Source organism: Eucalyptus grandis, chromosome 3 (assembly GCF_016545825.1).
Source record: "Eucalyptus grandis isolate ANBG69807.140 chromosome 3, ASM1654582v1, whole genome shotgun sequence".
In the NCBI taxonomy this organism is placed as follows: Eukaryota; Viridiplantae; Streptophyta; class Magnoliopsida; order Myrtales; family Myrtaceae; genus Eucalyptus; species Eucalyptus grandis.
In genome coordinates, this window is record NC_052614.1 from 29213007 (window position 1) to 29285095 (window position 72089).

At 36.7% G+C, this 72089-nt stretch overlaps 2 protein-coding genes across 2 annotated transcripts; both read right to left on the reverse strand.

Annotated features, from left to right (window-relative positions):
- Positions 1–14920: 14920 nt before the first annotated feature.
- On the reverse strand, positions 14921–36006 carry LOC104439332 (leucine-rich repeat and death domain-containing protein 1). Its single transcript, XM_039309528.1, has 7 exons — positions 35863–36006; positions 35055–35480; positions 32152–32577; positions 17868–18293; positions 17060–17485; positions 15482–15907; positions 14921–15241 (listed from the first exon to the last, which is right to left on the reverse strand). Exons 1-7 carry the CDS (start codon positions 36004–36006, stop codon positions 14921–14923), a joined length of 2595 nt encoding a protein of 864 aa, XP_039165462.1.
- A 5854-nt stretch (positions 36007–41860) lies between these two features.
- LOC108958170 (toll/interleukin-1 receptor-like protein) lies at positions 41861–43368 on the reverse strand. The gene is made up of 3 exons (XM_018870148.2): positions 42696–43368; positions 41900–42196; positions 41861–41867 (listed from the first exon to the last, which is right to left on the reverse strand). Exons 1-3 carry the CDS (start codon positions 43199–43201, stop codon positions 41861–41863), a joined length of 810 nt encoding a protein of 269 aa, XP_018725693.2. The 5' UTR covers positions 43202–43368.
- Positions 43369–72089: the final 28721 nt, after the last annotated feature.

Genomic DNA, 72089 nt, shown 5'->3' on the forward strand with positions numbered 1-72089 from the left:
AGTAAAAATTGAAAGTAAAGAAGGCACAACGCTACGGGCAGGCAGGGCCTGTGTGGAGCTCAATTTGCAAGAACCACTCAAACCTGGGAAGCTCATACGATTAGAAGGAAGAAACTTTTGGCTTGATTTCCGCTATGAGCACTTGTCCCACTACTGCTACTCATGAGGTGTTCTTGGCCACTATGCAATGTACTGTAAAGATATTCCTTATGACGACGCGAAAATGGATGGGAAAGATAAGTTATACTATGGTCAATGGTTAAGAGCTGAAGTTCGAGAACACAGCCCGTTTTGGCGAGCTCTTTATGAGCTACAACCTCACCAAGATGGAATAGATGAGATCATACTTGAAACTCCCCAGGACTCAATGCTTTTATTACCAATCACTCCTCACAGCACAAACCAGCAACAAGCCAATATGGAAATCAACATAGCTCCACATGTTAAACCTCCTACAGATCCAATCCTCAGGAAGGTACCCCTCACTAATTCTCCACAGGAAGATATATTGCAAAAGATGAAGGCCCCCGCACAGGACCATCATGTAATGATCAAAGATCCAGAGGCAGGTTCTTCCAAAGAGAAGAAATTAAAGACTAGCAGAATGCACACTAAAATGACTCCACTTAAGAAAGCAAAAATGCATGCTCCTTATGAATCGCGGTCTTATGTAAATGCATATTTTGATGATTCTCATTTAATGGATAACTTGATTTAGGAAGCTGAAAGGGTGGACAGTTGGGCGATGGTGGCTTGCCTTAAAAAGCCACCAATCGACAAATGAAGTTTATTAGCTGGAACTGTTAGGACTGGGCAATTCCCGATAGTTCAAGCGCTAAGGGCCCTAGTGGCTCGAGAACGGCTCGATGTAGTGGATGTGGTGATCCAGAAAATTCAGCAGAGGTTGAAATTTTCGAAATCTTTTGTGGTGAGCCCAATGGGTTTGGCTGGGGGGATGGTGGTTTTCTGGAATGATCAGGTCTCCTTATGTATAGAGAGACATACACCTCATTTTATTGACATGATATGTACTACTAAGCCAAGAGGAAACCCAATGAGAATTACCTGTATCCATGCGCCAGTGGTCTATCAACAAAGACAGCAACTTTGGGCTAACTTGCAACACCTCAGTTATTCAAATGACCTGCCATTGATGTGCATTGGAGATTTTAATGAGATAATGTACCATTGGGAGAAAGTTAGAAAGAGACTAGCTGAGCCCTACAGGATGCAATCTTTTCGGTATTTTATAAATGATTGTTTGCTCATGGATATTGAGAGCCAGGGTTGTGCTTTCACATGGGTGAACAACAGAGAATGAGAGGAAGAGGTGAAAGAACGTCTTGATAGGGTGCTGTGTACAATGGAATGGCAAGTATCTTACCCGACAGCTGAAGTCTTTGCCTTACCTACCCTGGCTTCTGACCATAGTCCACTGTTACTAAACACTGATCTTAACCCAAAGAGAATGCAGAAATCTTTCACTTTCGAAGCATTTTGGATTAAAAATCAGGAGAGCCGCAAGGTTATTGCAGACGCTTGGGCCTCTACAAAGCGTTTCCATGGTACTTGCCAGGTGGAGTAAATCAAGGTTTTCAAACAATCGTCATTAGATTAACTTGTTACAGCAGCAAATTCAACAATATATCAATCGGCCCGGACATAACTATGACAAAGCATGGGTAAATCAGCTCAAGGAAGCGGTCTAACAATTGTGGCAACAGGAACAACAATATTGGGTAATGAGATCACGCATCAATTGGCTGAGGTGGGGGGACAAGAACATGAAGATTTTCCATGCGACTACTGTACAATGACGACAAAACAGTTGCATTACTATGCTTTAGGATGAACACCAAAGATGGATAAGAGATTCCAACCAATTGAAGAATATAACAACGGATTTCTTTTGCAACCTCTATAAATCGGTGGGTCAACGTGATTATATCCATTTTCTGATACAATGCCCTTAGGTGGTTACAACAAAAATGAATCAAATTTTAATAGCAGAGGTTTCTCGGGAGGAAGTTAAGCAAGCGGCCTTTCAATTAAGGGCTACCAAAGCCCCGGGACCAAATGGCTTTAACAGTTTGTTCCACCAAACTTACTGGGACATACTACAAGAAGATATATTTACCTCTGCGCAAAACTTTTTCATATCAGGTGTGATGCCCCCAGCTTTAAATAGAACACTTATTACTTTGATCCCAAAGATACCGCACGTTGAAAGGTTAGATCAATATCGCCACATTAGTCTCTGCAATTTCAGCTACAAAATAATATCCAAAGTACTAGCGAATCACCTAAAACCTTGGTTACCTGAGTTGATTTCCATGGAACAGACTGTTTTGTGACTAGTAGACAGATCCAAGATAACATCTTGGTGGTCCAAGAGGTCCTGCATCGATTAAAAACCAGGGCAAGGAAGAAAAAATTTCAGGCTATATTAAAGCTGGATATGAAGAAAGCATATGATCAAGTTAAATGGGATTTTCTGAAGGCCTATATGCGACAACTGGGATTTCATAGCAAATGGGTGCAGTGGGTAATGCAATCCATAACTACGATATCCCTCAATGTCAAATTAAATGGCGAGCCATTACCCTATTTTCATCCAAAAAGGGGGCTTTGCCAAGGCGATCCTCTCTCTCCATATATGTTTATCTTGGTGGCAAATGTTTTGTCAAACCTTATTCAGCAAGCAATCGATATAGGCAATCTCAAGGGAATCAAGTTTAACAGGTGCTACCCTACCCTATCTCACCTATTTTTTGCGGACGATGCGATGTTTTTCTTAGACGGCTGCCTCCTTGAATGCCAAAATTTAGCGAATATATTACAGCAATATTGTTTGGCTATGGGTCAAGCTATGAATAGAAATAAATATGGCCTATTTCTCAGTAGAGCTTGTCCTAGTACTTTAAAGCACAATCTGGCTAGAGAATTGAGAGTACCTTTGATTGAAAAAACTAGCAAATACTTAGGATTACCATCTAATTGGGGGGTTTCTAAGAAAGATATGTTTGCTTGGATACTAGGAAGGGTTAGTGCAAACCTGGCGGGGTGGAAAGAAAAACTCATATCCAAGGGTGGGAAGGAAATATTGTTAAAATCTGTGGTACAAGCCTTACCACAATATGCCATGTCGATTTTTAAACTTCCAGTCTCTATTTGCAAGTCCATTAAGCAGAAGATAGCACAGTTTTTTGGTGGCAAAATAACTGTACTAGGTCGGGAATACATTGGAAAAGCTGGGATCTACTCAAAAATAGGAAGCAAAATGGGGGCTTGGATTTCGAGATTTACTTACTCTCAACAAGGCACTCCTAGGTAAACAGGCATGGTGGCTACTCCAAAACCCTTCATCATTGTGGAGTCGAGTTTTTAAAGGACTATATTTTCAGTCTAATGACTTATGGTACGTAACTAGAGGATCTAGACCGTCCTGGGGCTGGCAAAGTCTGCTCCTAGGCCGAGATTCCATTTCAGCTCAACTTCAGTGGTCAGTTGGGAATGGACAAAGCATACACATTCGTAATGATAAATGGTTACCCGGGGGAGCTATTGGTGGGCCAACAGTTCGCGGAGAGCCAGAGATGGTTGCTAGTTTTATTAATCCAGAACAGACTACTTGGAATGTTCCTCCACTCCAAAAAAGCTTTGATGACCAGATTATTGTGGAGGTTGTTACCATACCTCTAAGTTCTACTCCCACTATAGATCGGATTATATGGATGGGAACATCAATAGGAGTATACACAGTGAAAAGTGGTTACAGTTTACTCAGACTAATTGCTCACAACCAAGATCCTCCCCTTGCATCCACATCCTACCAACTCCCAACTCAGCTATGGCGAAAGATTTGGCAAGCAAAGACCATCCCTAAGCTTCGAATATTCCTATGGTCCCTTTGCCACAACGCACTCGCTACAAGGGATAACCTATACAGACGACACATCATCCCTGACCTAATATGTCAGCTCTGTCAATCTCAACTTCTTGAAACCGCCGAACACCTATTTCTATTCTTGTGGCATCCCAAAATTTAATGACAAGCCATAAGGTGTGTTAAAGTCTTTAATTAGGTGATAAAATTTCCCATGGCTTATGCTTTAGCCATTAGTCTTTTAAATAGATGATTTGTGCATATGATTGTGAGAATTTAAATTTGATAGATTATGATAATAATCTATGCTTGGCCATGCACTTTATAAATTAAATTTCAATAAACAAAATGTCACAAGACTTTGGCCATGTGAAATTAACAAAAATTAAATTCCATAAAAAGAAAAGAATTGAAAGTGTTTAAAGGTGAAATTTAGGATTTGAAATTTAATTGGGCCTTAAGCCCAAGAGTGGATTTTTAATGGGCCAAGATAACCGGCCCAATAGGAACCCATGGAGGGGCTGTCGACCGGCCCATTGAGGCCCAAGGAAGTGTGGCCGTCAGCCACAAAGGAGGCCCAAAAAGGAGGCCCAAGCCCATCATGCAAGTGTTGTAACAAGTGGCAAGAAGAAGGCCATGCATTGGCCATTGATAAGGCAACCTAATCATTACTAATGATGAGGATTAGGGGGATAAAAGGGAAGAGAGAGAGGGGTGGCCGGTTTTCATTCTCCCAAGAGAGTGAGAGAGAGGGAGAGTGATCGTGCGAGAGAGAGGGGGAGCAGCCGAGAGAGAGGAGGAGGAGTCGCCGTCCGTCCGCCGTGTGCCGCCGTGCTCGCCGTCTTCGACCGACCGGTCTAGAGGCAAGTGGGAGTCCTCTAGCTGCTCTTGCATGTTTGTATGTAGTTTGCATGTTAAATTTTTGGGTGTTTAGGTGAGAAAAACCGAAGTATAGATGATTTATGTTTGAATGGTCTGGCTGTTTTTGCTCAAACAGTGTGAGTCAGAATGTTGTTTGAGCTTGAACGTGTGTTTAGAGTCCGAATTTGGCTTCTATTTCTTCATTCAAGTTGTAGCTAACATCTTTTACTACAACATAATAAAAATTTCGTGGAAAATGATGAAGATTTGAGGAGTTAAAGTCTCATCCTACGGAGACCCCAGATCTGGAAAGATTTTACTGACCTCTTGTTGGATTTGTGGTTGCATGTTGGTTTTTGTTGAGAATCTGTCTTCAATTTCTTCATTAAAGTTGTAGGTGACATCTTAAAATACAACATACTCAAATTTTAAGTGAAATGAACAAGTATAGCCTAGTAAATCGACTAGATCTTGAAAACGGTAATTCTGGAGATGTATTTTGGGACACTCGAGACTTCATGGACCTAAATGACGACCATAATCTGGTTATTTGACTTAGATCTCTTCATGAAACCAATAGGACATCTTGATGTATAACATATCCAAATTTCAGAGGAAACGAAAGAGAATAGGTAGGTTAAAACTCAATATTTCGGAGAAGCTTGCACTGGACGATGCGGTAATGGATCCAGAAGCTTCGTGAGACTGTATAAAATAATCTAAAAATAATCTGGCTTGGAAGTCTTCATGAAAGTTGTACGAATATGTCTTGGCTATCACTCAGTAAAATTGAGTAATTTTTTGATGCCCTATGGATATTTTAATCGAATTTCTTCGGAAACTGTGCATTCTGGTTTCATTCGAAAATCATATGATGTTTTGTGAAAATTGTGAGATTGTGTAAAATTCTATTTGGCCATGTATTTTGCATGTAATTATCATCCTATTGGCTTGTTTGATAATTGCTTTAATTTTTATAATTTTAGGAATTTATAGATATTAAATTTAATATTTGTGAAAATGGAAAAAGTTGAAATTTAAATAAATAAATAAATAAAATGGATTATTTTATTGGCCATAAATTCCATTAAATTTATTAATAAATAATTATACATTGTTGCATGTATGATAAGGTCTTGGTGTGTGGATGACATTGAATTGAGATGCATGTGTGAATTCTATGCCAAGTATGACTTGTTTGATGTCATGTCATATGCCATGCTAAATTAAGATTGAAATTGGTAAATATGGATAATGATAAGTGAGGAGGTGGTTGTGGTGGAGGATAATGCCCGGAATGTATAGAGATGCATTGCCGGATGGCCTTGGGAGATTTAGGATGCTCGGAACGTGGGGGTGCCAGAAGCCCTGTCGGAGGTTTCTGCCCGAAGGGAATGCCTCGTGATGCTAGGATTGGAGTGCGGGATGCCTGGCCAGGAAGTGTAAATGCCGGAAGCCCTGTCGGAGGTTTTTGCCCAAGGGGAATGCCTCGTGATGCTAGTTGGGATGCGAAATGCCCGGAATGTGGGGGACCGGATGCCCGGTGGCACAGGATGGTTGCCGATGCCGGAAGCCTCGGAGGTCTTTGCCCGAGGGGATGATGAAATTGATGATTTGAGGAATGGGTGATGTGGTGATCAAATTGAAAGCTAAAAGTGGAAATTAAACCATGGCATGATATGCATGATGATATGCATGATGATGATGATGATGATAATGATGATGATATATGATATGCATGATGATGAGGATGATGATGATGATATGTTGAAATAATGATGATCACCCATGGCATGACATGCATGATATGCATGATGATGATAATGATGATGATATATGATATGCATGATGATGATGATGATGATGATGATGATATGTGATGTGAAATAATGATGATCACCCATGGCATGACATGCATGATATACACGATGATGATAATGATGATGATATATGATATGGCACGATGACATGTGTAATGTGATGATGTCATGATGATGATACATGTATGATATAATTGATGCCATGACGATAATGACATGTGTGATGTGGTGATGTCATAATGATGATGAAATGTATGATATAATGATGCCATGATGATGATGACACGTATGATATGATGATGCAATGTTAGTATGCGCATAGCTTCAAGGTAAGTAACACTTGCAATACATGTATGATTTGCATGATGCATTGAGTTGTTATTGGATTTCTTTACCTGCTGAGTGGTTGTACTCACCTCTTTTGGGGACCAACATTTCAGATTAGCAGTATGCCGCTTCCTGCTGTCATGCGGGGTGTATTTTACGGGTTACCGTCCGACGTCGAGGTAAAGTGTGAGAAGTATAGCTGTCCTTCTGTGCCTGGACTGACATACATATGTGTGCCCTGTTTTGTCTCGTACGACATAGGCCCGGCTAGGGGCCCGATTGTCCAGGAGTTTGTCTCTGTCCACGTTTGCCACAATGGGGTGATGAGAGGGATGCTGCCACCGCCGCCACCTGACGCACCGAACTGGGTGTGATGCCTGTGCGTGACGAGTAGGGGCTGTTTCTTTTTGGATAGATAGCCGACACTTATGATGGGAGTAGTACACGTGAGATGTAGAGGGTCGAGGGTTCTTTTTTGAGGTTTTAGGCTGGACATGGCTGAGTCCTAACTTTTCCTTTTGATGTATCGACCCAAAAGAAGTCCCATCTTGAAAATATATGTAAATAAAGTGTCATGGCTTGTCTATAAAATCATGATGATTAGCAGTGTGTATTTGTATCATGGTTGGTAGGGGGAGAGATTGTGATGTTTTAATTTGCTTCCGCTAATGAGTCGCGCTGGGACCGTTTTGTATAAAAAAAATGTGTCTATGAATTATGACGCTTCTTCTAAGGAGAAAGGTAATAAGGTGTAACATTGGCGCTGGTGTCGACCTACGAAGGGTTCGGGGTGCCAGAATTCTGCCCATGGATACAGGGCATCTGGACTCACCCCAAGGTGAAGATCAACATCTTAGCTCAAAACATCCACAGTATGAACCGATGGCTTATAGATATATTAGCAGGTGGAGCCAACGTACCCGATTTGGAGATAATAGCAGCCCTTCTTTGGCAAATTTGGCAAGCGTGAAATCACTTCATCTTCCACCGCCAACACACAAAACCTGAACAGATTGTAGATTTGGCACTAACCAATGCAGAGCTCACTCGTCAAACACAACAGAAGGAGCCGGATACAAGACAATCGTTGATGCACACCTCTCGAATGTGGACTCCCCCGTAACTAGGAACAATCAAAGTAAATATTGATGGGGCTTTCCCTTTAGTAGGTCACATGGGCTACATTGCAGGTGTTTGTAGAAATCATGAAGGGACTTTGATCGCTGAATTCTCCCACACTGTTCCTGCCTCATCCCCACTGCAAACGGAGATCCGAGCCCTAAATTACACTCTCAATATCTATTGCAGAAAGGAATGGCAGACGATGACCTGCAGCTTGAATCTGATTGCTTGGTGATGGTAGAGACGGTAAATGATTGCTGGTTGCTGCCATGGGAATGTCGAACTCTGTTTGTGGAGAGCACCGATCTGCTGTCCTGATTTTCCCATCTGCACATCTCTCACTGTAGACGTGAAGAAAACGCAATAGTCGACTAGGCTGCCAAGGCCCGTGGTTGTGGCTCTCTGAGTTCAAACTGGGCTTCTCTCCTCCACAGATTATCTTGGATATGCTATGTACCGATGCCCTAAATATGGGTTGTAATGTTTCCCCTATGTGAATGAAATGCTAGTATTTTCTGACAAAAAAAAAAAGAGAGAGCTAAAGCCTTGGGTACTGCAACTAAATTGACCGTGAATTTCAATTGCACCAAGGACAATTTTCAGCTAAAAATTATGAGCTGGAAGCAGGCAGGATGCTGGAGTTTCTGCAGCAACTTCGTTGACCATCCAAGAGGGAATAAAAGAGGAATGGTGGGACTGGTGGGACTTTTGTGGGGCCCTCCTTCACTTAGTCCCCTTCTAAAGACCTTCAGTTTCAAGTGAAACCAGATAGCCAAAGAAAGAAGTGACTAATAGTGACAACAAAGAGTGAGGGAGTGACCGTGAGATAAGAGAAGGAAACCGTGAGTAAAGGGTGTGTTGCCGTGAGCTTTGTTGAGCGCGTTCGCCTATCTTTCTCATCATTCAAGGTAGGAGTCATTCTATTCTTGTTTCTCCTTGTTTTTGTATCATCATTATGTTCCTCGAGTACGAACCCAGTGTTGTTGCCAAATCCTGTTCGCTGGTTCCACCTTTTTGTGGGTCCTAGTTAGCACATAAAAAAAAAGAGAGTAAAAATCAAAAAATAAAAGAAAGAGAGGTATTGTTGCTTTGTGCGAGATATCAAGGGCTATGAGTTGATAGGTTTTGTTCGTTGAGAATCTCCTTCGAATTCTCCAATCTCGATTAGTGTTTTTCTGCTTCATTTATATTAATCTACTTTTATGGTGAGGAAATACAACCGTATTGTTAATGTTGAGCCTATAACTAGAGACTGATACTTTATGTATGCTATTATTCTTAATGATTAGCAGAAGTTTATGGGCGGTTCATGGATTTTTTCGCATTGGGTTTCCATGTAAAACCTTAATGTTTTTGTTTGCATTATATTTACTTATTGCAAGGTTGTATTGGCTATTTATTGTTGAGGTTAAGTTGATTTTGGTTGGTTTAGTTTTGGGAAAGATATTAATCTTGGATGGAGTTTAGTTATTAGTAAATTGTTGCCCTGGTTCTCCCCAACAAATATGATGGCTTGCCTTGCCCTGGCAAGCCTATCACCTTGGTCTATTGGTTGATCCACTTGGCCATGGTGTTGATTGTGTGTCGTTTCATCTTTAGATCATGCAATTACTTTGTTTAAAGTCACTTGTCATGCCTTGAACCCCTTATCCAAACTTTGGCCATGAGTTTGCCTCACCGATTTGCTTGTTGCTTCCTCTTTTTTCTTTTTTATCATCTTTACTTATTTTTATGTGGATGCACATTACTATTAGAATGGAGCTTTAGGCCTTCGTTTAGATGTTGTTTTGGTTGTCCATATTTGTATCTCAATATAGGAGCACGTTATAGCTGATGCATTGACTAGATTTGCTTGATTTTGAAGGGTTATGTTGAGTTTTAACTTTCAATTAAAGATAAGGATATTTTAGACTGTGCACTTTTGTTTTAGGATTTTTTTAAGGGAGACTATAAAATGAATGTGTTTAATAACATATCAAAAACACTAACCTCCATATTATTTTTTGTTTTGTTTTTTCTTATCTTCTTGTTAGATCTTTAAATCTTGCGGCTCACAAGTGGTTTTAGAGCTTTTGGGTTGTACTCTCATACTCTTTATTAAAGATAGTGAAATCCCCCTCTCTCTATGTGACATTTCCCATTTTGGGTTCCCATGTAAATTTTGTATCTCATGTGATTTCGATTTACTTTCATCATTTGCTACTTGTGCTTGGATTTGTACATCTTTTGGCCTTTTTTTTTTTTTTTTTTTTTGGCAACAACTTGGTATTAGAGTGAAGGAATTTCAGTCTTTTTTTTTTGTTCAAGATGGCATCTATCAAGTTTGAAGTGGCATCCTTCAATGGCCAAATTTTTTTTGAGCTATGAAGGATCAATATGAATGCGTTATTGCATTCGGAAGGTTCAGTTAGAGTCTTGTATAGCAATTATCTCGATGATATGACTACGGCTGAGATCAAGGAGATGGAAGAGAGGGAGCATAGCACCATCCAATTGTTGTTGTCCGATAAGGTGTTTCGTGAAGCTACTGATGAAGAAACAACTTTGGGATTGTGGAATAAATTTGAGAGCCTTTATATGGAAAAATCTCTTATGACAATATTATTTTTAAAGTGGTTTTTAAAGCAACATCTTTACGCACTAAAGGTGTAAAAATGTACTCCTATCCAATAATATCTAGATGAATTTAATAAGATTGTTATGGATATAAAAAATCTAGATTTGAAGTTAGATGATGAAGATGAAGTTTTAATTGTGTTATGCTCACTATCGAGCGGGACAGTGACGCGGGGAAGGGCGGATCGACGGCGGTGCGACTCTGGGTCATCGGTGGCTCAACAGTTGGCGCGATCGAGCAGGGGATCGCCGGGGAGGAAGACGAACAATCTTCCTCCTCTTTTTTTTTTACTTTTTTTCTCCCTCACCTCACTCATTTTTCACCTTTTTCTTTTTGTGTTCTTTTTTCACTCAACGGAAAGAACCCTAAAAAACCGAAGGAAAGAAAAGAATCCTCCAATGTGGCCATATATTCAAAATGTGGCCGTATATTCAATGTGTGGCCCCTTTGTCATACGTGCACAACACATTATATAAGAGAGGGAATTAAATTTTGGTGACATGTTTCACTTCCAATTTTGCTTGTGCATAATCCCATAAATATATCCTTGCACTCTGGGCAATATTCCCTTTTGTTTTTTCAAATATTCCATCCAAAAATTTCTTTTCTACCCAAGAATATACCCATTGGTATATATTACCTAAATATGTGAAAAATCCTATTTGAATATGAATATGCTCGCCATCGGTCCAATGCTAAATACAAAAAAATGCAAATTAAAAATAAATGCACCTAAAACTATATGTTATGCAATTAACTACTTTTTTCAAGGATAAAATTAACCCATAATTTTAATATGATAAATGACTAAACGGGTTGCCAAAATTTAGGTGTCAACAGACACGGAGTGCTTCTATAACCCGGAGTCTTTCTCACTTCTTATGACGCGAAGTGCTTCTGTAACCCGGTGTCTTTCTCCCTTCTTATAACACGGAGTGCTTCTGTAGCTTGTAGTCTTTCTCTCTTCTTATGACATAGTAAGCTTCGTAGCCCAAGGTCTTCCTTCTTCTTATGACACGGCATGCTTTTGTAGACTGGAGTCTTTCATTCTTCTTATGGTAAGACACACTTTCATAACTTTGAGTTCTTTTTGTCGACTTGGCATATGCCTATGCACCCAAAATCTCTCTCCCACTGAAATAATATAGGTGTCTTCTGTCTTTGAATGCAACCTCTTCGAGGCTATATTCAAAGAGGGGCAGTTGTTGACACCTATTCTTAAACAAGGAAATTTTTTTAAAAAAACAACAAAATTAATTCATTAATTAATTAAAAAAGAGCTTAAGCGAGTCGGGTCGGGCCGGATCTGGCTTTGACCCGACCCACCCCTATTCCTTTCTTCTTCCCCCTGCGTGGGCCTGGGCCCGGCCTTTTTCTCCCTCGCGTGGCCCACCATCTTGGCCCACCACGGCTGGTTGTCCCCCTCTAGCTTGTCTCCACGCCCAAACCTGCAAAAAGAAATGCAGAAGACAAAGGAGTAGGAGGATCAAGCGACGAGCGGTCGGCGTGATCCGCGGGTTGGGGGGCAGCTGGCACGGCAAGGGGTCTTCACGCGATGACTTGCAGAAGAAAAGGGGAGAAGAGAAGACAAAGAAGGAGGAGCGACAGAGAGACAGAGAGAATCGGGAAGGGAGAGATATCTGAGAGAGTGAAGTCGAAAGGGCGTTTTGGTTGCCATCGGTCGTCCGTTCGTGAGTTGCTGTCCATCGCAACTCTTCTCATTGAACTAAGTAGGTCTTCTCTGCTCATGTATGCTCCATTTTTGTAGGGTGTCAGATTAGAACTCGTGGCTGACCAATTCAAGCGAGCTTCGGTCCCATTGAGCCTCCATTGATGTTTTTGTGCATGCTAGTATGCTCATGTAGAAGCCTAAGCTTGATTTGAGTTTCGATCGAGGGAAAACCTTCTCGTTTCATTAGTGTAGACCATGTGTTTGACAAAATGCCTTAAAGAAAACCGAAGAGTAGCCTGCGTTTTAATGCCGGACCGACTCATTTTTGCCCCCCGTGCTTACTGAATCCTTGTTGCCTTGCCTTTATTCATTGTGTTTTCGAGCAGTTTGTGCGAGATATTTGCATATATTTCAATCGATGAAACTTTCTCATTGCATCGGAAATGGGTTAGTGGTCCCTGGAATAGGTAGCTGGTGATGGCCGGCGCTGGCCGAGGGGGATGGCTGGTGTGCGGCGGTGGTCCGACGGCCGACGCCGGTTGCTCCGGCTAGCGTTGATGTATGGTGTAGAAAGAGGAGGCTTCGGGCGGAGAAGGAAGCGTGTGGAGAAGAAGACCAGAAAAAAGGGGAAGAGAAAAATAAAATGAGAAGAAAAGAAAAAGAAATAAAATGGGTAATGAAAAGAAATATAAAAAAGAGACAAAAGGGATGAAAAGACATTGGAGGGAGACGTTGGGTGGAGAAGGCGTGAAAGAGAAGATGGTGCAGGGATAAGAAAAATGACAAAAAAAAATTAAAAATTAATATTGGTATAAAAACGAAAAAGAAAAATAAGAGTTTTATGAAATAGGTTTTGTCCATCTTAGGTTGTGTTCCGGTTGTTGGACTGTGCTAACGGGTCGAATTGGGTTTACCTGGTCAGAATCCATTTTCTCGAATATAATAATATTAAATATTAAAATATATTAAAAATTCAAAAATTCAAAAAAAAATAAAATTTTTAAAATTTTTAAAATCTAAAAAATGTATGGTTTGGTTGGGAATGATCATGTCTTGCCTTCTTAGTGTAATTGGACATTTATTTGCTTGCACATTAATTATGTCGCATGTTTAATTTACATGTTTAATTATGTTTGTGATTGCTAAATTGCATGCGCTAATTTTTCTGCAATTAGAAGCTTGGTTGCTATTTGTCACTTTAATGATTATGTTCCAGCATGATCACCTCACATGTTAGTAGATATGTATAAAATCAATCCAAACGACCTAACAAAAACCTTTCTTTTTTTTAAATGAACAAGATTAGGTACCAAAATGGTGCTAATTAATTAATTAGTGTAATCAAGTCACCGACCCTAGATTCTTTGGTTGTGTAGGAAGTGTGGCATGCTCCCGTGCTTTACTTGGTTTCTAGCCGATCCCAATAGGCTAGTGGTGACTCCTTTTTGCAAAACTCTTAATAATACCCCAATGTCGCATGAGGTATGAGCTTAGGAGAGCCTGCGCCTAATCATGTGCTATAAGCCAATCCTTTACGCAATACTCTTAAACCTATTCCTTTCCCCGAGGGGTAGGTTGCGACATTAGCGACGTTGTATTCGGTATTCGATGCTTTGTACTATGACTTGTATTGTACACTAAACGCGTTGATCCTACTTGTCTAAGTCCTAAGGTGAATCTCCATATCAAGAGATCTATGGACTCCACATGAATTGCCCGATTTGCCTTGCTTTAAGGCCATCATTATTTATTTTTATTTTTTCGATTGGAAAAGCCATCATTATTTTATTCAATTAGTACGAGCCAAATATGAAAAAATTTATCAGCGGAAATGAATGTAGCACGATGTTGATGAACTTAATCGGGATGCAACTTAACATGGTTGCAACTTAATCTTTGCATGGACATGTTGAGAGGGGATGGCAAAATTATCATTTTAAGCCAATAGTAGACAGCCTGCCAAATTTGACCAAGGCCCAACAAATTCATGCCAATTACTAAATCAAGTTGCTTGGGCCCTAGGCAATGACCTTGCTTGAACGTAGTAGAATTGGGCCACAATTTTTGTGATATTTTGACATATTATTTATTTAATTTTTAATTTTATTGAGACTTCTTCACTAGTTTGATGAATGGCGACAGTGATGACGATGATAGGGATAAGCCAAAACATCCAACATATATTTTCTTTTTTTTTCTTATCGATATGAATATGAGTTTGCTTTCAAAGATTTGGACTTTTGCTCGAACACAAGTTGAGACTGTTGAACTTGAGAGGCTATAGAAATTCCAAAGACATTGAAAAATAGAAATTTAAGTAGTTTGGACTTTCATAATGACTAAGAATGTGGCTATTCTACATCAGATACAATGTTTTGGAATTTGCATTGCGTGGTCAAAATCCAATAATATCATAGGCCCAAAAAGTTCCAACAAAGTTCTAAGAGGCCTAACAGCGTATGTATCCTTTATTCATCAGAAGTAGAGGCCTGCACACATGAAATACTCCATGACCCAAAAAATTAAAGAAAAGGGAACCTCCTAGTATCACGTATCAAATAAAACACGAGCCAACATAATAAGGATTTGCCAATACTATAAGCTTTTTTCAAGTGCTAGAGTGGGAGATCATCACTTCGAGCTACTTGTTTTCCTCTCGCCAAATCTGTCACAAGAGCATCAACATCCCACTCCGTCAGCTCCTTCCAGGTGGATAGATCAGGTAAGCGTAACAAGGGACTACAGTGTTCGATGTAAAGACTTTTCAATGATTCTAGTCTGTCGATACCTCGAATTTCAACCAATCTCAAACAATCCCATACTTTAACGTCCTCAAGATTCTTGAAGTTAGATAAGTTGGAAAGGTCCACAACTTCAAGAAATCTGCAATTGGTAATTGTAAATATCCTCAAATCAGAGGGTAGCTGTCCAACACACTGCAGGTTGTTGCAGTTCTCAAGTTCAAGTTCTTTCAGACAGCAAAAGCAACCCAAATATGAGCTTCTGGTGATAATTGAAAGTTCTAACTTACAATATGGGCCGGACATGAAACTTTTTGGAATCCTGGCACAGATGGGGTATGTAAGGGGAAAACATAATTCCAGATTTCTTAAATTCACTAAGTTGGAGATCTCTGGAGCTTTTTCCGAGACTGTTGAGGACAGACATAGACTTACCAAACTCTCTGGAAGCTTTGGTATATTCTCCATACGAGTTTCTGTTAATTTCAAAATCTGCAAGTATGATAGTCCCACAATATCACTAGGAATCACTTCTAGTTGCCGACAACCCTCTCCATAAATTTCCTCAAGTTTCTCCATCATCCCAATGACATTAGGTAACTTTTTCATGCAACTGCCACCAATCTTCAACACTTTCAAGCTCTTTAGATTGACAATGCTATTTGGCAACTCGACAATGTTTGTGCATGAGACATCCAACTCAACTAAATATTTCAGCATTCTAATCGAGTCAGAAAGTTTCGTAAGCATTTGACATCCACTTAGAATTAATTTTTCTAAGGATAACAATGTAGAGAACTCAGGAGTTTCTTTCAATATTTTGCAGCATGATAGATCAAGAACCTTCAATCTTGTAGCCACCTGTCAAATGATTAGATATATCCAACGAATTTAATTTATATTAGTTTTGCAGGACATAAGCAAATATATAACTAAGCAAGCATTCGACAAAAGTAACTTTATAAATACTCTATACATGCATTCTTATAAGCCAAAACCACTCTTCGTCATCCTTCATTTCTTCCAATGTTGTCCCTAACAACCAATAAAAGAACATGGATCTATTTCTAAATTACCTTAGTATCGAATAATAAAAGTTAGATTATAACCAACATTACTCAGATAAAATGATAACATATAGAATGTTATGGGAAAACATAATTTCAGATTTTTTAGACTTACTAAATTTGAAATCTCCAAACCTTTTGCCAAACTCTGTGAAAACTTCGGTACAACCTCCACACGAGTTTCTATTAATTTTCAAATCTGCAAGGATCTTAGTCCCACAATATCACTAGGAATCACTTCTAGCTGCAGGCAACCCTCTTCATAAATTTCCTCAAGTTTCTCCATCATCCCATAGGCATCAAGTAACTTTTGCATGCAACTACTGTCAATCTTTAACAATTTCAAGCTATTTAAATCGATAATGCTATTTGGCAATTCTACAATACTCTTGCATGAGACCTCCAACTCAACTAAATATTTCAACATTCGGATCGAGTCGGAAAGTTTGTCACCATTTCACACCCCTTTAGAATTAATTTTTCTAAGGATAAAAATGCAAAGAGCTCAAGAGTTTCTTTCAACATTCTGTAGTACGACAGATTAATGACCTTCAATCTTGTAACCACCTATCAAAAGATTATGTTATATCCAACGAGTTTAATTTTTATTAGTTTTGCGGAACATGACAAAGATATCGACTAAGCAAGTATTCCATGAAAGTAACTTTATAAATACTCTGTACATGCATTCCAAACTAAACCAAAACCATTCAACGTCACCCTTCATTTCTTTCAATTTTCTTCCTAACAACTAATAAAAGAATATGGATCTATTTTTAAATTACCCCATCATCGAATAAAAAATAGACAGATTATACCCGAAACTGCTCTCATAAACGATAACATCTACAATTTTATGGGAAAACATAATTTTAGATTTTTTAAACTCACTAAATTGGAGATCTCCCAATCTTTTTTTGAAACATGTGAGGATAGACAGACTTACCAAACTCTGTGGAAGCTTCGGTATATTCTCCACACGAGTTTCCGTTAATTGCAAAATTTGCAAGGATGGTAGTCCCACAATATCACTAGGAATCACTTCTAACTGCCGGCAACCTATTCCATAAATTTTCTCAAGTTTCTCCATCATCCCAATGCAATCAGGTAACTTTTGTATGCCAGTACCATTAACCCTCAGCACTTTCAAGTTCTTTAGATGGACAATGCTATTTGGCAACTCTACAATGTTTGTGCGTGAGACATCCAACTCAACTAAATATTCCAGCATTCCGATTGAGTCGGAAAGTTTTGTAAGCATTGTACACCCCTTTAGAACTAATTCTTCTAAGGATAAAAATGCAGCGAGCTTAAGAGTTTCTTTCAACATTCCGCAATCCGACAGATAAAGGACCTTCAATCTTGTAGTTGCCTATCAAATGATTAGATATATCTAGTGAGTTTAATTTAGATTAGTTTTGCTGGACATAAGCAAATATATTGACTAAGCAAGCATTCAACAAAAGTAACTTTATAAATATTCTCTACATGCATTCCTCACTTAAGCCAAAATTACTCTTCGTCACCCTTCATTTCTTCCAACATTGTCCCCATCAATCGATAAAAGAACACGCATCTTTTTCGGAAGTATCCCGACATTGAATAATAAAAAGACAGAATATAACCAACACTATTCTTATAAATTGTAACTTCTAGAATGTTATGGGAAAACATAATTTTGGATTTTTTAGACTCACTAAATTGGAGATCTACGAATCTTTTTCAAAAACCTATGAGCATAAAAATAGACTTACCAAACTATCTGGACGCTTCGGTACATTCTCCCCACGAGTTTTAACTAATTTCTGCTTTCGGAAGTTCTGTACTTCCGAAATACCATTAGAAGTAGCTTCCAGCTGCCGGCAACCTACTCCATAAATTTCCTCAAGTTTCTCCATCTTCTCAATGACATCAGGTAACTTTTGCATGCAACTACCATTAATATTCAACACTTTCAAGCTCTTTAGATTGACAATGCTACTTGGCAATTCTACAATGCTTGTGCCTGAGACATCCAACTCAACTAAATATTTCAGCATTCCAATCGACTCGGAAAGTTTTGTAAGCATTTCACACCCCTTTAGAATTAAATTTTCTAAGGATAAAAATGCAGATAGCTCAGGAGTTTCTTTCAACATTCTGCATTGCGATAGATCAAGAACCTTCAATCTTGTAGCCACCTGTCAAATGATTAGATATATCCAACGCGTTTAATTTATATTAGTTTTGCATGACATAAGTAAACATATTGACTAAGCAAGCATCAACAAAAGTAACTTTATAAATACTCTATACATACTGCTCTCATAAACGATAAAATCTACAATGTTTTTCGAAAACATAATTTCAGATTTTTAAAAATCACTAAATTGGAGGTCTCCAAATCTTTTTTCTCAAACATGCGAGGGTAGACAGACTTACGAAACAACGAAACTCTGTGGAAGATTCAGTACATTCACCACACGAGTTTCTACTAATTTCAAAATCCGCAAGGATCTTAATCCCACAATATTACTAAGAATCACTTCTAGCTACCTGCAACGTGCTCCATAAATTTTCTCAAGTTTCTCCATCATCCCATAGGTGTCAAGTAAGTTTTGCATGCAACTACCCTCAGTCTTGAACAATTTCAAACTCTTTAAATTCGCAAAGGGATTGGGCAACTCTACAATACTTGTGCGTGAGACCTCAATCTCAATTAAATATTTCAACATTCGGATCGAGTCGGAAACTTTCGTCACCATTTCACACCCCTTTAGAATTAATTTTTCTACGGATAAAAATGCAAAGAGCTCAAAAGTTTCTTTCAACTCTCTGCAATACAACAGATCAATGATCTTCAATCTTGTAACCACCTAACAAATGATTATGTTATATCGAACGAGTTTATTTTTTATTAGTTTTGCGGAGCATGAGCAACCATAGCGACTAAGCAAGTATTCCATGAAAGTAACTTTATAAATACTCTGTACATGCATTCCAAACTTAAGCCAAAACCATTCATCGTCGCCCTTCATTTCTTTCAATGTTGTCCCCAACAAATAAAAGAACACCGATCTATTTTTAAATCACCCCGACATCGAATCATAAATAAACAGATTATACCTAACACTGCTCTCATAAACGATAACATCTACAATTTTATGGGAAAACATAATTTCAGATTTTTTAAACTCACTAAATTGGAGATCTCCCAATCTTTTTTTGAAACATGTGAGGATAGACAGACTTACCAAACTCCGTGGAAGCTTCGGTATATTCTCCACACGAGTTTCCGCTAATTGCAAAATTTGCAAGGATGGCAGTCCGACAATATCAGTAGGAATCACTTCTAGCTGCCGGCAACCTAGTCCATAAATTTTCTCAAGTTTTTCCATCATCCCAATGCAATCAGGTAACTTTTGTATGCCAGTACCGTTAATACTCAACACTTTCAAGCTCTTTAGATTGACAATGCTACTTGGCAATTCTACAATGCTTGTGCCTGAGACATCCAACTCAACTAAATATTTCAGCATTCCGATCGACTCGGAAAGTTTTGTAAGCATTTCACACCCCTTTAGAATTAATTTTTCTAAGGATAGAAATGCAGATAGCTCGGGAGTTTCTTTCAACAATTTGCATTGTGATAGATGAAGAACCTTTAATCTTGTAGCCACCTGTCAAATGATTAGATATGTCCAACGAGTTTAATTTATATTAGTTTTGCAGGACATAAGTAAACATATTGACTAAGCAAGCATTAACAAAAGTAACTTTACTAATACTCTATACATACTGCTCTCATAAACGATAAAATCTACAATGTTTTTGGAAAACATAATTTCAGATTTTTTAAAAATCACTAAATTGGAGGTCTCCAAATCTTTTTTCTGAAACATGTGAGGATAGACAGACTTACGAAACTACGAAACTCTGTGGAAGATTCAGTACATTCACCACACGAGTTTCTACTAATTTCAAAATCCGCAAGGATCTTAGTCCCACAATATCACTAAGAATCACTTCTAGCTACTTGCAATGCTCTCTATAAATTTTCACAAGTTTCTCCATCATCCCATAGGCGTCAACTAACTTTTTCATGCAACTAACCTCAATTGAACAATTTCAACCTCAATCTCAACTAAATATTTCAACATTCAGATCGAGTCGGAAACTTTCGTCATCATTTCACACCCCTTTAGAATTAATTTTTCTACGGATAAAAATGCAAAGTGCTCAAGAGTTGCTTTCAACTCTGTGCAGTACAACAGATCAATGACCTTCAATCTTGTAACCACCTAACAAATGATTTTGTTATATCCAACGAGTTTAATTTTTATTAGTTTTGCGGAGCATGAGCAACCATAGCGAGTAAGCAAGTATTCCATCAAAGTAACTTTATAAATACTCTTTACATGCATTCCAAACTTAAGCCAAAACCATTCATCGTCGCCCTTCATTTCTTTCAATGTTGTCCCCAACAAATAAAAGAACACCGATCTATTTTTAAATCACCCCGACATCGAATCATAAATAAACAGTTATACGACACTTTGCTACGATAAACGATAACATCTACAATTTTATGGGAAAACATAATTTCAGATTTTTTAAACTCACTAAATTGGAGATCTACCAATCTTTTTTTGAAACATGTGAGGATAGACAGACTTACCAAACTCCGTGGAAGCTTCGGTATATTCTCCACACGAGTTTCCGCTAATTGCAAAATTTGCAAGGATGGCAGTCCGACAATATCAGTAGGAATCACTTCTAGCTACCGGCAACCTATTCCATAAATTTTCTCAAGTTTTCCATCATCCCAATGCAATCGGGTAACTTTTGTATGCCAGTACTGTTAATACTCAACACTTTCAAGCTCTTTAGATTGACAATGCTACTTGGCAATTCTACAATGCTTGTGCTCGAGACATCCAACTCAACTAAATATTTCAGCATTCCGATCGACTCGGAAAGTTTTGTAAGCATTTCACACCCCTTTAGAATTAATTTTTCTAAGGATAGAAATGCGAGATAGCTCGGGAGTTTCTTTCAACAATTTGCATTGTGATAGATGAAGAACCTTCAATCTTGTAGCCACCTGTCAAATGATTAGATAAGTCCAACGAGTTTAATTTACATTAGTTTTGCAGGGCATAAGTAAACATATTGACTAAGCAAGCATTAACAAAAGTAACTTTACTAATACTCTATACATACTGCTCTCATAAACGATAAAATCTACAATGTTTTTGGAAAACATAATTTCAGATTTTTAAAAATCACTAAATTGGAGGTTTCCAAATCTTTTTCTCAAACATGCGAGGGTAGACAAAGCTTACGAAACTACGAAACTCTGTGGAAGATTCAGTACATTCACCACACGAGTTTCTACTAATTTCAAAATCCGCAAGGATTTTAGTCCAACAATATCACTAAGAATCACTTCTAGCTATTTGCAATGCTCTTCATAAATTTTCACAAGTTTCTCCATCATCCCATAGGCGTCAACTAACTTTTTGAATGCAACTACCCTCAATTGGACAATTTCAACCTCAATCTCAACTAAATATTTCAACATTCAGATCGAGTCGGAAACTTTCGTCATCATTTCACACCCCTTTAGAATTAATTTTTCTACGGATAAAAATACAAAGAGCTCAAGAGTTTCTTTCAACTCTGTGCAGTACAACAGATCAATGACCTTCAATCTTGTAACCACCTAACAAATGATTTTGTTATATCCAACGAGTTTAATTTTTATTAGTTTTGCGGAGCATGAGCAACCATAGCGAGTAAGCAAGTATTCCATCAAAGTAACTTTATAAATACACTTTACATGCATTCCAAACTTAAGCCAAAACCATTCATCGTCGCCCTTCATTTCTTTCAATGTTGTCCCCAACAAATAAAAGAACACGGACCTATTTTTAAATTACCGTGACTTCCAATAATAAATAAATAGATTATACCCGACACTACTCTCATAAAGGCTAACATCTACAATTTTATGGGAAAACATAATTTCAAATTTTTTAAACTCACTAAATTGGAGATCTCCCAATCTTTTTTTGAAACATGTGAGGATAGACAGACTTACCAAACTCTGTGGAAGCTTCGTATATTCTCCACACGAGTTTCCGTTAATTGCAAAATTTGCAAGGATGGTAGTCCCACAATATCACTAGGAATCACTTCTAACTGCCGGCAACCTATTCCATAAATTTTCTCAAGTTTCTCCATCATCCCAATGCAATCAGGTAACTTTTGTATGCCAGTACCGTTAACCCTCAGCACTTTCAAGTTCTTTAGATGGACAATGCTATTTGGCAACTCTACAATGTTTGTGCGTGAGACATCCAACTCAACTAAATATTCCAGCATTCCGATTGAGTCGGAAAGTTTTGTAAGCATTGTACACCCTTTAGAACTAATTCTTCTAAGGATAGAAATGCAGATAGCTCGGGAGTTTCTTTCAACAATTTGCATTGTGATAGATGAAGAACCTTCAATCTTGTAGGCACCTGTCAAATGATTAGATATGTCCAACGAGTTTAATTTATATTAGTTTTGCAGGACATAAGTAAACATATTGACTAAGCAAGCATTAACAAAAGTAACTTTACTAATACTCTATACATACTGCTCTCATAAACGATAAAATCTACAATGTTTTTGGAAAACATAATTTCAGATTTTTAAAAATCACTAAATTGGAGGTTTCCGAATCTTTTTTCTCAAACATGCGAGGGTAGACAGGCTTACGAAACTACGAAACTCTGTGGAAGATTCAGTACATTCACCACACGAGTTTCTACTAATTTCAAAATCCAAGGATCTTAGTCCAACAATATCACTAAGAATCACTTCTAGCTATTTGCAATGCTCTTCATAAATTTTCACAAGTTTCTCCATCATCCCATAGGCGTCAAGTAACTTTTGCATGCAACTACCCTCAATTGGACAATTTCAACCTCAATCTCAACTAACTATTTCAACATTCAGATCGAGTCGGAAACTTTCGTCATCATTTCACACCCCTCTAGAATTAATTTTTCTACGGATAAAAATACAAAGAGCTCAAGAGTTTCTTTCAACTCTCTGCAGTACAACAGATCAATGACCTTCAATCTTGTAACCACCTAACAAATGATTATGTTATATCCAACGACTTTATTTTGTATTAGTTTTGCGGAGCATGAGCAACCAGAGCGACTAAGCAAGTATTCCATGAAAGTAACTTTATAAATATTCTGTACATGCATTCCAAACTTAAGCCAAAACGACTCATCGTTGCCCTTCATTTCTTTCAATGTTGTCCCCAACAAATAAAAGAACACGAGATCTATTTTTAAATCACCCCGACATCGAATAATAAATAAACAGATTATACCCGACACTACTCTCATAAACGATAACATCTACAATTTTATGGGAAAATAATACTTCAGATTTTTTTTAAACTCACTAAATTGGAGATCTCCCAATCTTTTTTTGAAACATGTGAGGATAGACAGACTTACCAAACTCTGTGGAAGCTTCGGTATATTCTCCACACGAGTTTTCTGTTAATTGCAAAATTTGCAAGGATGGTAGTCCCACAATATCACTAGGAATCACTTCTAGCTGCCGGCAACCTACTCCATAAATTTCCTCAAGTTTCTCCATCATCCTAATGCAATCAGGTAACTTTTGTATGCCAGTACCGTTAACCCTCAACACTTTCAATTTCTTTAGATGGACAATGCTATTTGGCAACTCTACAATGTTTGTGCCTGAGACATCCAACTCAACTAAATATTTCAGCATTCCGATCGACTCGGAAAGTTTTGTAAGCATTTCACACCCCTTTAGAATTAAATATTCTAAGGATAAAAATGCAGATAGCTCAGAAGTTTCTTTCAACATTCTGCATTGCGATAGATCAAGAACCTTCAATCTTGTAGCCACCTGTCAAATGATTAGATATATCCAACGAGTTTAATTATATTAGTTTTGCAGGACATAAGTAAACATATTGACTAAGCAAGCATCAACAAAACTAACTTTATAAATAGTCTATACATATTGCTCTCATAAACGATAAAATCTACAATGTTTTTGGAAAACATAATTTCCGATTTTTAAAAATCACTAAATTGGAGGTTTCCAAATCTTTTTTCTCAAACATGCGAGGGTAGACAGGCTTACGAAACTACGAAACTTTGTGGAAGATTCAGTACATTCACCACACGAATTTCTACTAATTTCAAAATCCGCATGGATCTTAGTCCAACAATATCACTAAGAATCACTTCTAGCTATTTGCAATGCTCTTCATAAATTTTCACAAGTTTCTCCATCATCCCATAGGCGTCAAGTAACTTTTGCATGCAACTACCCTCAATTGGACAATTTCAACCTCAATCTCAACTAAATATTTCAACATTCAGATCGAGTCGGAAACTTTCGTCATCATTTCACACCCCTTTAGAATTAATTTTTCTACGGATAAAAATACAAAGAGCTCAAGAGTTTCTTTCAACTCTCTGCAGTACAACATATCAATGACCTTCAATCTTGTAACCACCTAAAGAATGATTATGTTATATCCAACGACTTTAATTTTTATTAGTTTTGCAGAGCATGAGCAACCAGAGCGACTAAGCAAGTATTCCATGAAAGTAACTTTATAAATACTCTGTACATGCATTCCAAACTTAAGCCAAAACGACTCATCGATGCCCTTCATTTCTTTCAATGTTGTCCCCAACAAATAAAAGAACACAGATCTATTTTTAAATCACCCCGACATCGAATAATAAATAAACATATTATACCCGACACTACTCTCATAAACGATAACATCTACAATTTTATGGGAAAATATAACTTCAGATTTTTTAAACTCACTAAATTGGAGATCTCCCAATCTTTTTTTTGAAACATGTGAGGATAGACAGACTTACCAAGCTCGTGGAAGCTTCGGTATATTCTCCACACGAGTTTCTGTTAATTGCAAAATTTGCAAGGATGGTAGTCCCACAATATCACTAGGAATCACTTCTAGCTGCCGGCAACCTACTCCATAAATTTCCTCAAGTTTCTCCATCATCCCAATGCAATCGGGTAACTTTTGTATGCCGTACCGTTAACCCTCAACACTTTCAATTTCTTTAGATGGACAATGCTATTTGGCAACTCTACAATGTTTGTGCCTGAGACATCCAACTCAACTAAATATTTCAGCATTCCGATCGACTCGGAAAGTTTTGTAAGCATTTCACACCCCTTTAGAATTAAATTTTCTAAGGATAAAAATGCAGATAGCTCGGGAGTTTCTTTCAACATTCTGCATTGCGATAGATCAAGAACCTTCAATCTTGTAGCCACCTGTCAAATGATTAGATATATCCAACGAGTTTAATTTATATTAGTTTTGCAGGACATAAGTAAACATATTGACTAAGCAAGCATCAACAAAACTAACTTTATAAATACTCTATACATATTGCTCTCATAAACGATAAAATCTACAATGTTTTTGGAAAACATAATTTCCGATTTTTAAAAATCACTAAATTGGAGGTTTCCAAATCTTTTTTCTCAAACATGCGAGGGTAGACAGGCTTACGAAACTACGAAACTTTGTGGAAGATTCAGTACATTCACCACACGAATTTCTACTAATTTCAAAATCCGCAAGGATCTTAGTCCAACAATATCACTAAGAATCACTTCTAGCTATTTGCAATGCTCTTCATAAATTTTCACAAGTTTCTCCATCATCCCATAGGCGTCAAGTAACTTTTGCATGCAACTACCCTCAATTGGACAATTTCAACCTCAATCTCAACTAAATATTTCAACATTCAGATCGAGTCGGAAACTTTCGTCATCATTTCACACCCCTTTAGAATTAATTTTTCTACGGATAAAAATACAAAGAGCTCAAGAGTTTCTTTCAACTCTCTGCAGTACAACATATCAATGACCTTCAATCTTGTAACCACCTAAAGAATGATTATGTTATATCCAACGACTTTAATTTTTATTAGTTTTGCGAGCATGAGCAACCCCGAGCGACTAAGCAAGTATTCCATGAAAGTAACTTTATAAATACTCTGTACATGCATTCCAAACTTAAGCCAAAACGACTCATCGATGCCCTTCATTTCTTTCAATGTTGTCCCCAACAAATAAAAGAACACAGATCTATTTTTAAATCACCCCGACATCGAATAATAAATAAACATATTATACCCGACACTACTCTCATAAACGATAACATCTACAATTTTATGGGAAAATATAACTTCAGATTTTTTAAACTCACTAAATTGGAGATCTCCCAATCTTTTTTTGAAACATGTGAGGATAGACAGACTTACCAAGCTCTGTGGAAGCTTCGGTATATTCTCCACACGAGTTTCTGTTAATTGCAAAATTTGCAAGGATGGTAGTCCCACAATATCACTAGGAATCACTTCTAGCTGCCGGCAACCTACTCCATAAATTTCCTCAAGTTTCTCCATCATCCCAATGCAATCGGGTAACTTTTGTATGCCGGTACCGTTAACCCTCAACACTTTCAATTTCTTTAGATGGACAATGCTATTTGGCAACTCTACAATGTTTGTGCCTGAGACATCCAACTCAACTAAATATTTCAGCATTCCGATCGACTCGGAAAGTTTTGTAAGCATTTCACACCCCTTTAGAATTAAATTTTCTAAGGATAAAAATGCAGATAGCTCAGGAGTTTCTTTCAACATTCTGCATTGCGATAGATCAAGAACCTTCAATCTTGTAGCCACCTGTCAAATGATTAGATATATCCAACGAGTTTAATTTATATTAGTTTTGCAGGACATAAGTAAACATATTGACTAAGCAAGCATCAACAAAACTAACTTTATAAATACTCTATACATATTGCTCTCATAAACGATAAAATCTACAATGTTTTTGGAAAACATAATTTCCGATTTTTAAAAATCACTAAATTGGAGGTTTCCAAATCTTTTTTCTCAAACATGCGAGGGTAGACAGACTTACGAAACTACGAAACTCTGTGGAAGATTCAGTACATTCACCACACGAGTTTCTACTAATTTCAAAATCCGCAAGGATCTTAGTCCCACAATATCACTAAGAATCACTTCTAGCTATTTGCAATGCTCTTCATAACTTTTCACAAGTTTCTCCATTATCCCATAGGCGTCAAGTAACTTTTGCATGCAACTACCCTGAATTGGACAATTTCAACCTCAATCTCAACTAAATATTTCAACATTCAGATCGAGTCGGAAACTTTCGTCATCATTTCACACCCCTTTAGAATTAATTTTTCTACGGATAAAAATACAAAGAGCTCAAGAGTTTCTTTCAACTCTCTGCAGTACAACATATCAATGACCTTCAATCTTGTAACCACCTAACAAATGATTATGTTATATCCAACGACTTTAATTTTTATTAGTTTTGCGGAGCATGAGCAACCAGAGCGACTAAGCAAGTATTCCATGAAAGTAACTTTATAAATACTCTGTACATGCATTCCAAACTTAAGCCAAAAGGACTCATCGTTGCCCTTCATTTCTTTCAATGTTGTCCCCAACAAATAAAAGAACACAGATCTATTTTTAAATCACCCCGACATCGAATAATAAATAAACAGATTATACCCGACACTACTCTCATAAACGATAACATCTACAATTTTATGGGAAAATAATACTTCAGATTTTTTAAACTCACTAAATTGGAGATCTCCCAATCTTTTTTTGAAACATGTGAGGATAGACGGACTTACCAAACTCGTGGAAGCTTCGGTATATTCTCCACACGAGTTTCTGTTAATTGCAAAATTTGCAAGGATGGTAGTCCCACAATATCACTAGGAATCACTTCTAGCTGCCGGCAACCTACTCCATAAATTTCCTCAAGTTTCTCCATCATCCCAATGCAATCAGGTAACTTTTGTATGCCAGTACCGTTAACCCTCAACATTTTCAATTTCTTTAGATGGACAATGCTATTTGGCAACTCTACAATGTTTGTGCCTGAGACATCTAACTCAACTAAATATTTCAGCATTCCGATCGACTCGGAAAGTTTTGTAAGCATTTCACACCCCTTTAGAATTAAATTTTCTAAGGATAAAAATGCAGATAGCTCAGGAGTTTCTTTCAACATTCTGCATTGCGATAGATCAAGAACCTTCAATCTTGTAGCCACCTGTCAAATGATTAGATATATCCAACGAGTTTAATTTATATTAGTTTTGCAGGACATAAGTAAACATATTGACTAAGCAAGCATCAACAAAACTAACTTTATAAATACTCTATACATATTGCTCTCATAAACGATAAAATCTACAATGTTTTTGGAAAACATAATTTCCGATTTTTAAAAATCACTAAATTGGAGGTTTCCAAATCTTTTTTCTCAAACATGCGAGGGTAGACAGACTTACGAAACTACGAAACTCTGTGGAAGATTCAGTACATTCACCACACGAGTTTCTACTAATTTCAAAATCCGCAAGGATCTTAGTCCCACAATATCACTAAGAATCACTTCTAGCTATTTGCAATGCTCTTCATAACTTTTCACAAGTTTCTCCATTATCCCATAGGCGTCAAGTAACTTTTGCATGCAACTACCCTGAATTGGACAATTTCAACCTCAATCTCAACTAAATATTTCAACAATCAGATCGAGTCGGAAACTTTCGTCATCATTTCACACCCCTTTAGAATTAATTTTCTACGGATAAAAATACAAAGAGCTCAAGAGTTTCTTTCAACTCTCTGCAGTACAACATATCAATGACCTTCAATCTTGTAACCACCTAACAAATGATTATGTTATATCCAACGACTTTAATTTTTATTAGTTTTGCGGAGCATGAGCAACCAGAGCGACTAAGCAAGTATTCCATGAAAGTAACTTTATAAATACTCTGTACATGCATTCCAAACTTAAGCCAAAAGGACTCATCGTTGCCCTTCATTTCTTTCAATGTTGTCCCCAACAAATAAAAGAACACAGATCTATTTTTAAATCACCCCGACATCGAATAATAAATAAACAGATTATACCCGACACTACTCTCATAAACGATAACATCTACAATTTTATGGGAAAATAATACTTCAGATTTTTAAACTCACTAAATTGGAGATCTCCCAATCTTTTTTGAAACATGTGAGGATAGACAGACTTACCAAACTCTGTGGAAGCTTCGGTATATTCTCCACACGAGTTTCTGTTAATTGCAAAATTTGCAAGGATGGTAGTCCCACAATATCACTAGGAATCACTTCTAGCTGCCGGCAACCTACTCCATAAATTTCCTCAAGTTTCTCCATCATCCCAATGCAATCGGGTAACTTTTGTATGCCAAGTACCGTTAACCCTCAACACTTTCAATTTCTTTAGATGGACAATGCTATTTGGCAACTCTACAATGTTTGTGCCTGAGACATCCAACTCAACTAAATATTTCAGCATTCCGATCGACTCGGAAAGTTTTGTGAACATTTAACACCCCTTTAGAATTAAATATTCTAAGGATAAAAATGCAGATAGCTCAGGAGTTTCTTTCAACATTCTGCATTGCGATAGATCAAGAACCTTCAATCTTGTAGCCACTGTCAAATGATTAGATATATCCAACGAGTTTAATTTATATTAGTTTTGCAGGACATAAGTAAACATATTGACTAAGCAAGCATCAACAAAACTAACTTTATAAATAGTCTATACATATTGCTCTCATAAACGATAAAATCTACAATGTTTTTGGAAAACAGAATTTCAGATTTTTAAAAATCACTAAATTGGAGGTTTCCAAATCTTTTTTCTCAAACATGCGAGGGTAGACAGACTTACGAAACTACGAAACTCTGTGGAAGATTCAGTACATTCACCACACGAGTTTCTACTAATTTCAAAATCCGCAAGGATCTTAGTCCCACAATATCACTAAGAATCACTTCTAGCTATTTGCAATGCTCTTCATAAATTTTCACAAGTTTCTCCATCATCCCATAGGCGTCAAGTAACTTTTGCATGCAACTACCCTCAATTAGACAATTTCAACCTCAATCTCAACTAAATATTTCAACATTCAGATCGAGTCGGAAACTTTCGTCATCATTTCACACCCCTTAGAATTAATTTTTCTACGGATAAAAATACAAAGTGCTCAAGAGTTTCTTTCAACTCTCTGCAGTACAACATATCAATGACCTTCAATCTTGTAACCACCTAACAAATGATTATGTTATATCCAACGACTTTAATTTTTATTAGTTTTGCGGAGCATGAGCAACCAGAGCGACTAAGCAAGTATTGCATGAAAGTAACTTTATAAATACTCTGTAAATGCATTCCAAACTTAAGCCAAAAGGACTCATCGTTGCCCTTCATTTCTTTCAATGCTGTCCCCAACAAATAAAAGAACACAGGTCTATTTTTAAATCACCCCGACATCGAATAATAAATAAACAGATTATACCCGACACTACTTTCATAAACGATAACATCTATAATTTTATGGGAAAATAATACTTCAGATTTTTTAAACTCACTAAATTGGAGATCTCCCAATCTTTTTTTGAAACATGTGAGGATAGACAGACTTACCAAACTCTGTGGAAGCTTCGGTATATTCTCCACACGAGTTTCTGTTAATTGCAAAATTTGCAAGGATGGTAGTCCCACAATATCACTAGGAATCACTTCTAGCTGCCGGCAACCTACTCCATAAATTTCCTCAAGTTTCTCCATCATCCCAATGCAATCAGGTAACTTTTGTATGCCAGTCAGTTAACCCTCAACACTTTCAATTTCTTTAGATGGACAATGCTATTTGGCAACTCTACAATGTTTGTGCTTGAGACATCCAACTCAACTGAATATTTCAGCATTCCGATCGACTCGGAAAGTTTTGTAAGCATTTCACACCCCTTTAGAATTAAATTTTCTAAGGATAAAAATGCAGGTAGCTCAGGAGTTTCTTTCAACATTCTGCATTGCGATAGATCAAGAACCTTCAATCTTGTAGCCACCTGTGAAATGATTAGATATATCCAACGAGTTTAATTTATATTAGTTTTGCAGGACATAAGTAAACATATTGACTAAGCAAGCATCAACAAAACTAACTTTATAAATAGTCTATACATATTGCTCTCATAAACGATAAAATCTACAATGTTTTTGGAAAACATAATTTCAGATTTTTAAAAATCACTAAATTGGAGGTTTCCAAATCTTTTTTCTCAAACATGCGAGGGTAGACAGACTTACGAAACTACGAAACTCTGTGGAAGATTCAGTACATTCACCACACGAGTTTCTACTAATTTCAAAATCCGCAAGGATCTTAGTCCCACAATATCACTAAGAATCACTTCTAGCTATTTGCAATGCTCTTCATAAATTTTCACAAGTTTCTCCATCATCCCATAGGCGTCAACTTTTGCATGCAACTACCCTCAATTGGACAATTTCAACCTCAATCTCAACTAAATATTTCAACATTCAGATCGAGTCGGAAACTTTCGTCATCATTTCACACCCCTTTAGAATTAATTTTTCTACGGATAAAAATGCAAAGAGCTCAAGAGTTTCTTTCAACTCTCTGCAGTACAACATATCAATGACCTTCAATCTTGTAACCACCTAACAAATGATTATGTTATATCCAACGACTTTAATTTTTATTAGTTTTGCGGAGCATGAGCAACCGGAGCGACTAAGCAAGTATTCCATGAAAGTAACTTTATAAATACTCTGTACATGCATTCCAAACTTAAGCCAAAAGGACTCATCTTTGCCCTTCATTTCTTTCAATGTTGTCCCCAACAAATAAAAGAACACAGATCTATTTTTAAATCACCCCGACATCGAATAATAAATAAACAGATTATACCCGACACTACTCTCATAAACGATAACATCTACAATTTTATGGGAAAATAATACTTCAGATTTTTTTAACTCACTAAATTGGAGATCTCCCAATCTTTTTTTGAAACATGTGAGGATAGACAGACTTACCAAACTCTGTGGAAGCTTCGGTATATTCTCCACACGAGTTTCTGTTAATTGCAAAATTTGCAAGGATGGTAGTCCCACAATATCACTAGGAATCACTTCTAGCTGCCGGCAACCTACTCCATAAATTTCCTCAAGTTTCTCCATCATCCCAATGCAATCAGGTAACTTTTGTATGCCAGTACCGTTAACCCTCAACACTTTCAATTTCTTTAGATGGACAATGCTATTTGGCAACTCTACAATGTTTGTGCCTGAGACATCCAACTCAACTAAATATTTCAGCATTCCGATCGACTCGGAAAGTTTTGTAAGCATTTCACACCCCTTTAGAATTAAATTTTCTAAGGATAAAAATGCAGATAGCTCAGGAGTTTCTTTCAACATTCTGCATTGCGATAGATCAAGAACCTTCAATCTTGTAGCCACCTGTCAAATGATTAGATATATCCAACGAGTTTAATTTATATTAGTTTTGCAGGACATAAGTAAACATATTGACTAAGCAAGCATCAACAAAACTAACTTTATAAATACTATATACATATTGCTCTCATAAACGATAAAATCTACAATGTTTTTGGAAAACATAATTTCAGATTTTTAAAAATCACTAAATTGGAGGTTTCCAAGTCTTTTTTCTCAAACATGCGAGGGTAGACAGACTTACGAAACTACGAAACTCTGTGGAAGATTTAGTACATTCACCACACGAGTTTCTACTAATTTCAAAATCCGCAAGGATCTTAGTCCCACAATATCACTAAGAATCACTTCTAGCTATTTGCAATGCTCTTCATAAATTTTCACAAGTTTCTCCATTATCCCATAGGCGTCAAGTAACTTTTGCATGCAACTACCCTCAATTGGACAATTTCAACCTCAATCTCAACTAAATATTTCAACATTCAGATCGAGTCGGAAACTTTCGTCATCATTTCACACCCCTTTAGAATTAATTTTTCTACGGATAAAAATACAAAGAGCTCAAGAGTTTCTTTCAACTCTCTGCAGTACAACATATCAATGACCTTCAATCTTGTAACCACCTAACAAATGATTATGTTATATCCAACGACTTTAATTTTTATTAGTTTTGCGGAGCATGAGCAACCAGAGCGACTAAGCAAGTATTCCATGAAAGTAACTTTATAAATACTCTGTACATGCATTCCAAACTTAAGCCAAAACGACTCATCGATGCCCTTCATTTCTTTCAATGTTGTCCCCAACAAATAAAAGAACACAGATCTATTTTTAAATCACCCCGACATCGAATAATAAATAAACATATTATACCCGACACTACTCTCATAAACGATAACATCTACAATTTTATGGGAAAATATAACTTCAGATTTTTTAAACTCACTAAATTGGAGATCTCCAAATCTTTTTTTGAAACATGTGAGGATAGACAGACTTACCAAACTCTGTGGAAGCTTCGGTATATTCTCCACACGAGTTTCTGTTAATTGCAAAATTTGCAAGGATGGTAGTCCCACAATATCACTAGGAATCACTTCTAGCTGCCGGCAACCTACTCCATAAATTTCCTCAAGTTTCTCCATCATCCCAATGCAATCGAGTAACTTTTGTATGCCAGTACCGTTAACCCTCAACATTTTCAATTTCTTTAGATGGACAATGCTATTTGGCAACTCTACAATGTTTGTGCCTGAGACATCTAACTCAACTAAATATTTCAGCATTCCGATCGACTCGGAAAGTTTTGTAAGCATTTCACACCCCTTTAGAATTAAATTTTCTAAGGATAAAAATGTAGATAGCTCGGGAGTTTCTTTCAACATTCTGCATTGCGATAGATCAAGAACCTTCAATCTTGTAGCCACCTGTCAAATGATTAGATATATCCAACGAGTTTAATTTATATTAGTTTTGCAGGACATAAGTAAACATATTGACTAAGCAAGCATCAACAAAACTAACTTTATAAATACTCTATACATATTGCTCTCATAAACGATAAAATCTACAATGTTTTTGGAAAACATAATTTCAGATTTTTAAAAATCACTAAATTGGAGGTTTCCAAATCTTTTTTCTCAAACATGCGAGGGTAGACAGACTTACGAAACTACAAAACTCTGTGGAAGATTCAGTACATTCACCACACGAGTTTCTACTAATTTCAAAATCCGCAAGGATCTTAGTCCCACAATATCACTAAGAATCACTTCTAGCTACCTGCAACGCTCTCCATAAATTTTCACAAGTTTCTCCATCATCCCATAGGCGTCAACTAACTTTTGCATGCAACTACCCTCAATTTTGAACAATTTCAGGCTCTTTAAATTCTTAATGCTATTTTGCAACTCTACAATACTTGTGCGTGAGAGCTCAATCTAAACTAAACATTTCAAAATTCGGATCGAGTCAGAAACTTTCGTCACCATTTCACACCCCTTTAGAATTAATTTTTCTACGGATAAGAATGCAAAGAGCTCAAGAGTTTCTTTCAACTCTCTGCAGTACAATAGATCAATGACCTTCAATCTTGTAACCACCTAACAAATGATTATGTTATATCAAACGAGTTTAATTTTTATTAGTTTTGCGGAGCATGAGCAACCATAGCGACTAAGCAAGTATTCCATGAAAGTAACTTTATAAATACTCTGTACATGCATTCCAAACTTAAGCCAAAACCACTCATCGTCGCGCTTCATTTCTTTCAATGTTGTCCCCAACAAATAAAAGAACACGGACCTATTTTTAAATTACACTGACTTCCAATAATAAATAAACAGATTATACCCGACACTGCTCTCATAAAGGCTAACATCTACAATTTTATGGGAAAACATAATTTCAAATTTTTTAAACTCACTAAATTGGAGATCTCCCAATCTTTTTTTGAAAGATGTGAGGATAGACAGACTTACCAAACTCTGTGGAAGTTTCGATATATTCTCCACAAGAGTTTCCGTTAATTGCAAAATTTGCAAGGATGGAAGTCCCACAATATCACTAGGAATTACTTCTAGCTGCCGGCAAGCTAGTCCATAAATTTTCTCAAGTGTCTCCATCATCCCAATGCAATCAGGTAACTTTTGTATGCCAGTACCGTTAACCCTCAACACTTTCAAGTTCTTTAGATGGACAATGCTATCTGGCAACTCTACAATGTTTGTGCGTGAGACATCCAACTCAACTAAATATTCCAGCATTCCGATTGAGTCGGAAAGTGTTGTAAGCATTGTACACCCCTTTAGAACTAGTTCTTCTAAGGATAAAAATGCAGCGAGCTTAAGAGTTTCTTTCAACATTCCGCAATCCGACAGATAAAGGACCTTCAATCTTGTAGTTGCCTGTCAAATGATTAGATATATCTAGTGAGTTTAATTTAGATTAGTTTTGCTGGACATAAGCAAATATATGGACTAAGCAATCATTCAACAAAAGTAACTTTATAAATATTCTCTACATGCATTCCTCACTTAAGCCAAAATTACTCTTCGTCACCCTTCATTTCTTCCAACATTGTCCCCATCAATCGATAAAAGAACACGCATCTTTTGAAATTATCCCGACATTGAATAATAAAAAGACAGAATATAACCAACACTATTCTTATAAATTGTAACTTCTAGAATGTTATGGGAAAATATAATTTTGGATTTTTTTTAGACTCACTAAATTGGAGATCTACGAATCTTTTTCAAAAACCTATGAGCATAAAAATAGACTTACCAAACTCTTTGGATGCTTCGGTACATTCTCCCCACGAGTTTTAACTAATTTCTGCTTTCGGAAGTTCTGTACTTCCGACATACCATTAGAAGTAGCTTTCAGCTGCCGGCAACCTACTCCATAAATTTCCTCAAGTTTCTCCATCTTCTCAATGACATCGGGTAACTTTTGCATGCAACTACCGTTAATATTCAACACTTTCAAGCTCTTTAGATTGACAATGCTACTTGGCAATTCTTCAATGCTTGTGCATGAGACATCCAACTCAACTAAATATTTCAGCATTCCGATCGACTCGGAAAGTTTTGTAAGCATTTCACACCCCTTTAGAATTAATTTTTCTAAGGATAAAAATGGAGATAGCTCAGGAGTTTCTTTCAACCTTCTGCATTGCGATAGATGAAGAACCTTCAATCTTGTAGCCACCTGTTAAATGATTTGATATGTCCAACGAGTTTAATTTATATTAGTTTTGCAGGACATAAGTAAATATATTGACTAAGCAAGCATTAACAAAAGTAACTTTACTAATACTCTATACATCTTCGCTATCATAAACGATAAAATCTACAATGTTTTTGCAAAACATAATTTCAGATTTTTTAAAATCACTAAATTGGAGGTCTCCAAATCTTTTTTCTCAAACATGTGAGGGTAGACAGACTTACGAAACTACGAAACTCTGTGGATGTTTCAGTACATTCACCACACGAGGTTCTACTAATTTCAAAATCTGCAAGGATCTTAGTCCCACAATATCACTAAGAATCACTTCTAGCCACTTGCAATGCTCTCCATAAATTTTCACAAGTTTCTCCATCATCCCATAGGCGTCAAGTAACTTTTGCATGCAACTACCCTCAATTGAACAATTTCAACCTCAATCCCAACTAAATATTTCAACATTCAGATCGAGTCGGAAACTTTCGTCATCATTTCACACCCCTTTAGAATTAATTTTTCTACGGATAAAAATGCAAAGAGCTCAAGAGTTTCTTTCAACTCTCTGCAGTACAACAGATCAATGACCTTCAATCTTATAACCACCTAACAAATGATTATGTTATATCCAACGAGTTTAATTTTTATTAGTTTTGCGGAGTATGAGCAAGCGACTAAGCAAGTATTCCATGAAAGTAACTTTATAAATACTCTGTACATGCATTCCAAACTTAAGCCAAAACCATTCATCGTCGCGCTACATTTCTTTCAATGTTGTCCCCAACAAATAAAAGAACACGGATCTATTTTTAAATGACCTCGACATCGAATAATAAATAAACAGATTATACCCGACACTGCTCTCATAAACGATAACATCTACAAATTTATGGGAAAACATAATTTCAGATTTTTTAAACTCACTAAATTGGAGATCTCCCAATCTTTTTTGAAACATGTGAGGATAGACAGACTTACCAAACTCTGTGGAAGCTTCGGTATATTCTCCACACGAGTTTCCGTTAATTGCAAAATTTGCAAGGATGGTAGTCCCACAATATCACTAGGAATCACTTCTAGCTGCCGGCAACCTAGTCCATAAATTTTCTCAAGTTTCTCCATCATCCCAATGCAATCAGGTAACTTTTGTATGCCAGTACCGTTAACCCTCAACACTTTCAAGTTCTTTAGATGGACAATGCTATTTGGCAACTCTACAATGCTTGTGCGAGAAACATCCAACTCAACTAAATATTTTAGCATTTCGATCGAATAGGAAAGTTTTGTAAGCATTTCACACCCCTTTAAAATTAGTTTTTCTAAGGATAAAAATGCAGATAGCTCAGGAGTTTCTTTCAACATTCTGCATTGCGATAGATCAAGAACCTTCAATCTTGTAGCCACCTGTCAAATGATTAGATATATTCAGTGAGTTTAATTTATATTAGTTTTGTTGGATATAATCAAATATATTTACTAAGCAATCATTCAACAAAAGTAACTTTATAAATACTCTATAGATGCATTCCTATAAAACCACTCATCGTCACCCTTCATTCCTTTCAATGTTGTCCTGAATAACTAATAAAATAATATGGATCTATTTTTAAATTACCCCGGCAGTGAATAATAAATAGATAGATTATAACCAACACTACTCTCATAAACGATAACATCTACAATGTTGTGGGAAAACATAATTTAAGATTTTTCAAACTCACTATATTATATATCTCCGAATCTTCTTCTGAAACATGTGAGGGCAGACAGACTTACCTAACTTTGTGGAAGATTCAATACATTCTCCACATGAGTTTCTGTTAATTGTAAAATGCACAAGGATCTTAGTCCCACAATATCACTAGGAATCACTTCGAGCTGCCAGCAACCCTCTCCATAAATTTCCTCAAGTTTCTCAGTCATCCCAATGGCATCAGGTAACTTTTGCATGTAACTACCGTCAAATCTTCAACATTTTCAAGCTCTTTAAATTGACAATGCTATTTGGCAACTCTACAATACTTATGCATGAGACATCCAACTCAGCTAAATATTTCAGCATTTCGAGGACCTTCAATCTTGTAGACACCTATCAAATGATTATGTATATCCAGCAAGTTTAATTTATATTAATTTTGCACAACATAAGAAAATATATCGATTAAGCAAGCATTCCACCAAAATAACTGTATAAATACTCTGTATATGCATTCCTAATTGAAGCCAAAACCACTCTTTATCACACTTTTTTCAAAGTTGTCCCCAACAACAAAAAAATGGATCTATTCTTAAATTAACCACGCATCGAATAATAAAAAAATAGATTATAACAAACACTACTCCCATGAACGAGAACACCTACAATGGTATAGGAAACTTTGTGGAAGCTCCGGTATATTCTCCACACGGGTTTCTGTTAATTTCAAAATTTGCAAGGATGGTAGTCTCATAATATCACTAGGAATCACTTCTAGCTATCGGCAACCTACTCCATAAATTTCCTTGAGTTTCTCTATCATCCCAATGCAATTAGGTAACTTTTGCATGCAACTACCGTCAATCTTCAACAATTTTAAGCTTTTTAGATTGACAATGTTATTTGGCAACTCAACAATGCTTGTATGTGAGACATCCAACTCAACTAAATATTTCAGCATTCCGATTGAGTCGAAAAGTTTTGTAAGCATTTTACACCTCTTTAGAATTAATTTTTCTAAGGATAAAAATGCAAAGAGCTTTGGAGTTTCTTTCAACATTCTGCAATCCGACAAATCAAGAACCTTCAATCTTGTAGCCACCTGTCAAATGATTAGGTATATCCAACGAGTTTAATTTATATTAGTTTTGTAGGATATAAACAAATATATCAACTAAGCAAACATTCCATCAAAGTAACTTTATAAATACTATGTACATACTTTCCTAACTTAAGCCAAAACCACTCTATCACTTTGTTCATTTCTTCCAATATTGTCCCCAACTACAAATAAAAGAAAATGGATCTGTTCTCAAACTACTCCCCCGTCGAGCCAACACATCCTATAATTATAACATTCCTTTCCAACAATCATCGTCAAATTAGCGATTTTGTCCCCACCACTAGTAGTTATGGCTATAAACTCCACAATTGTTCCTATGTGAATATATCTTATAAATTTCAATATAGAAAATAATCTTACACATTTTCTGACTATAAACTAATTTATATTTGCAGCTTTACTTTTTTCTTTTTGTGTGTTTCATTTATTAAAATAAGGGCTGTATTAGCTTTCACATAAGCTCAAAAGAGTATAATGTTCATTTAACAGTATTGATGTTCAAAATAAATTAGTTTGCATGTTCAAATTTATTTGCCAAATTTTATTGATTTGCTAATTTCTCTCCATTGTTTACTTTTTCTTCTGCATCGCATCCTTGTATATTATAGATAGTCACTACTTATATTTCACTTAACTTTAAACATTTATTATTTGTGACAACTAGTTAGGGGGATAAGGGAAATCGAAACAACGTGGATGTTTATAAATTATTCTTTAAATAGTAATAATAGTCAATAGATATTAAGCAATGACATTTATTCCATTAGACAATCTAACAACCTTACAAATTATAGAAATCACGAAATATGTATGAATATCTAATCAAGTCATTACATTTATCTATTGTGCAACCCAAAAATGTAGTTACTAGTAACATAGAATGTACAAATTACAATACCTTTTAACCATGCAGCTACAAGCAATTTGAATTGAAGAAAGCCATTGGAGAAGAATTGGCATCAATGGTAAAATAGCAATAACATAATATCAATGTAAAACTATAAAATGCAATGCGGATTGATGACCACCAACCAAATCATAACATATTTTTCCTTTTTTTCGGTAAGTTAATTGTTCGATTAGGTAAAAATGACAAATGCAATCTTGAAGAATCTGCACAAGTTAAATTCTCTCCATTAACACAACAAAATATCTATGAACACAATATTGAATCCACTAATAAAAGTGGTCAAGGGTACCAATCTTTCTGTTGACCAAGTGTCTTCACCGGGGATATACAACTGGCATTATCTCTTGAATGACATCTACGACATAAATGTAAAGTAATTGTTTGATTTGATGTTTTTCAAGTGAAAACATAACTGTTAAGTTTCAAACTTAAGGAACGAGGGATTGGTGTCATAAGCCTTATTTAAGACCAAGAGTTGTTTTATGAATTAAACCAATAAACTTCAATAAAATAATAATAAAAAGGAGATCAAGGATGACGATCGATGACCATGTGCGACACAAGAACTGGTGTGACTGGAAGAAAATATAACATGTTATCCCAAATTATTTGCACACACATACATACCTTGAGTTGAGTCCAACCACCCCAATGTTCATCTATTGGGCTGCTCCCACGTAGTTGAAGGATGACTAGATTTCTTGGGCACAAGTTGGTTGCCTGCATTTCTTTTGGATAACCTGACCAAGTAAGCCATCTCAATTCTGAAAAGAGATCCCCAAAGTCTCCGGAGAGGGTCCAATCAAACAATTCAAGAAATCTAATATTTGGCACTTCGATAAAGTCTTTTGATGTCAAAACAGAGTCTTGGAGAGGCACCTTAGATTTATTATAGTACGCTGCAACAGTTCCGATTCCCTAAATTGAGAAAGAGTTAGTTCAAATTGAGGAGTTCCAAATAGAGCCCAAAATAGGGGCAAAATAGACCAAGGAAGTTTTCTGCAATGAAAAAAGAATACGAGGGTGCAATTAGACTTATACCTTCTTTTGCTGGACAATATCCGGACTACCTTGCCGATTCCACCACACTCGAGAACCCTTTGTTGGATCTTTGCATTTTTCTTGGTGCACAATACTCCTGCCTAAGTCCTTAAGCTGATCATGCATCCATAGTCGATTTTTTCCTCTGATTTTCACTAAGGACATTAAAAGCAAAACTTCTATCCCCTCATTCGGAAAAAATCCACAATCATCCCACATGTAAGTTGCATAGCTCTCCTCTTCTCCTGATAGAAAGCAAGCAATGTCAAGAAATATTTGTTGTTGCGGATGATCTAACGCCTTATAACTTAACATTAACTTCTCCTGTACATTCCTCTGCACATCCTTTTGCTGACCAGATTTTATCTTTTTCAATGTATCTTGCCACACTAATTTCTTCTTTTTTCCACATAAAAATGAGCCAATCACTTCAATTGCCAAAGGAAGCCCTCCGGTATTTGCAATAACTTCCTCAGATAGACTCAAGAATTCATTTGGAGGAGAGTTGCTTCTAAAAGCATGCTTGCTAAAAAGTCGAAGAGCAACATGAGTGTTGAGTTCATTGACTTCATAAACCAAACAACAGTCAAATTGATCTTGGAATTGATTGAAAACACTTTTGTCTCTTGTTGTAACCACTATTCTACTTCCCAAACCAAACCATTCTTTCTTTTCTGCCAATGCCCTAAGTTGGCTTGCATGATCAACATCATCAAGGAAAATAAGAATTTTCTTTCTGCAAAATCGTATTTTGATCAGATTCTTCCCGTGATCAATGCTAGAAGGTCTAAAGTCTGTGTCACCAGTGATATCAGAGATTAATCGCGTCAGTAAATCTAACGTACCAGAACCTTGTGATGTTTCTCGGATATCTGAAATGAAGCTGCAACTATCAAAATTACAAGATAGCTTGCTGTAGACAACCTTGGCAAGAGTTGTCTTACCTATACCACCCATTCCCCAAAGACCAATGAGCCTTACGTCCTCGGATTCAACATTCAGCAAATTTACTACTTCATTCACTGATTCATCCATTCCAACTAAATGATCAGATATATCAACACAAGACACCTTAAGCTTAAGTAACACTTTCCGAGCAATCAAATGTGCAAGTTCTCCATGGCTGTATCAGGACAAAACATTATCAGGTTAATTACAAGATTGGTGGCAAACTTGTACACTTGCAAGATCAAACTATAACATGAAGTTACGAAATTGACGCTGGACCAAACGAACAAAAGAATAAATACATGGTTCTCTAGTTGTGTTCAATCTAGGACGATAGGTTATAATGCTTATGTCGAGAAATGATTATCAAGTGAATTATAAGATTGGTGGCAAACTTTTTCACTTGCAAGATCAAACAATAACATAAAGTTACGAAATTGATGCTGGACCCGGCGAACAAAAGAATAAATACATGATTCAATCTAGTTTTGTTTAATCTAGGACGATAGGTAATCCTTGAGTCTAGAGACAATGGAGTGTAGAATTCAATGCGACATCCATCACATTTTTTGGTCCAAAGCTAACAAAAAATTTGTCCTCTTCAAATTATAATCCGCCTTCAAGCAAAGAAAACATAGAGAAAAGGGAAGATGGAGTTGAGTGAGTTGACATACCCTCTGTTCTTGGTGTCCCATCCCTTGATTACAGTAACTTCCTGAAGCGCCTCCGCCCAGCGTTGCACAATCTCAGCCCCATGTTTTTCTTGATGTAGAGTTAGTGCATCCGCATACACTCTAGTTTCAAGCTTCACGTCAGAGGGCTCCACGTCATAAAAAATGGGCATAACCTCCAGTTCTTTGGTCTTCCTACGCTGCATTATGTGCTCTAGCTCACGCAAGCACCAGCTACTAGAGGCATAATCTCTGGAGAATATGGGAATGCAGATTTTCGAGTTATTGATGGCTTGAAAAATCTCAGGACTGATCTCTTCACCAACGTTAATCCCTTGCTTGTCTATGAAAACATTGATACACTTAGCCAGGAGGGTATGATAGAGGAAATCTGTGAAGTTAGCGCGAGTATCCGGTCCTCGAAAACTCAAGAACACATCGTACTCAATTCCAGATGAGCCATGGTTTGTGGATCCCATTTTCGGAGAAGAGCTCCTTTTTCTTTCCATCTTAACTGCGTCCACTAAAATTCTGAAAGCAAATCACAAAAAATTTGACATGCTTTAACAGGGGCCAACAAGCAATGTTCAGGTAGGTAAGCGAGGCTCAGTTTCCATTTCCGTCATGTTGCGGAATTGATCAAGAGAAATGGCAGATATATGATTGAAGAATTAAGAAATGGCCTAAGCCCCACAAGTTGACCAGTGGATGGGAAATTTGATAATGTGCATTTCGAGCAAGTTTATATTAGTTTTTTTTTTGTCAGTCCTACTCTATTCCTACTCTACACTCACTCTCAAACTTTTGCCCTACTTCTTGCAGGGCGTGGGAGTCGAAACCCACTCCTGAACGCGTCCCCATCCCATCCTCCCCTGAGAAGGTAGGGATTTGAACCCCTCACCTCCCCTTTCCATATTGTAAGGGTGGCCACTAGGGCGAATCCCAATGGTTAAATTTATATTAGTTGAGTTCTGTGAAATTCCGATTGCTAAGACTCGCGTGGGGCCCATCGAGTCAAGTCTAAGTAACTAAAAATTAGGGAGTCTAGTTGACGTTAGTGTATTGCTCTAGAAACATTATATTAAATCAAATGTGATGATTAAGTTTTATTTTTTTTCTAATTTATGGTAAAGTCATTTGTCTAGTTAATGTTAAGGGAATTATTGATAGACATAAGTAAATGCATAGTTTGGTTTCACAAATAACATACAATAAAATAGAACGAAAGGAGGTAATCCTAATGATTAGAGTCTTAAGACTTGAGTTTTTTAAGACTTATGTTTACTTTATTGTTAATATTTAAGATGTTTATTTAAGCATAAGAAAATTATATGTAAATTACTAATCAATTTTTATGTATTTGTGAAAATATTATATATATATATATAAAGGGAAAAATGTATACTTGTGTAGGCAATAAAGATTAAATTAAATAAAAAGTTAAACATAAAAATTAACAATGTATACTTGTGTAGGTAATAAAGATTAAATTAAATAAAAAGTAAAACATATAAATTTACCGATGCAAGCTCCAATTAGTGTTTTGTTTTTTTTTAATCATTGTGAAAGCGTAAAGCCGGAAAACCATCATCGGTGGTGGACCACATCATTGTCTTCCGCTTTTTCCTTTTTTCCGTCATTTTCTTTTTCGAAAGGTGACCAGAAAAAAGGGTAAGATACTGTATTGGCGAAGCAAAGCAACAAGTTTTCACTTACGCTCGCCTAGGGCCCACCAGAGTCAAGTTAACATAATTTAGTGGAAGGCCAGGTCTAATAAAACTATAATTAAGAAACACGTGTACCTAAAAAAGGAAAAGAAAGGAAGAAATGGCCCTTGATTAACATTAAGATTTCTGATATTAAGAAAAAAAGGGAGTAAGTTACACTTGACCAGAGGACAACCCAATAGGGAAAGAGAGAGACAGACAAAAGTTGCATCTCGATCGCGAATAGCATCAGAAGCAAACCTACTGTCCTAAGACACTTTTGAGTTGCCTGACCCTAATGGTCATGAACAACGTGATGCTTTTTTTGGAGTATAACCTAATGAAGCATCATGTGTCGAAAGCAACAAGAAAAATAAATCTGAAAAGGCTGGATCGATGACTATTTTAGGTGCTGCTTCATTTTAATTAGATACGCGTTTCTACTAACAGCCTTGTAGAATACAAGATTATGAACTTATATTAATTTTGGTTGGATGATTTGTTTATGTAATTTTTCATTGAATTAAAATTAACGTAGAAGGAAAATTAAAATCATTATCAATTTTTTCAAAATTTGTTTATGCAATCAATCCATAACCTGATCTTAATACCTAAATATTGAATTATCAACTATACTCACCATTAAAAATATGAATTTCCTAACATGGAAATGCCTAAAAATCTTGAACAAATTGAGACTAGTATGAATGATATAAAATTAGATAATTAATAATTGCAAACTATCAAATCGGTTCAAGAAATTACCTAGTTTGAAGTATTTTTGATTCCAAGAATCGGGAGCGGGACGGGGAGCTTTACGTCGACTGGTGAGGAGGAATGTCACGACCAAAGCAGCAACGATGGCAATACAGCAAAGGACGCAGAAAATTGCAGGCAGGTTCGCTAGAACAAAAGAAGCAACGGTGGAGACTTGTTGGTCGGACTCTGCTTGGCGGAGACGGTGTGGGTTCGATCAATGCTAGTCTGCTGTGGACACCCTGCGAAAGGAAATCAAACGTAGCAGAGGAAACAAAACAGCGAGCGGTGGCGTCAAGTGGAGCCGGGATGCCGCCTGGAATCACCGGAAACCGTCAGGGACTGCTGTTTTGGCGTTAGAATAAGTCGGCAAAGCTGCTGTCGCGGCTGCAGCAGGACGTGCCGAGCCAGCAAGCGAGGTAGAGGCGCGACGATGGGCAAGCCGGTAGCGAGCGCGGTGACTGGTGAGGAGCGGCGGCGGCGGCGGCGTTAGTTGGAGTACAGGAGCCAGAGATCAACACCGGCAAACAAGGTCTCGAGAAATTCGACGAGAAAGCAAACCACACCGCCAGACGAAAGCAGCAACCACTCCGAGAAATTAAACCAAACCGGCTGAACAAGAAACCCTAAGAACGATGAACAGTCGCCTTTATTTTTCTTTTCGTCTCTCATATTGTGAGCCGTCCTATCTAAGCGTTGCGTGTCTGAGGGTAGTGCAGAAGCTGCCGTCCCAGTGCTCCTGTTCCTTTATATAGTGTTTCTCTTTTACTTTTACTTTCTTTTTTTTTTTGAGCTATCAATCTCACCTTTCCTGTTTTAATATAAATACATATTATATCAATATTCCTTTCCCTCTCAAACCTCACGGAAAGCGCCCAGAATTTGCTTCAGATTTTCTGCTTCAGATTGGGTCTGGTCTTTTCCGACTTCGTTCGTTTCATAAAAATAAGTAATTTAAAAAATTTAAAAAAAATCACTAATTTTGCTTAAAATAATTCATTAATATAAAATATTTTCATTATTGACATTTATTTATAACTTAACATTATGTGAATGATAAAAAAAAATTGATTAATTTATTTTCATAAACGATACAAATAATTATTTTTAAATTAATATTTTTCAAATTATTCATTTTTTGTTAAACAAATGAAGTCTAATGTACTATTTTCTTTCTTTTGTTGTTTTCTGAAATGTGCAAGGCCACAGTATTTCTTCCTCTCTTTTTTCCAATCTTGCCGTGATATAGTTGTGAAAGACATTCCCTTGAAAAATCTTTTATTAAGATATTGTCTTTATCCCCCTATATTTACTCTAATAAATTTAATTTTTCCACCTCGGCACTTCTTCCATTTATAAATTTCGGCCACTTACTTTGGGCTTGGCCAAAATCTCAATAATGCATGAATTTTTTTTTTTTTATATCGGTACATCTTTGTTTCGCAGAAAATAAATAATTTGAAACACATTTTCCAAAAAATGATTGTCTGAATAACTTACAAAAATGAATAAACGAAAAATATTTTCATCCACTATAAAAATGTATAGACATAAATTGTCATTAACAACGAAAGTATTTTTTTACTGACTAATTATTTCAAACAAGACAAGTGATCATTTTTAAAAATATATATATTTCAAATTATTCATTTTCTATCAAACAAACGGAGCCTAATATGCAAAATGCGATAATTGATTTTTTGTTAGGTATTGGGGTCGATTCATAATTTTTTTTTTATGTATTTAACAACTAATTGGAAAGCCAAAATTTATGTATCAATAGCAAATAAGCCGCCAATAAATTTTTATCGAAAGCGAGTTGGCCACCAACTATAGTGGCACCATCCGCTAAAATTTGTCCTTTTTTAATGTATTAACCCCACGGAACCTAGGAATTTTTTTATGCATGCAAGTATTTTTGTTGGAATGTAAGTGTTGGGAAAATAGGAATCTCACAAAAATTAAATCACTTGTACAATGGTCATATAAAGTCCAAGTTTGAGGAAAAAGTATAAATAGCCCCCTTTTTTTTCATCTTCTGCTAAAATTCTAAAAGTGAATCACAGCATATAAAATTACACCACATTTTATAGTGACTCTATAACACTTGGAAGATGGAAAACGCAGCATGATGCATTTCAAGGAAGTTGCAACTTGCAAGAACCCCGCGTGGAACATGGGTCAACGAGCAATGGTAGGAAAGTGAGGGTCGGTTTCATTTCCATTTCCATTGCGTTGTGGCATTGATCGTGAGAAATGGCAGATATATGATTAAGAAATGGCCTAAGCCCCGCAAGTTGAGATAATTTAGAACAAGTGGTATGAAAATACTGGGGAAAATGGGAGTGGTTGTTCAATCCTCATCAATTTAAGGTATCATATTAACACCAAATTCCAAAGCGACATGTCCGAGAAATATTACTTTATATATATGGGTAGCACATGTCACCTAGCTTGAAAACAAAAATGAAAAGGTCATACCATTTTGATTGTGTCACTAAATTCATGTATCTTACTTTTTTAATTAATTACCTAATAAGTTAATTTGAGAGCACTCATTGATCAAATCCTTCTAATTATAGAATTCCACGCCGTTAACATTGCACTGTCATCTAGACAAACCGCCAATAATGAGTTACGCCACCATCTGTCTTATGCTCAAACTTCTTGAGAAGGATCTTTTCTAAAGTATGCTCAAATTCATATCCACAGTACCCACCCGCTCACCCACATAACTCGAGTGGCCGGTGATCCGAGAGCACGTCTTGTCATGAGGGACCCCAAAAATTTGTTTCACCCCAACCAACGCAGTCACCTAACGACATAAAAAAAGAAAAAGAAAAACACGACATTTTCAACTTGAATAAACAAAATCAGAAGCAAAACCTTAGAATCAAATCAATGCGGAGATTCCCAAAGACAAAACCCTAGACTCACGAAAAAAAAGTGGTTCCTTCCACTCTTCGATGCGGGATTCTCAATGTACAAAGCACAAGGCGAAGTTGGTTTTCTTTCTATTCAAAATTATAATCTCTTGTTATTTATAAAGTTCTATTTGTACAAAGACTAAAAATTACTAACTTTAGTTAGAGTGGCGTACCAACTATTTAGTATTTAAGTTATCAACTAATTTGAAGTTACCAACATAAGTTTATTTTTTTAATTATCAACTTTTTTTTTTACCGACTTCCGATCACCTTATTTTATTACGCCTATTTGCACCCAAATTTAACCAAGCTGTTGATATGAGTAAATATATGCTTAGAAACAGATGGTTATGATACATAGATATGTGAGCCATTTTTGATATTAATACATCGACGGCCATAAATCAACCGTCGATATAAAATTGATTTATCATTTGGGTTATACAATATGACATGATTAACGTGTCTAAGATATTAAAATATGAAAGTATATGTATGTTCAGATAAATTTAGATATGAAATCGAGTCATTGACTTTCTTGCCAAAACTCAGCATATTTTTTATGTTTGAGAAATTTATGACAAAATAGTATATGATTTTATATACTGATTATTAATCTGTACATTTTGAAAGGTTTAAGAACTAATTTTTTTAACTTAAAAAAGCCAAAACAAGAAACAAGAAAAAATAGTTAATATTAATTAAACAGAATTTAATGTTCATATAAAGAGAGAAGATTTCACGTGCTAATCCTTTTATTTTGTAATGTAATGGATCTTTCGTCTCTATTTACCCATCTCTCTTCTTTCGTGCGTTGTCTTCGGCTTGAAGCCTAGGAGCCACTTATTACCCACATCAGCCCAGCACATTGAGATCTGGAAGGGCAAAGCTCGACTCAGCCGCAAATCTCGAGAGAAGCTGCCAGGCTTCGCGGAACTTCACCTCTGCCGGGAGAGGCCGAAAGCACGTCTTTCAGCCCGGCACATCCTCTGTGGCTTCTTGTGCCGGAACATCGTTATGCGTTCTTTGAATATTTCGATTCTTAAAAAGAAAGAATCAAATTGATGTTTGTCAAAATTTCATATTATTTTTCAATTCAACACCAACTTCAAATTCAGTTCATCGGAACAAGTTTAAAATAGAAATTTATTTGGTGACATAATTTCATTTTCTATTTCTGGAATAGATTTCTATTCTAAAAATAAATTTGGAGTAGAAATCAAAAACTAAAAAATTTAACTTATCTATTTCTCAAACAAAAGTGAGAAATGAAATTTTTTTTCATTGTTCACTTTCGTCGCCGCCCATTGCCCACCCGCCACCTATGAGACGTCGGCTGCCCGCTTGTCGGCACCCGCCACTGGATGCTAGACGCTAGCCGCTAGTGGCCGAATGCTGCCTCCCCAAGAAATAGAAATTTATTTTGTTACTAAAAGAATTTTTGTTCCAAAAAAAAAAAAAAAAATTGGATTGTCATCAAACGAGCTTTTTTGGTCAAAAATTAATTTCTATTCTTAAAATTTTGTCATACACCCCCTAGTCTGCTCACCCAAGAGAGCTGAGTTTGTTAGATATTCTCGTTTCACCGCCGTCTAAACGGGTCTTGTCTAAAGGATTGTTTACACTTTCTCTGTCAGTGAGCCCCATTCTTTTCCTAACGAATAGGGGATGACTGTTAGTTCTCGTAACTCCGATATTGCCTGAAGTCTAGTGAATTGAACAGTGTAAGTCTCTACGGAAATGCGAATGTAATGGGATTATAAGAGGTTGAAGAGACCAAAGTAGATAATGGAACCGTCTCCTGCAAAATCTATTTTGTGAGTTCGAAAAGGAAAGGACATAAGCTCCTGGCCGTAGCAGACGTTTCGCTCGATGGCAGCCATGACTGACGCTCATGAGAAACTTCCCAGCGAATTCAATATGGATGATTCTTGTGTTTCGTGGGTTAAAAACTAGGAATTCCGTTTCCGTGCCAGTAAATTCGTGAAACTGTTGATAACTATCAAATCTTGTTGGTGACAATAAAGTTGATCGACAGCTTGTTTGTTGTTATGTCCCATGTCCTCTTCATATTAATTGAATAGTTGATAAGACACGATATATCTATATAAGAGTTAGTTAGGGAAAAGTGTCTAAGAAGTCCTAAACATTTTACATTTGTATCAATTTAGTTCTAAACCTTTTATTAATGTCAATTTAATCGTAAAATTTTTCACTTTATGCCAATTTAGTCCTTTGTGGCTAATTTTGGTCAAATTTTGCTAGCTAGGTGGTGGTTGGCTGACGTGACACGATCGGCGTTAAAGTGAATAATTTTTAATAATATTTAATATTTTTCTTTTTATTTTTCTTTCTCCTCCTCCTTCCTCAATCCGGTTGTCAACTTCACTGGCCTCTAGCGAGCCTCGTAGGCCACTAGCGAGGCTCGAGCCCTCACCGCAGGCCACGAGGGTTGCCTCGTGCTTAGCGGTGAGGTTCACCCTCATTGGATCTAGCGAGGATCAAGCCTCGTCGTGGCGAGGTCAAGGCTTGACCGTCACCAAATCCGACAAGGTCAAGCCTTGCTAGGCCTCAAGCTAGCCCCACTAGAGGCCAGGCGAGGCTGGCCCCTCGCTAGGTTCGATGAGGGCGAGCCTTGCCCATGGCAGGTGCGAGGCCACCCTCAAGGCCTTTGGGGAGGCCTCGAGCCTCGCTAGTGACCGGTGAGGCTCACTAGAGGTCGGCGAGGTGGACCTTGACCTCACTAGCTATTGCCTTTGGTCAATCATTAAGGTTTGGCGACCAATTGGAGGAAGGAGGGGGAGAAAGAAAAAGATAAAGGAAAATAAAATAAAAATTCAAAAATATTAAAATATTATTAAAAATTGTCCATGTTAGTGTCAATTGTGCCACGCCAGCCGATTGGTGCCTAATTAGCAAAATTCAGCCAAAATTAACTGAAAATGACTAAATTAGCATAAAATGAAAAGGTTTATAAATAAATTGACATCAATAAAATGTTTAAGACTAAATTGGCACCAATAAAAGATTGATGACTAAATTGGCACAAATGCAAAAGGTTTAGGATTTCTTAGACACTTTCCCCGAGTTAGTTACTTGAAAAATTATGTAATATTAGCAGATACGAAATGGTATCTGATGAAAATAGTTTTCAAAACAACTAAATAGAAGTTGATATGTCACTCAAAACAAATTAATATTACCAAGATTATTTAGCAAATCAGTCAGAGATAAGTTGGTAAAATACTTAAGTTACAGTTGCTAATTTTGTATAGAAGTTAGTAACTTGAACACATTGGTAAGTTTCAAAAATAAATATTTGTAAACCATTACAATAGTAAGTTTCGAGAAAAAATCAAACAAAAATTGATAAGTTACTCAAATAATATATGCTAATCTAAATTAGTTGGTAACTTGTTGTCAAGAATGTTGGTAAAATACTTAAATTGAAGTTGGTAATTCCCTATAAAAGTTAGAAATTTTAACAAGTAGCCAAGCCACAAAAATGAATGTTGGTGGATTACTAAAATAATTGGTAATTTTGGAAAAACTAAAATGTCAGAAATTTTCAAAATGTATTGGTACTTATTAGCCGCTATAGGCTAACCAAGTCGTCTGTCAAAATTTAGTTACCAACGCATTTTGAAATCGGGTAAGAACAAAAGCTGAGTAAATCGAGACGGAAAAAAGTATACTGATCTACCTACATTCATCTAACGACAACAATCTCTAGTACATGACTCATGCTCTTAGAGCACTTATTAACCGACTAAATAAAGAAAGTTTATATTTTTTAGTGCAATCACTTACTGTTTATGTGTGATCATTACTTTGAAAAATGAATTATTCTCTCATTCATTATACTTAACAAGTGTTTTGAGTGTACTCATTGACCTGAGCCGTGGAAAAAATTAATTCAATTTAAATAATTTTCACCGACCAAATTAGAAGTAAATGTGGAGAGCCTCTGAAAATTCTCAACCTCCCTCTAAAACTCTTCTCATGTTGTAATGTGGTACTAAATTATTAACCTTCAATGCCAACAACAAACTCTTGAAAGTATATTGAGAATCCCTGTAGCACTTTTGTCTCTCAATATCTTCTCGATATCTATCAGATTAAAAAGGTCCTGAAAGTAGTTAATGAATCTTGATTAGTTTTTGTATTTATCAAATAATAAGCTATTAACTCCCCAATATATATAGATTGATAGCCCAAATTGGAAGAAAGGCCAAGCAAATGTTAAAAAAAAATAAACTGGTCTTGTATAAATGTCGGTGTAACAATTTAGTATTTTTTGTGAGATGAAAATTAATTTTTAATAAATGTGTCATGAAAGTGACTGTTTGTAATTTCTAATTATATTAACCAAACAATAGACAAAGAGACATCGGGAACTAGTCTCTTAGAGCCCATGAGGAAATTTCCAATAAGGATGCTCATAAGGTCATCTCCATGGTTGGTACACCGTGTGGAAAGGACAAACGCTATTAGCCCAGCCATCAACAAAGAGAAAAAGTTTAAGATCAGTCATGAAAGGAATTTCAAACCATTTTGCGTTTTCTCGTCCACAAATATATGTAATGTCATTTTTCAAATTACAATTCATTATTGCCTTCACGAATGGATGAGAAGGCACTTCAATCAGTTATATTCTCACTATTCCATTATGTTTCCTCCATGAATGAGAACTGCAGTAAATAGACATATACCTATGAAGGTTTAAGTGCGAAGTTTGAGCAAAATCTATTGAAGTTTTACTCATCATTCTATTCTTTTCAACCACAGAACTATTATATTTACTATTTGAATCAATGAATTTTATTTACTTTTTAGGATTTATTAGGTTTTCCCGCTAATAAAAATTTCCGAATCCGTCCCTGATTTTCTCCGTCGTAATTCGTGTACAAAGCAGCTAAGATAAATCCAAGGTAAACTCATTTATGGAAGAAATATGCAAAGAACAAACCTCAAATTATGAAAGCCAACATATACGAGAAATCAGACGAAATTGGAAGAGGAACGATCCAGAGTCGTGAACACCTCAGGCAATGCTGTGGACTTTGGGCCAATCGCTGACATGGCACCGCTGTGGAGCTAACGTGGCAGTGATATGGAGTGGCTTTGGCTATGGTCATGTTATAGACTAACCAGTGGCACGAAGGGACACAAATCGAGGTGAGGCAAGTCGTTATCGCATAAAAATGGATCTGGACAGTCGGGTCGTCTATGACCTAGCGCGTGCGGGCGCGTGGAGTATTGGATGAGGTTGGGGTTGCTAGTTCTTGGAAGTTCTGGCGGTGGGTGTTTTGTGGCAAAAAAAGGGGGCAGTTTCCGCTGGAATATATTTGGATGAATATTACATTCGCCCACGAAGGGTGGTGTATTCTGGCGCGAGCACATTCTCACCGGCCGACGGAGCTAGATCGCAATTGTTGAAAAATATCTCAAGGATTTTGACAATATCAAAACTTAATCAAAATACTTAATAATTTTATTTAAGTGTGAGGCTCATATTTAAATTATGCATAAGTTATGACATGACTTTATGAGTGTATGGGTTAAACTTCACTAAGTCCGAAACCTGCTAGAGGAAAGGTATAGAATCAAAATTTTAATTTTGTGAAATAGTCAAACTTGTTTGTTAAACACTTTTTTTTTATATAGATATGCCGACTGTTGGAATTCCTAAACTGAAGACTTGGCTCATAGCGGTAAAGTACGATATTCTAAGATTATCTATGCCAAAAATCATGAATTAATTTGCTCAACGAATTGATAGGATGACATTATTGAAACATGTTAATAGAAGGTCCAATTGACTGCTTAAATTTAGGAAAGGTTCTCCATAGACATATCAAAAGGCGTCATAAAACCATTTCTTAACTCATATTTGACGGGCTGAGTTATTATATGGGTTAGTTATATTCAGTAAGTATGTCATAAATAGAGTTAGAATTGAGTGATCATTTTTTATCCAATGCGACACTAAAGTAATTTAGTTAAGAGTTTTAGCATTAAAGTTAATTTCGTATGAAAATTATAATACTTATGATGTCTTTTTCCTTAAGTATAGTTATAAATCATGTTATGGAAGAAATTAAACTAAGGATTGATTTATTGGAGAGAGCAATCATCGATTGAAGATTGGTAGCATGCTTTGTGTCTTTGCACAAACTTTACAATATATACCCTGAAGGGGACATAATTTTAGTAGAAGTCACCAAGTCTAAGTAAACTATAAAATATGGGTGAGTGGGTTGGCCAGTCCTCATCAATCCACTGTGTCGAAGCCAATGAACTTCGGGAACTATATAAAACCCATGTGCCCGCGGGGTAAAGACAAAAAGAATTTGCACTGTGTTGTCATGGAGATTTCCGACGAAAAGAAAGGGAAAATGTTACACTTGACAACACCCCCCCCAACCAAAAAAATGAAAAGAATTGCTCCTCAGTTGCAAATTGCGTCACAAGTAAACCTGCTCTCTTAGATTATTAGATTGGCCTGATCTTTGTAGTCATAATCGAAGTGATGCTTTTTTGGAGTTACTTTATTGTACTAGTATTAGTCCAAAGCAACAGGATAAATAAATCTAAAAAAGCTGGATTGGTAACTAACGTAGGCGGTTTAATATTTATATAGATATGCATTTCTAAAAAAGAGTGGGCAAATATAATTTTTTGAAACTTGTTAACTTATCTTCATTTAGGTTTTGATCATTTGTTTATTTAACTTTTTTTTTACTTAAAGTTTATGTATATGGAAAAGAAAAAATAAAGATCAAAGTGGAACATGTGTCAATTGAAGAGAGAGCCACGTGTCAGCTTCACATAGGCCTCCTGCCTTTGCACCACAAAAATAATTTAATATTAAACTATATTAATATTAGATTAGACTCAATAATAAAAATTAAGATCGAGAAAAAAACTGAAAGAACTCAATTTTGAACCAAAAGAGCTAATTATATATAGACTCTTTATCCGTAAAAAAGAAAAAAAAATGGATAGACTCTTTGTAGTTATCATTTATTTGAAAGAGGAAGTGCAATGAAAAGCAACATAGAGGATCAATTAGTTATTTGATTGACATCCTTTTGATTTTAGATTTTAGTAGTTAGATGTTAAGGAAGGATAGAAATCACGCAAAATAATCACTTCTAGTCAATGTCCTAAATCAGTATAACTGCGTATTGTTATTATGAGATTTCGCACCAAAATTGGGTGGGGCCCTTTTGTTTTTGTGAGAAGTATGGAGAGATATTGGTACTTTCCTAAACCAAGCAAGATGAAAAAAAAAATGTGGTCATAAACAGCTCCTTTTCCTTTTCATCTTGGCTGGACTATGTAAAATCACACCACATTTTATAATGATTTGACAAGACTTGGATGATGGAAAACGCAGTATGATACATTTCAATGAAGTTGCAAGAACTACATGTGGAATAGGGGTCAACGAGGAATGATCAGGTAGGAAAGTGAGAGATAGTAAGGATATGATTGAAGGATTAAGAAATGGCCTGAAACCCACTACCAATTGGAGTATGGGGCGAGAATTAAATGAAATATCTGAGAAATGTAGACATGTGGAGTTGCAAGTCTAACCTCACTGGAAAACTAAAATGAAAAGGGCAATGCCTTCAGACTTTATTTGTCTACCAACTTCAAGTTGCATTTCTCTAAAATGCCTTAACATTACCAACTATAAATTTGAGTGACTTTTCTACTTTTCTCTATTTGAGTTATCAATTAGTTTTGAGTTACCAACTCTTACTTAAATTACTTATCAAAATTATTTTTTAAATAACCAACTTTTCTTATTTTTTTCAATCAAGTTTTCATTCACCTTTCTTTATTATGCCTTAAATTTACTAACTCTTATTTGTCAACCTTTTCTTCAATGAAGCTTTCAATTGATTACCAACTTTCATTCAAGTTAGCTATCAATTTTATTTATTTATTTATTAACTTTTCCATTGAGTTACTTAATCTGGAAAAAAAATCGGGAAGTCACCCAATAAATATTGGTAATTTTCTATATGATTAATAATGTAAGATGTTGTTAATTAAAAAAAAAGTCTGGCAAACAATAAGAGAATCGGTTCATCAATCATGAAAGAAATTTCGTAATTAAAAAAAAAAAAAAAAAAACTTATTGTTAGACCCACGACGAGCTTTCCAAGAAGTGCCCTCCAAATGTTATCTACGCTTTCGGTGTACCATGCAAAATGGAAAAGACTTTTAAAACCTACCTTCCCAGCCATCAACAAAATGGAAAAGTTGAAGATCAATCATGGAAGAAATTAGGGGTGAGCCCGGTTTCGGGTAGAATCGGTTCCGGTTTGGTTCCCAGTTCTTAAAGGACCGTTCAATTCCCTGTTCCATTTTTTCGGGAACCAGCCATCCTGGTTAGGGTTCCAAAAGGAAAACCCCTCCCCCGCTCGGTGTAGCCTAGTCCTAAGACTCCCGACCCTTTCACTTTCAGTTGTGACACAGCCGGACGCCACTTTGAGTCTCGCTGTCGGACGTCGCTCGCCCTCAAGGCCATCGCCGTCGGACACCGCTGGATGCCAGTCGCCGATGTCGCTCATGCGAACCCTCGCCACTCGACGCTGTTACATGCCGTGCTCTACCTCGAGGCCCATTACCGACTACCTGATGCAGGCAGATCTGAGCCGAGCTCATCTCCGCTCGCAACCCACCACCTTTGCTCATGCCAGAAGCCCCAACGACGTCGATTCTACTGTCTCCGCTCGCTACCCACCGCCTCTGCTCGCGCCAGAAGACTCGACGATGCCAATTCTGCTGTCTCTGCTTGCGACTCACCGCCTCTGGTCACTAGGTCTCCAATTTTGACCCACAATGCTGTTGCTACTGTCTTCGCCTCTACTCCGACGACCCGTCGCTTGCAGTTGCGACGCCTGATGCCGTTGCCCCGAAGACGAGCAATCGACGTCCCTGCTCACTGCTCAGCGCTGGATGCCGCTTGCCCGGTGAAATTGGATTTCTGGAAAAAAGGGTGCGTTAGACATTCTTGGTTATTGCAGTAGGCGGTTTTGTAATCTCACTAGCTTTTACAGTGATAGGTCATTGGGTTGAAGAGACCTTGCTTTGATTTTTAATGGGGATTCAAACAAAGGGGTTACTTTGTGCAACATCTCCAGGGAGAATAGATTGTGGCTAGAGATGACGATGGGAAAGAGTCGAAGCAGTTTATCTTTCTGGACCTAAAGTTGTTTGGAGGATCCAATGATTTGAAGAAAGGGACCTATTTTGCTACCTATTACAAAACTCCAAAAGCAGTGTCATTCACCTTGAGAGTTAGTATTGGAGTGGAATGTTTCCCTGAGGAAATTTATGCAGGCATGCATAGTGGGGGACCAAAACGTGAATTTACATATCTTTCTCCTGAAAGAGAAGTCTACTTTTCTGCTAAATCTCAGAAGTTAACTTGAGCAATCAAGGTGGACAAGTTTTGTGAGACCGTAATTGTCGAAGCATGTGCACCAAGTGAGCATCATCTTCATCATTAAAAGCAGCACTAAGTGGTGCTAACAGATTTAGACTCTGGGAAGCTTCTAAATGAGCAATAAGATTTTAGACTAAGATTGTAGATCCTTTCCTGTAAGTTATCCATTGGAGCTACTGTTTTTTTTTTCCTTTTTCTTTTTCTTTTTTAATAACACGCTAAAGATTGGTCTATATATTGAAAGTTGACATTCATATTCTAGGTGTAAGTGCCAGAGAGGAAGAAACCATATCGCACCTTCTTCATGGTCCTTGGATGAGTGCTCTTTGGGCAACCCGTTATGCCTTTATGGGGCTTTGTTGGGTGAGAGCTGATCAATTGAGCAAGAACTTTGGGCATGCAAGGTGTGGTTATCCCTCGCCACAAGTTGGAGTGGGTATCATCAGCCCCACTTTCGATTTTTTGGTCAGCTTGGAAAGAGTGGAACAAGAGAGCTTCTGAGGAGGAGTCCTCTATTCAAGATCTTATTCCAAAATTGGCTTAAACTTCTACACCTCTGGAATTGGGGGAATCTCCTCTTGGATGTAAATGGCTTTTGTCTTGTGAATGGACCTCTTTTTGGATATGAGCTCTGTTTATTCATGGGACGGCACCCCTTTAGTGCCTCATAGTGAACTTATAACATCAAAGAAAAAGAGCCGGGGGGTCACTTTGCAGCTGTAGAGCAGCTAGAGGAACGAGAAGATCTCAATTTTGGTAAGAGCATTAAAATCCTGCTATTTTTTGGCCTTCAACTTGGTTATCAGCTTTTATGATTATGCGTTCACTGTGGATATGGAAGTTCTTATTCACTTTTCCCCCTCATTTTTGTTCTTTGACATACCAGTGATACAAATGACAAAAATTAACGGAACAGCTATTGTGTTTGATTGGTGCTTGGTTTATTTTCTTTGGCTGCTGTTAAATGTTATTGACCTTAGCAGCATATTTACTTGCATGGTTGCTTTGATATGACAATTTGATCCCGTTTATCAGTCAATTTCATTGTCAACTATGGCTATGCAGTAAGGAGTTAGTGCGTGAGAAGTGGATAATCGAGGCAATCCTGGCCAAGGAAACTATTCTGGAGAGTCTTGTCTAAGCCAACTTAATTGACCATGCCTAGTGCCTTCTCAGGTATATGTTTTGGTTCGCTTCCTTGATATTCTCTGAAGCTCATTGTCTCTCCATATTTTGCAAACTTTTAAGTTCTAATTTAAATTGTAGGACAGCTTTTCACGCCATGGATTTCTCGGTTGGAGTTTCAAAGCGGTAGGAGTTACGTTGTACACATATTTGGTAGCAGGAGACATATCTTTCTAGACATGCATGCAATTTCTAACTGACCCTATTGACATATGTGGGCACAATATTTATAGTTAATCAAGCATCTCCTTTCCTCTTTGGAAACTTCTTATTAGTTTTGATTATGTCCAAATTCTTGGCAGTTGGCATTGGTATGTTTGCTAAGATGTGGGAAGTTACCATAGAGTATGCGCGTATGTTATAGTTCAAAATTCAAATCTAAAAATAACAAAAAAAAAAAAAAGAAACCTATTGGAACCTGAAACCGACCCTGGAACCTATAATAGGGTAGGTTCCAGGTTTTCAGTTCTGACGAGTAGGTTTTGGGTTCCAAAAAATGAGAAACCTGTACCCAAGGAAAGGTTCCAGGTTCCAGACGGAACCGAACCGAAACCTGGAACCGCTCACCCCTAGAAAGAACCGCAAACGAGCTTTACTTTTTCTTGTCCATAATCGTGCTTCTACAACCTTTCTTGGGAGTCTAAAATCAATTATTGTACCCTCTTTACAATGATTTCAGTCTTCAACCGATCTTGATCTTGGCGACGACATTGTATTTATCAAATCATAACAATACGATTTTTATTTTATGATGGATAGGTCGAAATTCTTCTTCTTTCTACCTTACCACTAAATGTTCAAATTTGTGAGCTGCGACATGATGTTCATTAATCAAAACAGTTTGGTTATAAAAAATATCAAACAATTAGGTTGTGTATAGTATGTGAGCTGGTGTACTTTTTTGTCTTCTGTGAATTACTTGTTTCATGTGTTTTTGACATTAGTGAAAACAAGAAAATAAGAAAACTCATTTAACTAGTAGCTTTGTAGACAATGCACCTTTGAAGAATGCCGTAGGGGATCAAGATAAACTCTAGAGGACAATTAATCCGGTCTTTTAAATCAATCTCTCTCTTTGGCTCGAACAATACTTCGGACATCACACATTTATTAAAGTTCGTATGATTTTTCTGAACTATACATGAAAAGGTTCATGTGATTGCTTGACATTTAGAACCATCAGCTCTAGCTTTAACATGAGCATTGATGCGATCACAAGCATCGGTTAGTCCTTGTCGCGACCTTTGTTTTTTTTTTTTTTTTTTTTTTTTTGTGCACCACCTAAAACTAGGTCAATGGACTGCTAAGTTTTAATTTAGCTCGGGCTCTCCCAAGCCCATTCCAATTCGTGACTTAAGGTTCAAATATTTAGCATGCAAATGATTATTATCTAGGAGTCTCTACTAATCAGTTTATGGTAGGTCGATTAGACACCTAAGTAAAATAATGAAAGAATTATTTTACTCTTACGAACCAGAGACGATGGGTACGGGGACTTGATTACATTAGATTTCTCTAATACCCTTTCGGTACCATTTTATTTAAAAAATATTTTTGTAAGCAGCTTGAATTTATTTTAACCTAAATTACTACCATGCAAAATATGGTGATCACACATATGCTCAACCATTATTAAACATTCAATAAATAAAAATAAATTGCATCACAGCAAATAATTTTTTTTTGTTTTCTTAGATTTTTATAAAAAATACATTTTTAACTACATGACCTAATTTTACTAACAAACAAATTCTAATTAAATGATCCTATTATGAAAATTAGTTAATATGCACCTCATGATCTAACTTTACTAACAAACAAATTCCAATTAAATGATCCTATTATGCTGACTACTTAATATGCATCTCATATTTTTTTGTATTTTTCTTTATTGAAATTCAAAATTAACAAAAATCCTAATTAAACTATCTAAAAGGGATAATTTTCTAATTTATTCTAGGAATTAATTTGACTTAAACCCTATCCTATCTTAGAAAACTATTTTTAGAAAAAATGAGATTTAAAATATGTGAACATTATCTAAAACCCTATTTTTAAAAAAAAAAAAAAAAATATTTAGGTCCAACCCTAACTTATTTCTGAAAATGCAATCCTAATAAAAAAAAATTAATTTACTAAACCTACATGTCCGATTTACTAAACCTATATGGTCATGCAGAATTTTCATTTTTTAAAAGATAAGTGATTATTAAATCAATATTAAATCTAAACTATCAACAAAATAAATGATTAAAACAATCGAAAAAATAACCTATTGTCTCATAGGTCAAATTAACGATTATCCTAACCCTAATTATCATGACAAAGAGTTCAAAATAATTAAAAATCCGATATGAAGTCTTACGAATCAAATTAATAATTATAATGATTTAACAATTAAAATTCTACCAAAAACCCAAAATTAATATATTAAAAAAATGATTCGATGTCTCTCGGATCAAATTAATAATTACAATAATTTGGACAAAATTCCTGCGGATAATATCAAAATATGCATAAACTAAAAATCACCTTCCTATACAATAATATTGAAACTTAAAAAAAAAACTAAAATAGAAAATAAAAAGAAAATAAAAATAACAAAAACCACCTAGAGAGAGACTTGGAAAAGGGTAGCAGTAGCAGTGAGCGTGGATCGCGGGTGAAGACGGCACTCTGTGGGTTCGGAGTTGAGGGATCGAGCAGGGAGGGTGCTCATGCAGGCAACGGGGACGGAGGTGGCGCGGACTGAAGCGTGGGTTGCTACAGGTGTTTGGGTAGGCGAAGGCGCGGCTTGCTGAATGGCGAGGGCGCAGGACCCGAGTAGGTGTGAGTGAGGAGCAGACACACCCGGTGAGCGACGCGGGCTACTGGCGCGTGCGTCGGAGGTGACGAGCAGCGGCAGTAGGGATGCTCAGGCAAAGGGCAGCAGTGATGGCGATGCTGCTGGTGCTCGGGCAAAACTTGAAGAGCGGCGATTGGGGTGTTGCAATGAGTTCGCTCGAAGGAAACGCAGCAAAGTGGGGATCGGGCGCGACCGAGGCGAGTGAGCGTGAGGTTGCTGATGAAGAGGACTCCAGTGTAAGAATTATTGTGACCCACATGATATGATTTATTATATGGTTTAATAATTATTGAAATGCTATAAAATAAATAATTATTGGTTACGAGAAGTTGCGATTCTAATAAAATGAAAGGGTATATTGCTTTGATGGAAGGCACATTTTCAACGAACGTATAAATAGAGTCCGGTCCTCTCTCCACCCACAATGAACAACAATAACTGAAAGGAATTGGGTATTCTCTCATTCATCAATAGAATACATTAAAGTATAGTGGGTTAAGGGAGAGAAATCGGATTTCTTCATTTGGTTCGAGTTCTTTGGATTTTCTACAATGATCATCATCAAGTGTAGCGCTATGGATAAAGGTATGTCTTCATCTATTTATGAAAATCATGAAGATCAAATATCGTTGTTTTTACTTTGATTTTCTACATCAAAGTATTATATGTATATTCAAACAGTTGGTATCAAAGCGTGGTTTATGATCTCATGATTTTTCCGTTTAAAGAAATATTATGAATTATGTATGATGATTCGTTAAACGATCGTGTTCGTACTATTTGTTATTGTTGAAATGTTTTCGGATGGTTCTGTTGAAGAAAATCCGAATGATGAATGTTTTCATGGAGAAAAATGTCGAAAATGGAAGAATTAGGGCGAAACAAGGGATGAAGGACAAAAAATGGCGAAAAAATCACCTTTGTCACGCGGGAAGAAGGCGTGTGGGTCCACGCACGCGCTGTGGTTGCAGGTGCGTGGATCCCACGTGCTTGCGCCATCAAGCGTGCAAAATCGCTGCGCGCTTGGGATACACGCGTGTGCTAACCGCTGGCGCGTGGATCCCATGCGCGCGAAACTATGCGGTAGTTGTCTGGCGCATGCGGGGCACCAACCCGCCAAGGACAAAGGCACGTGCCCAACGTCCCCGAGCAGCACTTTTACGCTTTTGCCCCTCTTGCGACTCCTAATTACCGTTTTGCCCTTCTTTTGATGGTTATTTACAATTATGCCCCTGTTTAATTTATAACTACGATTCTGCCTTTACTGATTATTTATCATTTTGCCCCTGGATTATAAATGTATGATTCTGCCCTTACGAAATTATGATTTTACGATTTTACCCTTATGCTTTGATTACAGTTTTGTCCTCGTGTGCAATTTGGTAAATATTTATATTTTGCAATATTAAAAATTCATATTATGAATGGTTTGTTAGTCACCAAAGTGGCCAAATCTTGAAGTCTTTTGAATTTTTTTTTTGATATTGTAAATTTTTTTATTCAATTACCCATGATTAATTGATGCTATATATGAAATTGATATGTTTTATATCATTATTGGTGTTATGGGTATATTGAAGTTCATTTATTATAAGAACTTAGGGATTAACCCAAAGGTTAATTATTTTCTTATAATTCATGAACGTTATGGTTGATAATTAACATGACTTGTTACATTTGTTTGTATATCCAAAGATAGCAAATAAATTTTAATAAGATATATTTACAATTATCAAATAAAATTTATTAGCATCATTATGGTTTATATATATTTGTATATCGTAGGATCGCCCAAAGGAGAACTATGATGTACATGTGTCATTTAGTTTGAATCTAATTAGGTGATATTCTCAAAGCATTAATGTATGAGTATTTTGTTGCACATTTGCAGTATATGTACTTGTTTCACTCCATTCGCACGCCTCATCTGTTCCCTTATTCAATGGGATAAATTTTCCTAATTGGAGTGAACAAGTCCAATTTCACTTAGGTGTCTTGGATCTTGATTTAGCGCTTCAAGCTGAGAAACCAGCTGCTATTACTGATGAAAGTAGCGATGATGAAAAGTCTTTTCATAAAGCTTGGGAAAGATCGAACAGACTGAGCTTAATGTTTATGCGAATAACAGTTGTAAACAACTTAAAGACTTCTCTTCCCAAGACAAACAATGCTAAGGAATTTATGAAATTTGTGGAAGAGCGTTATCAAACTGCTAATAAGTCACTTGCTGATACATTGATGAGCACACTGACCACCATGAAATATGATGGTTCACGTACCATGCATGAGCATATACTTGAGATGACAAATTTAACAACAAAGTTAAGGACTTTGGGAATGAACGTGGATGAGTACTTTTTAGTACAATTTATACTTAATTCCTTACCTCATGAGCAATATGGGCCATTTCAAATGAGGCTAGTATGCTAGTTCAAGAGGAAAAAAGGATAAAAAATCAAAAGGCTCATTCTGTTCATCTCTCAAGTCATCAAGAAGTTCGAAAGAATTTCTAGAGGAAAGGTGGAAGGAGCAAGAATAAAGGACTACATGTCCTGAATGACTCTTCAAAGGCTTCTCAAATCCATAAGAAGGACCACAATCTTATTAAGTGTTATTTTTGCAACAAAATTGGACACTTAAAGAAAAATTGTCTGAAATGTAAGGCTTGGTTTGAAAAGAAAGGTAAGCCTTGTGCTTTAGTATGTTTTGAATCAAACTTTACTAAAGTTCCTCATAATACTTGGTGGATTGATTCTGGTGCCATCACTCATGTGTCAAATACAATGCAGAGATTTCTTACGATCCAAACTATAAAGCCAAATGAAAATTATGTGATTACGGGGAACAGAAACAAAGCTTTAGTTGAAGGCATTGGCACTTATCGTTTGATCTTAGATACTGGGCATTATTTGGATTTGTTTTGAACCCTTTATGTACCTACATTTTCTCACAATTTAGTTTATTTGTCAATACTTGATGTTGCGGAATTTTATTGTAAGTTTAGATATGAATCTTTCAGTCTATTTAAGAGTGATACTCTTATTGGAACTGGAACTTTATGTGAGTCTCTATAAATTTATACTTGATTATACTTTTGTTGAGACATTAATGACCTTGCATCATAATGTTGGCACTAAACGAAGTTTGGTGAATGAAAATTCTACTTACTTGTGGCATAAACATTTGGGTCATATATCCAAGGAAAGAATGCAAAGATTAGTGAAGAATGAAATTCTTCCAAATTTGGATTTTATTGACCTTGGATTGTGTATTGATTGTATTAAAGGTAAACAAACAAAACACACTAAGAAAAGTGCCACAAGAAGCATAGAGCCTCTTGAGATTATACATACTGACATATGTGGTACTTTCGATGTTCCATCTTTTGGTAAGGAAAGTTATTTCATAACATTTATTGATGATTTTTCACGTTATGGTTATATTTATCTATTGCATGATAAGTCTCAATCAGTGAATGCACTTGAAGGTGATTATTAAAGAGGTTGAGAGGCAATTAGATAGAAATGTGAAAATAGTAAGATTGGACAGAGACGGTGAATACTATGGAAAGTATGATGAATCAGGACAATATCCAAGTCCATTTGCTAAATTCCTTGAAAGACATGGCATTTGTGCTCAATACACAGTGCCAGGTACACCACAACAAAATGGTATATCAGAAAGGCGTAACCGTACTTTAATGGAAAGGTGAGGAGTATGATGAATCATTCATCTTTACCCTTGTCATTATGATTTTGAGTTACACCAAATGGAAATGGGTCTTAAAGACCCCTTTACACCATTGTCATTAGGAATTGAAAATGATCCAAATTCATTTTCCCAAGTCATTATGATTTGGAGTTATACCAAATGGATGTAAAAACCGTCTTTCTTAATGGGAATTTAGAAGAATAGGTTTATATGGACCAACCTGAAGGCTTTTCAGTTAAAAGAAATGAACAAATGGTATGTAAATTAAAGAAGTCAATATATGGACTTAAACAAGCTTCCCGACAATGGTATCTTAAGTTTAACGATACATAACTTCATTTGGATTTAAGGAAAACACCATTGATCGGTATATATATATGAAGATTAGTGGGAGCAAGTTTATTTTTATAGTTCTGTATGTTGATGATATTTTGCTTGCTGCTATGGTTTGTTATATGAAACCAAGAAGTTTCTCTCTAAGAATTTTGAAATGAAAGATATGGGAGAGGCAACATATGTGATAGGAATATAAATATTCCATGATAGATCACAAGGACTATTAGGATTGTCTAAGAAAGCCTACATTGAGAAAATTTTAGAGAGATTTAATATGAGTAAATGTTCAGCAAGAATAGTTCCAATTCAGAAAGGTGATAAATTTAGCCTTATGCAATGTCCGAAAAGTGAATTGGAACAAGAACAAATGAATAATATTCCTTATGCATCTGTTGTGGGGAGCTTAATGTATGCACAAACTTGCACCAGACCAGACATCGGTTTTTATGTCGGAATGCTGGGTAGGTATCAAAGTAATCCTGGAATGGATCATTGGAAAGCTGCAAAGAAAGTTCTTAGATACTTGCAAGGAACGAAGAATCATATGCTCACTTATAAAAGATCCGATCATCTCGAGGTGATTGGATATTCAGATTCAGACTTAGTCGGATGTGTCGATACAAGAAAATGAACGTTTGGTTACTTGTTTCTTCTGGCTAGAGGGGTAATTTCATGGAAGAGTGCGAAGCAGCCAGTTATTGCTGCATCCATTATGGAAGCTAAATTTGTGGCATACTTTGAGGCCACAATTCATGGATTATGGCCGAGGAATTTTATTTCAGGGCTTGTGATTGTTGACAGTATTGCCAAGCCGCTAAAAATTTATTGTGATAACTCTGCAGCAATTTTCTTCTCTAAGAATGACAAGTATTCTAAGGGTGCTAAGCATATGGAGATCAAATACTTGTATGTCAAAGAAGAAGTTCAGAAACAAATAGTGTCAATTGAGCACATTAGCACCAATCTTATGATAGCAGATCCCTTAACAAAAGGATTACCACCCAAAACATTTAATGAGCATGTTGAAAAGATGGGCGTTATTGGACGTCATTAATATTTGTATTATGATTTTATTGAGTTTATATATTTGACACTTTGAGCTCACTTACGTGTTTATGATATTTCATGTTTTCTATTTAGTATACATTATGAAAATAGATGAATGTTAAACAGGATAGTTTCTAAAGAAACATTATGGTTGGACTATTACTGTACTTCTCATTTATGGATCATGTTAAGTAAAGTGATATAATTGTAGTACATAGAAGGGACTATGTTGATTAATGACATACAACTGCTATGACTCATATTAGTTTTCTTTACTTAATTGTAATTATTATGTGATTGCCAATTTGATGAAATTTTAGAGCATAATGTTGTTGTGCACATTATAGTCTTTATTAAACCATGAAAGGAGAATCATATGGGTCAAGTGGGAGAATGTAAGAATTATTGTGACCCACATGATATGATTTATTATATGGTTTAATAATTATTGAAATGCTATAAAATAAATAATTATTGGTTATGAGAAGTTGGGACTCTAATAAAATGAAAGGGTATATCGCTTTGATGGAAGGCATATTTTTAACAAATGTATAAATAGAGTCCGATCCTCTCTCCACCCACAATGAACAACAATAACTGAAAGGAATTGGGTATTCTCTCCTCCATCGATAGAATATATTAAAGTATAGTGGGTTAAGGGAGAGAAATCGGATTTCTTCATTTGGTTCGAGTTCTTTGGGTTTTCTACAATGATCATCATCAAGTGTAATGCTATGGATAAAGGTATGTCTTCATCTATTTGCGAAAATCATGAAGATCAAAGATCGTTGTTTTTACTTTGATTTTCTGCATCAAAGTATTATATGTATATTCTAACATCCGACGCGGTGGAGAGGATTGGCCAGGCGGAGGGTGACGCGGGCGTGGTGACAGCGGCATCGGACAGAGGCTCCCCAGGGGCGTTGGGTTGGAAGGGCAGCGGTTTGGCTTGGGTCCAGCTCTGGTGGAGGGGCAACGACGGTAACTAGCGGAGCGACGAGCAGTGAAAGCTTTAGCCCGAGCAGATCACGGCCAGAGCAGGGAGGGCAGCGCAGTTCGCAGCTAATGGCGTCGGGTCGCATGGCGTTGCAAGAGTGGCATCGTAGGTGATGGCGAGCTACTCCAAGAATGGGTTGAGGTGTGAAGGTGCGGCGGGGACTAACGGAGGTAGTCTAGGCGGTGGCCGGCACGAGAGGACAAAGGCAGCTACCGTAGGCGTCGAGCAGCAATGAACACTAGCTGAGGAGCCCGTGGAGAAGAAGAACAGCTCTTTTTTTTTTTTTTTAACTTTTTCTTTATCTCTCCTCTATTCACTCACACGTCCCTTTCACAGTCTTCTCTCCCTCTCTTTGGTGTCCTTTCCCGAAGTCAAATCCCTCTTTTTGTCTTCTATTTTTTGACTTGAAAAAAAAAAAAAAACAAAGAAGACCCCTATTGCACAAATTTTCTCTCTAATTTTTTTCATTCCAACCCCCCGGTCATGAAAATTGTGGCTTTTTTATAGTGATTCTAGATGGCTGCTTTGTATGGTATTTTCCGAGTTTCCATTTTCTGTCGTATTAAATCAAGCTTGCAAATCGGAGCGTGATTTCGCGATCAGCTCGATTTTGCTTGAATCCTTCCATTTTATCGAAATCATTGCCCTTTATTCGCCTGATTTTTCAATTGTTTCTGTATTTATCAAAATCTGAATACTTATCAGAATTTTAAACTTCCATGCATAAACATTCAAATCAATTTTCCCTTTTTTTTCCATTTTTTTCATTTTATTTGCTTTGATGCATTTTTTTTAGGGGTTAAAATTAATCCCTAATCTTTATGCAAAAAAATCAATGACTGGGTCGCCAAAATTTAGATGTCAACAACTAGCCCTCTTTGAAGGTGAGCTCGTAGAGATTGCATTCAAAGACAAATTGAGATATAAATTTTGATCATGCACATGCACTAAATGACTTTTTTTTTTTTTTTTTAAAGAATGAATCCCATTTTTAAATGCAATTTATGTGATGCATGATAATGCTAATGCAAATGATAAAGGAACTTACCTAGAATTACTTACCTTCGAGGAGGGTAGAGTAACTCAAAATAAATTGGCGTTACATGTCCAGGACTCGTACCATTCTACAGTCGCCCAGAATAGTAAGATGACTTTGCAAAGAGACTACTTTCCAGGACCCGTTCCATTCTACGGTCGCCCAGTATGATAGTATTTGGTTGTGTCTAGGACCCATACCATTCTACGATCGCCTAAACGATGATTCATTTTCCATGACCCATACCATTCTACGATCGCCTGAATAGGTGTTGTCTAGGACCTGAACCATTCTACGGTCACTTGAATAGGTGTCGTCTAGGACCCGTACCATTCTACGGTCGCCTGAATAGGTGTCGTCTAGGACTCGTACCATTCTACGGTCGCCTGAATAGGTGTCGTTTAGGACCCGTACCATTCTACAGTGGCCTAAACTAGGATTCATTTACAAGACCCGTACCACTCTACAGTCGCTTCAATAGGTGTCTTCTAGGACCCATACCATTCTACAGTCACCTAAACTGTGATTCATTTTTCAAGACACATACCATTCTACAATCGCCTGAATAGATGTCGTTTAGAACCCGTACCATTCTACGGTCACCTAAACTAAGATTCATTTCCAAGACCCGTACCATTCTACAATCACCTAAACTGAGATTCATTTCCAAGACCCGTACCATTCTACAGTCGCCTAAACTGTGATTCATTTTTCAAGACTCGTACCATTCTACGGTCGCCTGAATAGGTGTCATCTAGGACTTGTACTATTCTATGGTCGCCTGTATAGGTGTCGTTTAGGACCCGTACCATTCTATGGTCGCCTGAATAGGTGTCCTCTAGGACCCATACCATTCTACGGTCGCCTAAACTAGGATTCATTTTTCAGGACACCTACCATTCTACGATCGCCTGAATAAGTGTCGTCTAGGACCCATACCATTCTACGGTTGCCTAAACTGAGATTTATTTTTCAGGACCCATACCATTCTACGGTCGCTTAAACTGTAGTATTAATCATCTAATCATGACTCAAACCTTTCTTCGGTCGCCTTAATCAGACTGAATCTGGAAAAAATCTTTGGGGGGCAACTCCATTGAGTGCCAGTGATTGAAAATGAATACTTGTACAATGATAAGTATTTAAGGTATGGATAGAGATATACTTACCTAGTGGCATCTCTGATCCTTAGAGATATGTCTCCCAAATTGATGATGTGACTTTGGGCTACAAAAGCCCACCATGTTGATGAAGGGGAACATCGGGCTCCGGAAGCACGTCGATTTGATAGGGGGACTTTGGGCTACAGCACGCCATGTTATATCAAGGGACACCAGGCTACGAAAGTATGTCAGGTCGATGAAAGGGACTCTGGATTACAAAAGCACGCCAGGTCAATATAAATGACACCGAGCTACGAAAGCACGCCGGGTTAATGAAAGGGACTCTGGGCTACGAAAGCACGATAGGTCAATGAAAGGGACTCTGGGCTACGAAAGCACGCTAGGTCAATATAGAAGACAGCTCGACCGAGTCAAGTGTTGATGCACTTGGGAGAGAATACCTGCACAATGACAAGCATTTAGAGTATGGGTAGAGATATACTTACTTGGTGATACCTCTGATTCTTGGGGATATGTCTTCTAGGACTTAGATATCCTATGGAGGCCTCTCACCTCTTGGTAGAAATACATTTTGGAACATCAAGGATGCATCTTGTATGTTCGTGATGGTTTCTCATCTCCTAATATCATGAGGCATTTTGAAAGGAACCTGAATGTGAGGAGCTCTTGGGTCTTTGAGAAAACATTACCTGTCAAACATGATTAGAGAAAAAGTGCATTCACCAAAGAAATAAGTAAATATTGCTATTTTGGAACGCACATTTCAAATCCACTGAATTTTTTCTCAATTCAATTGGGGTTCATGCATAATGACTTTTGCATCACCCAAATTTCCACTAGAGAGAATTATCGTTCAAGAAATTTTTTACTCATGACATGGATTTCTTAAGAATACTAAATGAGAGACTTTTGGTTAGAAAAGACTTTCACTCACTCTCATTTAGCAGAGAATCACTCCATCTCACCATATCGACAGGGGTCCAAGTATTCTCGCAAGCGATACGACCTTACCAATTTGAAAAGTCTTTAACAGGGACCATATTGTGGGCTTGGTCAACGGCTTAACAAAGGGACTCTTTGAGTCAAGGCTCTTGAAAGAAAAGCTTTGCAATCATCTTCGGGTTTATAAGTTAGAACCCTGCAAAATGATAAAGAAATAATCTTACTCGCACTTCTTCGAGCGATGCTTATAAATATATGAACCCTTACGTTAATTCAAGTGCTATAATCTGAAGAGACTTTGTAAGGGACGTAACATAGGTTGGGTTCATGGGTTGAGAAATGAAAGAATCATCAAGCTCAAAATATGTTTGAAGGGTCAAAGCTGATGATCATCTAGGCATTGTCGCTGGTCTTCTCTTTTGCCAGGGATGCGCCATTGATCTTGACTCTTTGAGTACTGCTCTATTGAGATACAACCTTTTGCAACTGATAGTCACTTATCATGACTTTTTTTTTTTTCATTTTCATTGGCTTTGCTTCTATTAGGCACATCACTTTTTCATGCCCCTAGTTTTCATGCTTTTTTTCTTCATTTTCTTTTCATGGGCATTGGCCTTGCTTTTACTAGGGACATCGTTTTTCATGCCCCTTAGTTCTATTTTGATTTTAATTCTTGCGCATAATGCATGCGTCAAACAATTACACTTTGAATGACACTCGAACTTTTCAAGAGTTTTCATATGCCTTTTGCCTTGCCCCAGTGTGGGCGATGATCACCAACTGGGTTTAAAGAAATGAAATTGCAGGCTCAAGTGGGTTATGCAAAGGGTATAAGTATGTAGGATAAAGAATGAAATGCTCTTCGTCATCCTAAGGCATTTAAATTAGCACGTGATTTCAATATAATAGCATGACTTGAGAGCAAGGAAATTTCAATTCATTTTTCTCACCTCATGATGCCATTTTATCTCCCAGTTGTCCTAATGTGGGGTGATTCTTGATAAGGGTAATTTGAAAAGAATATCCATAAACGTATTAGCTCAAAAGGGTTAAGCAATGTATCGCCTGTAGTGTTTGGGATAGAGAAATGAATTGCCTCTCATCATTTCGATTGCCGTACCTTTAGCAAGAGAACTATTTACCTTGTGTATGTGAACCTTCTTACACTCATCTCACAAGTGTATGAGTAGGGACTGTGTATAGGATAAGGTTTGCCTTTCATCATCCCGATTCGTCTCATTTAGTATACTCAATCAATTTCGCATCATTCCTTAAATTAGTCCATCTTGATGCTCTTTAGTGGAATTGGTGGATAAAAC

What these genes read in the sequence shown, in the direction of transcription:
- LOC104439332 (XM_039309528.1), bottom strand. Translation starts at nt 36,006, where the DNA reads ATGGAGAAACTTGAGGAAATTTATGGAGTAGGTTGCCGGCAGCTGAAA. An exon ending in CGAAGCATCCAAAGAGTTTG is followed by an intron (nt 35,481 to 35,862) that starts GTAAGTCTATTT and finishes ATCATTTGACAG; the next exon opens with GCAACTACAAGATTGAAGGT. An exon ending in CGAAGCTTCCACAGAGTTTG is followed by an intron (nt 18,294 to 32,151) that starts GTAAGTCTGTCT and finishes ATCATTTGACAG; the next exon opens with GTGGCTACAAGATTGAAGGT.
- LOC108958170 (XM_018870148.2), bottom strand. Translation starts at nt 43,201, where the DNA reads ATGGAAAGAAAAAGGAGCTCTTCTCCGAAAATGGGATCCACAAACCAT. An exon ending in TGGGACACCAAGAACAGAGG is followed by an intron (nt 42,197 to 42,695) that starts GTATGTCAACTC and finishes GTCCTGATACAG; the next exon opens with CCATGGAGAACTTGCACATT.